General features: G+C 39.2%; 2 protein-coding genes and 1 long non-coding RNA gene across 7 annotated transcripts; 2 read left to right on the top strand and 1 right to left on the bottom strand.

The window, feature by feature from the left end:
• Positions 1-20904: 20904 nt before the first annotated feature.
• On the top strand, positions 20905-39064 carry HNRNPA3 (heterogeneous nuclear ribonucleoprotein A3). Of its 5 annotated transcripts, XR_010068912.1 has the most exons (14): positions 20905-21054; positions 24605-24704; positions 28661-28783; positions 28905-29051; positions 29181-29391; positions 30820-30909; positions 31001-31093; positions 31179-31256; positions 32050-32187; positions 34016-34141; positions 34225-34296; positions 36855-36912; positions 38505-38612; positions 38899-39064. XR_010068912.1 is itself a non-coding variant. In XM_063318136.1 (12 exons), exons 2-11 carry the CDS (start codon positions 24642-24644, stop codon positions 34275-34277), a joined length of 1122 nt encoding a protein of 373 aa, XP_063174206.1. In that variant the 5' UTR covers positions 20905-21054; positions 24605-24641; the 3' UTR covers positions 34278-34296; positions 34386-35684. The 5 variants fall into 5 exon arrangements, 2 of the variants coding, with proteins under 2 accessions (XP_063174206.1, XP_063174207.1); XR_010068913.1 differs by lacking the exon at positions 38505-38612; XR_010068911.1 differs by having other exon boundaries at positions 36855-38612.
• Positions 39065-41791: 2727 nt separating this feature from the next.
• NFE2L2 (NFE2 like bZIP transcription factor 2) lies at positions 41792-71581 on the bottom strand. The gene is made up of 5 exons (XM_063318135.1): positions 71343-71581; positions 45514-45783; positions 45266-45358; positions 44896-45093; positions 41792-43185 (listed from the first exon to the last, which is right to left on the bottom strand). The coding sequence occupies exons 1-5, from the start codon at positions 71361-71363 to the stop codon at positions 42001-42003; spliced, it is 1767 nt and encodes a 588-aa protein (XP_063174205.1). The 5' UTR covers positions 71364-71581; the 3' UTR covers positions 41792-42000.
• LOC134507476 (uncharacterized) lies at positions 45782-48490 on the top strand. Its single transcript, XR_010068914.1, has 2 exons — positions 45782-46761; positions 47012-48490. It is a non-coding gene; the product is annotated as an uncharacterized LOC134507476 (long non-coding RNA).
• Positions 71582-72089: the final 508 nt, after the last annotated feature.

Raw genomic sequence — 72089 nt, 5'->3', positions numbered from 1 at the left:
TTCCTCAGTTGTGCTATTCCCTCACTTGTGACTTGGTTAATAATTTTGAAGCATCCATTGTAATACCATTGCAGTGTTATTGAGCTAGTTTTATTAAGGTAAATTTATAGTAATGTTAGAAATTAATACCACTCTTATTTTTTACCACAGCCTGGCTTTATTGAATGCCATGGGGCATATTAATCAGTAAAGCCAAACAGAGCATGAAATAAAAGTATAAATTAACCTGTAACACGAATGTAAAAACAGGGTTTAATAAATGTGAAATAAATAACACTTTAATGATAATCAACAGCCTGGTTTAACCAAGGATAGAGTGCAATAATGCAGAAGAAAACCACTGATACACATTTCAAGTTTAGAGCCATGACCCAAACAAACACAATACAATCGAAAATTCAGAATAACACCTGAATAATTATATCCAATTTTCAAGAATAAGGCTAATTTAAATAAATAAGGTCTGTAACCTGAGCAAATATGACTTACAGAATTGCCTTCTCCTCTGCAGAGCCTGTCTAGGGCAATCATAGGGTTGACTGATAATGTTAGGAAGCTTTTTCCACCCCACCCCAAAAAAGATGATCTGGGGATGGATGGGTGGATGGATGGATGGGTGGATAGTTTAGAAAACATACCCAGATGGAAATTCTACACTGCTGATGGAGAAAACTTCACATCCTATAAAACAGCCCTGTTTCAGCCATGGACACTTTTGCGCTGCCCAGAAGTTCTCATCAGCCATAAGACCTAGCCAGGGTATTGGGGTGGGGCTTGGGAGTAGATTAAACAGGATCATGGATCTCTTCTGTAGTAGGGCCACTAAATGGAGTTCATTAGGCCAGCCAGGAGATGATGTTGCATCTTAAGGAAGCTAGTTCACTTTTTGTTTTGTGATATATTCACCTGGCAGCCATTGTGCAAATTAGCCAGTCTTCCCTGGCAGCCATGTTGTGAGTGCATCCATCACATGCATTCATAATTCCAAATGTGTTCCCATCTCCAAAGTTGCCTGTCTCTGGAACAGATGCAATGCACATTTCTAGGAAAATACAAACCATTAGTAAAAAATAGAACTCTCCCCACCCTCAAACATCTCCCAGATGGATGCAGTGAGTCAGCAGAGACCTAAACATGGTGAAAGATTCACACACACACACACACAGTATTATTACAGTAAAACCCCAATTTCATGGATCCTCCAATTAGCAGACTTTGGATGCAACAGACCAAATTTCTATCTGGACATCTCCCCCACCCCCAAAATAGACACGTCTAGATGAGACAAGTTAATTAATATGATCTTAATTTCATGACATCCTGGGAATTTAGGTCATTTTGTATAATCATATCATTACACAGGTGACACATTTAAGGTGTCATATTTAACAGACAAAGAGAGAATAGCAGACACTTCCTCCTCTTAATTAGTTTGTTAAAGGAAGGTTTTGTTGTCTTGCTATGTAGTAATCAGAGGCAGGTCTTTCTGGCACCCTGGCAACAGATTCTCTCCCCAGAAATGTTCGTCTGGGGCCACCTTGGGTCATCTTAGCAGTTGCCACCACCCTGGGTGTGGTGCTCCTGTTATTTATCTGTTGGCTTTTATCTTGTTGCAACTGCTGGTTTGAATCAGATTTTAGCTTCACTTACTTGTTTTTGAATCTGTATCATTGTTTCTTCAATCAATGCAATAAAATGTTGTGATAAAAAACAATAGGGTTATTAAAAACAAAAACTAAAAGATGCCAAATCTGAAAAATAGAAAAGGCCTAGGACTTGAATAACTGCTGTCCCTCCAACCCCACCCTAAACCTTTACATAAGCAGCCTTAAAGACTGTGGCCATTTGACCCAAACTTGCAGTTATTGGATAACCTATGAGCTCCCTCTTCTGGATTTTTTGAAAAAATTAAGAGGCAAACTCCCACTCTACAATTTTAGCCTTGCTGTTCCATCACTAAGGGTACGAAAGAGTGAAGGTGAACTTCCACTGCTGAAACATGTACCGTATCAAAACCATTAAAAAAAAAAGAAGATAAAATGCTATCCCAAAACCACCTTTTAAAAAAGTATTAAACTAAACTATAAGTTTTATTCAGAATACTGCTAAAGATGCCATAATCACCCCATTTAACTTCAGTGTGTCTGCCAGTTGCACGAAGTAAAGTTATGTTATGTCTGCCTTTAAAAATATGCCCTGGGTACCAGGCAGCCAGTTAAAGACCTGACTCTGGAGAAAGTGTAATGATGCTGAACAGGAGTCAGTCTTCACATTTAGTCACACAAAGTCCCAGTCCTCTTTGATGATGTTCACTGGGAGTTCTGTCAGCTAATGAGCCCCACCATCTGCAACAGTTATTTCCTAACAGGTGTGAGCAAACCACCATCCTGCATCAGATCTTGTGATGAGAAGATCAACAGGCAAGCTTTTGCAAAGGGAAGAAAGCACAGACATTGGCTATTTTGTTATTGGATATGGCAATATTCTGTAGCGCACAAATCGTCCGTTCTCAGAAATGTTTCTCCTGCTTTGACTGAAGGTAGTATGGGAACAGCATCCCCCTGGAGATCCAGATGGCCCCAACCCTTTTAGCCTTTCATAAGGCTCTGAAGACCTGGCTGTTGATGTGGTTTTGTGATTTGGATGTATCATTTACCTTGGGCACCCTGGGTTATCATTTTTAACTGTTGGGTTTTTAATCTTGGTACGCTGCCTAGAGTTACTGCTGTGAGATGGGCAACCATATACATTACTTAAATGTATGAAGTATCACTGGGCTATTCACTGAATCACAGAAGAGTCAGAAGATGGCCAGAGATTTCAGCCTCACTCACTGAAAACACTTATAGAACCAGGTGAAAGGGATAGAAGACTGGAAGGGAGACCTTGCTCTGATGTACACTTATTGTTCTGTGAAATGGGTACAATTCTAACAGCAAAAGATTGTTGCAAACATAGAAGCTGTAAGATCTGGAGGTACTCACAGGGCAATCCCATTAAAAGTCAAAGATGGATTTGCTACCTCCTCTCAAGCCTGCCTCCTTGAGAATGTTTTCTCATATGTACATTATCATTTTAAAATGATAAGCAGCACAAAAATAGCTTTAGGAAAAATAAAAGCCTGGATTTTTTTTTCACTGTGAAGTATTTATTTCCATACAAATATCTGTGTCAAGTGTGCCATTGTATAAACCTGGATTATGTGAATTTGAGGAATGGAGGGCCATATGATCTTTGGACTAAACCTCACATCCCCTAAATGTGATGTGAATATGCCCCATTAAGCATCTTTTAATGCTAGGTCTTCATGAAGCTGCTTTCTTCTTTTCCCCAGCCCATACTGCAGCAGCTTAAAGTCATTGCTAGCTGTTCCAGTTTAAAGTACTGATTTTCTTCTTCTCCTGCCACACTTTTGTGCTGTGGATGCAGTATAGTCTGCTTCATTGGCAATGTGATTTCTGACCACACCTGAGACAGTGCTTATTCTGTGCTGCACAAAAAGGCTGAATAAACCAGGAAAGAGAGCTATGTCTTGCTACCTATGTGTTGCTGATGCTTTCGCCATTAAAGGTTGTTCCCTGTTTCTGGCATGAAAGGTTTTTGTGTGATCATACTTTTTACTGTTTTCATTACTTTGATTGAGGGGGCACTGTTTTGCCTGGTCCAGGACAGCCAGTTAAGTGTTTAAGGCTGGAAACCGGGAGACTGAGAGTCCTAGTCCCGCCTTAGGCATGAAGCCAGCTGGGTGACCTTGGGCCAGTCCCTCTCTCTCAGCTCTGGGAAGAAGCAGGCAAGGGCAAACCACTTCTGAAACCTTGCCAAGAAAACTGCAGGGACTGGTCCAGGCAGTTGCCAGGAGTCAGGATTGACTCAAAAGCATTTTTTAAAGGTTGTTCCCTGTTTCTGGCATGAAAGGTTTTTGTGTGATCATACTTTTTACTGTTTTCATTACTTTGATTGAGGGGGCACTGTTTAAAAAATTCTGGTTCCACGGCCATCTGTAGACTATTTCTGGGTGCTCTGGCCACGAGATCAGGATCACTGCCATTCCTAGGCAGAACAGGTCAAGGATGGGGTTTGATTGTTATTGATCCCCTGTGCCCATCCTCCACACCTGTGTCCTGTCAGTTGGGCTATTTCTGGGAACAGGTTGAGCACTTCCAGAAGAATGTTCCACTTGTGTTCAGAAATAGGCTGAAGGATGGGTCATAGGTGGAGACCATCTTGACACCTGTTAGTCAGGCAGATTGATGGTTGTCTAAACATGCCATTCCAAACACCTGCCCACAGTCTCCCAGTCCCACTCCACCCCACCCTGAGTTAGGTTGAGTGATTGGCTGTTGTATCTCCATCAGCAAGTGATGCTGGGGGAGGAGGACAAAGCTGGGAGAATTTTCCATTTGCTTGTCCCACATTAAAACAGTAAGGACAGCATCACTGCTGGTCTCCTTACTGTGGCAAAATAGGACTCAGCAAACAAGGCAGCAAATGTTATGCCAGTATACAGTATTTTTCCTACTGGCTCAAGGATTGGTGAAGAGCACTTTAAGGTGACCATCTGGCTGTGCCCTTTGAGTGGCATGCCAGGGATCAAGCTCCAAAAAGTGGGTGAGGTTGGAAGCATAAAAGTGGGTCACAAGATTAATGTAATTTGCATGTACATGTAATTAAAATTTAACCAAATTAATTCAATGCAGTTACTATGATTACTCTCCATGTGTTTATTAATTTTCCTCCTTTGCCACATTATAAATGATAATTTGGTAGTAATTTTAACAGTGACTCTAGAGGACCCTTCCCAAAACTTGAGGGACCACTTGTGACCCTGAGGCACCTTTGATACAAAACAACTAATGGTTTCCTGCTGTCCCATCATGTGCATGTGCATGTTTTTCATTTGAATAATGCCTCATATCCATGTTTTCATATTCCTACACTCTCCTCCTCATTGGCCCACACCAGCTCTGCTTAACGCTTCACTCCCTCATCTGTCTTCACAAAATGTTATTGGAAGTGCTTCTATCTGGGGTGTCTTTATTCACAGCAGCTGACCTTCACAGGTACGTGTGACATTTAAAGAAAAGTTTGGCTTTACCGCTTTCCTAATACTTTGAGCTATAAATTATTTGTTAAGTATTAGTAATAATAATTGATTCCTACCTGTTAGTAATAGTTATAAATAGCTCTCACTGTTTAACAAACAGAATCCCTTAGCTTTATTTATTAGCATTCTAAGATCTCCATAGCAGTTCAAAGATCAGTCACTGCTTAATTAAACTTGAAAAGATGTCCCATCAATGTCTCTTTGTTCTTTGCATGAACAAAACATCTGCTGTATAATTTACAGATTTTTTTTGCACATTTTGCTCAGGACTGAATAAACAAACATCAGGTGGGGAAGAAAAGCACCAATCTTTTCTTCTGAAACACGGGATCCTTATTTTTATTCAACATACCATCTTTTTTTTTAAGCCAGTGCAGACATCTCAATTTTATTAGCCATTTTATAGCCCTCCTTATGTTCACAAGTGAATCAGTTCAAGAAATGAGACAGCTATGCTCTCAGTGACTTTTTAAAGAAAAAACATTGTGTTAAAACTTACTGCATTTTTCAAAAAAACCTGCAGGATATCTAATGAAGTGCTTACAGTAAGCAGATAAACAGCCAGCAAGGTCTACAGCTGTAAACATTGAAATGAAGAGCGCTGGCTGATAAAAGGTCTGATTCTGACATGAGCCAATCTTTCCATCAATAATAGGACAATTTTATATAAATAATATCTAATTAAATCCTATTGCGGGGTGGGAAACAGCTGCTAGATTTTACTTTGCTATTTCCTGTTGCCACCACTCTCTTGTTACAGTGATGGGATAACTGACAAATGAAAGTTAATGTTGATGCAGATAAAATTATATTATGTATTCTTACAGAAACATCAGCCCTGTGATGGAAGCAATCAATACAGTATCATCCCTTTGCCACTAGCTGGCACCATCGCTTTAAAAATGCCATTCAAGCAGCTATCTCATTTGGGAATTCCTAATTAGGACTGAAAGCCCACAGCATTTTGCAGGGATGAGAAACAGTCAGGCAAAATCCAGGGTCAGACCATCTGGGCATGTATATTCTCTTTGTTGACTGTGCAAGGAAAGCAGTCAGACAAAGGTCCAGTGGTCTCTGGCTGAAGTCAAAATTAAATGGAAAGGGGAGAGAACAGAGAAAGAATATAATGCATCAGAACAATATAAAGCTATATTATTTAGCATTGCTTGCTATTACAGATTCACACTAGACCTATGCAGAGATCCAAATTCAAAGGATAAAATGTGGCCACTCAGGTAGCCTTGGGTGGCAACTGTCATGGAAAATTCAGGAGCACAGAACACAACACTGAGGAGAAGGAACCATGTTCATTGCAATGCTGGATGCCTGCTTTACAAGACAAGGGTAGACCCCGAACCATGAGAAAGCAAAGATTTGGGCTACAAGGCAGGAAATCCTAGGAATCTGATTGGCTGGCCTGTTTTGGGGACCCTACGCAGGTCCTTGTTAGTATACTCAGGGTGAGTTCTATTGTTAGGCAAAATGGCCCTTTCAGGAGGGCGGCAGAGCTGGGGAAGTCCACTGGGAGGGGGAGGGGGAGGGGGAGGGAGAGGGAGTGGTGAGGCCATCGGCTGCTGGAGGATGGCAGGCTGGGGTTTCTCGAGGCTGCAGTTCCCTTGTAAGGGCTGTTTGCTGGTGAGGAGGCTTCCATTCTTTGGCTGAGATGGGCTTGCACGGGGCCTCTGTCTGGGGCAGGGAGCGTCAATTTGGGTCTGATGGGATTAGGCAAAGAGAGGAACTGGATTTGAGCCTGGTCATGTCCAAAACTGGGAGGAAAAGGGGTGCAGCCTCCCTTTGGTTTGCTAGATTTATTTTCTCCACTATAGCAACTCCTTAAAGCAACTGTGCTAGTGTATATCTTCAGAGGGTGTATTTGTTTTCAGATGCTGATAGGCCATTCGGAGAAAAAATACATTTGATTTAAGGTGTTCCCAACAAATGCTATGAATATGCCTACATGTGCTCAGAAACCCACTGTGCCCTTTGAATCTGGCTATCTGCACAGGTCTAACACACAGGCAGTGAGCATTTCATTTTACCTGGAAGTGAAAAGTTCTCTTCTTGGGTAGATTGTGCTTTGCTAATGGCCACCAGTCCTCTTTACAGTCTAGTGCTAAGGGGATAGTTATCCTACAAGGTGGATTTATCATACAGCTTGTTTATTTGACAACATATGTTGTATGAACCCATCACTGTAGTTTATGGCTTTCTGAAGACAGCTATATGTGACTTATTCAATAGACATTTAAGCAAACCCTGATTTAGCACAATGTGTGAGCTAGGTCACTCTGTTGCTGCCCTCCCCCCTCCCCCCTCCCCCCAACATTCACCTTTAAAACACTCAGCAATAGATCCAGTTCCAGTTCAAACATGCTTTGTATAAACCATGCTTTGCTTAATTGTGTGTTAAATAAACTATACTTAGTTGGGTTTGCATAACATGCTAAGCTGTAACAGCTGGCAAAGAACAGCTGGATTTATAAAAATCACTAATAAAAGCCCTGAAATTGGGGTATAATCTGGTTGAATGATGTTGGATTTATTTTTAGTATTTTTTGCTGTTCAGGCAAGGACTGTTTATACAGCACCAGTGTGAGCAAGGATTATAGTTCAGTTTCAGATAGTATATACTTTTCATGCAAAATGTCTCAGATTTAGTCCCTAATGTCTTCAATTGCAAAAGATGCTGGAAAAGAGCTGTAACTGAGACCTTAAAATGTATTCATCATTTATAAGGCTACCAGATTTTGGCTACAAAAATCTGGGCAACTACTGGATTACAGCAAAATGATATAGAAAACAGATAATTCTCTGATGCTATTCAGCAGTCATCTGGATTTCTGCAGTCCATTGGTTAGCCTTAACATTTGGAGAAGAACAAGGATAGTTAAATGTTCCAAGCTGGCAAAACGTTTGGTATTTTGTGAGCACATAGTAGGTACATTCACAAAATGGCTGCCACAGAAGGCCTACTTGTTCATAAAATGGCTACTGCACTACCAGGATCAGTCCCCAACTCTTATTCACTAGAAGACAAATTAGTTCTATAGGATGCTTTCTTTCATTCTATTATTAGCAGTTCCTTTGTGGGGTTCAAAGGCATTCCTTTGCTTTGCAGTATGCCAGCTCTCTACCGCTGGTTAATTTTAAAATTGTTTTTAGTCAAGTGGGAGAGGAAACCTGGTGAGCATCAAGAGAGTTGCATGGAGATACACTGATATCTGTTGGCATCATGTTGCCTTACCCCTGCAATAGAGAGACCACTTGTTGTTGTTTATTCATTTAGTCGCTTCCGACTCTTCGTGACTTCATGGACCAGCCCACGCCAGAGCTTCCTGTCAGTAATCAACACCCCCAGCTCCCCCAGGGATGAGTCCGTCACCTCTAGAATATTATCCATCCGCCTTGCCCTTCGTCAGCCCCTCTTCCTTTTGCCCTCCACTCTCCCTAGCATCAGCATCTTCTCCAGGGTGTCCTGTCTTCTCATCATGTGGCCAAAGTATTTCAGTTTTGCCTTTAATATCATTCCCTCAAGTGAGCAGTCTGGCTTTATTTCCTGGAGGATGGACTGGTTGGATCTTCTTGCAGTCCAAGGCACACTCAGAATTTTCCTCCAACACCACAGTTCAAAAGCATCGATCTTCCTTCTCTCAGCCTTCCTTATGGTCCAGGTCTCGCAGCCATATGTTCCTACGGGGAACACCATTGCTTTAACTATGCGGACCTTTGTTGTCAGTGTGATGTCTCTGCTCTTAACTATTTTATCGAGATTTGTCATTGCTCTTCTCCCAAGGATTAAGCGTCTTCTGATTTCCTGACTGCAGTCAGCATCTGCAGTAATCTTCGCACCTAGAAATACAAAGTCTTTCACTGCTTCTACATTTTCTCCCTCTGTTTGCCAGTTATCAGTCAAGCTGGTTGCCATAATCTTGGTTTTTTGGAGGTTTAGCTGCAAGCCAGCTTTTGCACCTTCTTCTTTCACCTTCATCATAAGGCTCCTCAGTTCCTCTTCACTTTCAGCCATCAAAGTGGTATCATCTGCATATCTGAGATTGTTAATGTTTCTTCCAGCAATTTTAACTCCAGCCTTGGATTCCTCAAGCCCAGCATGTCACATGATGTGTTCTGCGTACAAGTTGAATAGGTAGGGTGAGAGTATACAGCCCTGCCGTACTCCTTTCCCAATCTTAAACCAGTCCGTTGTTCCGTGGTCTGTTCTTACTGTTGCTACTTGGTCGTTATACAGATTCTTCAGGAGGCAGACAAGATGACTTGGTATCCCCATACCACCAAGAACTTGCCACAATTGGTTATGGTCCACACAGTCAAAGGCTTTAGAATAGTCAATAAAACAGAAACAGATGCTTTTCTGAAACTCCCTGGCTTTTTCCATTATTCAGCGGATATTGGCAATTTGGTCCCTAGTTCCTCTGCCTTTTCTAAACCCAGCTTGTACATCTGGCAATTCTCGCTCCATGAATTGCTGAAGTCTACCTTGCGGGAACTTGAGCATTACCTTACTAGCATGTGAAATGAGTGCCACTGTTCGATAGTTTGAACATTCTTTAGTGTTTCCCTTTTTTGGTATGGGGATATAAGTTGATTTTTTCCAATCTGATGGCCATTCTTGTGTTTTCCAAATTTGCTGGCATATAGCATGCATTACCTTGACAGCATCATCTGGCAAGATTTTGAACAGTTCAGCTGGGATGCCGTCATCTCCTGCTGCCTTGTTATTAGCGATGCTTCTTAAGGCCCATTCAGCCTCACTCTTCAGGATGTCTGGCTCTAGCTCACTGACCACACCGTCAAAGCTATCCCCGATATTGTTATCCTTCCTATACAGGTCTTCTGTATATTCTTGCCACCTCTTCTTGATCTCTTCTTCTTCGGTTAGGTCCTTGCCATCTTTGTTTTTGATCATACCCATTTTTGCCTGAAATTTACCTCCAATGTTTCTAATTTTCTGGAAGAAGTCTCTTGTCCTTCCTATTCTATTGTCTTCTTCCACTTCCACACATTGCTTGTTTAAAAATAATTCCTTCTCTCTTCTGGCTAACCTCTGGAATTTTGCATTTTATTGGGCATATCTCCCCCTATCACTGTTGCCTTTTGCTTTCCTTCTTTCTTGGGCTACTTCTAGTGTCTCAGCAGACAGCCATTTTGCCTTCTTGGTTTTCTCTTTGGGATGTATTTTGTTGCCGCCTCCTGAACAATGTTGCGGACTTCTGTCCATAGTTCTTCCGGGACCCTATCTACTAAGTCCAGTCCCTTAAATCTATTCTTTACCTCTACTGCATATTCCTTAGGAATATTAGTGAGTTCATATCTAGCTGATCTGTGGGTCTTCCCTAATCTCTTTAGTCTGATCCTAAATTGTGCAAGAAGAAGTTTGTGATCGGAACTACAGTCAGCTGCAGGTCTTGTTCCAATGGTGTGTTGATCCTTAGAACATCGGATTCGCTGTTCACCACCAGCACCGTCAGCCGCTAGCCGTCCTTTCGGCTTTGAGCTAGCTGCGTCATCACGTCTGGGGCTAGTTGAACTCATCCTCTGTTCCTCCCCAGTAGCATTTTGACCATCTTCCGACCTGGGGGTCTCATCTTCTGATGGTATACTGACATATCTCTGGTTGTACTGATCCATTTAGTTTTCACGGCATGAATACTGGGGTGGGTTGCCATTACCTTCTCCAGGGATCGCATTTAGTCTGACCTCTCTGTCATGACCTTCCCGTCTTGGGTGGCCCTTCACGGTTTAGCTCATGGCATCACTGAGGTGCTCAAGCTCCAGCACCACGACAAGGTAACGATCCTTTGCTGAAGAGAGACCACTAGACTGGATAATCCATGCACAGGACATGTCTATAATATAGGAATGATGCTCAGCTCTTTGTCATGGTTCACAGATTCATTCATTGGCCTAGACTCTAGGTTAAAACAGTTTTTTAAAAAAAACCCTTTTTCATTTAAAAATAGCTTTATTTCCTGACTGGCTTTTATTTATTTGCTGCATTGAGAATGGCTGGTGCTAACTGCTGGGGCTTTCTGTTTATGCTTGGTTTAATTCAGATTCCAAGCAACATACCCATTTTATTTCCAATAGAAACTGCTCATTTAATTGCATGGCAAGTTTTATGAGCTATGCCTCAGGCTGCATTTTTACAGGAAGTACCTTTCTATTCCAGAGACAGGAATTTGCCCAGAGCAAAGCCAAAATACACTTCCTTCCTGGGCATATAACAACGGTGATTCTTCAGGGATGCACTTTGTATTCATATAGCTAAGTATTTATTTATATCATCTCTTAAAACTGAATGTCCCAAAGAAGGGGGTTTCAAAAAAATCACTTCCATTCTATGGATTCTTCCTAGGTTTACTTTCCTTCTTTTTATACTTCGAGTAGGTTTTAATGTTGAAACTGATTAAATGAATAATGAACCACAACTAAAACTATCTCTAGCGCAGTAGAGATTGGCTGATTATTATTTATCCAACTCTGAAACCAATATACATTATGATTTAACGGAGCAAGTTGTTGTGCACAAATCATCTGCGTTCTTCCATCTCCTACTGGTAATATTCTCAGGTTCCACCTGAATGAGTTACTGAGAAGGTTCCTAGAGTCTGAAGTTAATCATTAACCAGGTAAAGCAAAACTCAGATAAAGAAAAAAAAAGTTCAGCTTAAAAGGGTTCTTTCAAACACTATTTAATATACTCAGCATTCATTAACAAAATTGGGGGGAGGGGGAAGGCCCAAGAAACGTTGTTGGCACAATTGAACAGGCAGTATCATTGCTTCTTCCCAGAGAAATTTATTTTCTATCCCTTTATTATTTTTACAAATAACTCAAGGCGGCAAACATACCTAATACTCCTTCCTCCTCCTCTTTTCCCCACAACCACCACCCTGTGAGTTGGGTTGGGCTGAGAGAGAGTGACTGGCCCAAGGTCACCCAGCCGGCTTTCATGCTTAAGGCAGGACTAGAACTCTCGGTCTCCTGGTTTCTAGCCTGGTGCCTTCACCACTAGACCATACACTGAAATTCATTTCAGAGTCCCTTTCTATATTCTGAAATCCATGGGTACAAAGTTAAAACAGTCTCCTGTTTAACTTCAGCCTCATTAATTTCAGTATCGACTTGATAGTGTGTTAGGCTAAGGTCATTTCAATCATGATTTAACAAGCTTTTGTCTGGGGTAGCATCACACCAGCAAAAGTGCAGTTGGCTAATTTGTGCCTCAGCGTGCCGTATTCTCCTAGTTGAGGCAATTGAATTAATTTAGTGAATCATGGGTTTCAGCATATTGTGTGAACGTAGCCGCTGTGAATTAGCTTAAAATAAAGCATAAACCACAGTGGCCAGGGATGGGGTGGAACTGCTGTTGCTTATTTTCTAATTAAAGGTAAGAGTAGCGTCTTATCCTGGTCCAGGAAAGTTGCATGCTGGGGGGAAAAAAAACCTCTGTGGCTCTTATCAGCATCCCAACCATCCAGCTGCACCTTTTTCATGCTTTGTACAGGAAGTTGGCCCAGCATGCAAGGGGGCACTGATCACTCTGTGGTTAGCCACAAGCTTCCTCTGGATGAAAAGGAATAGCCAAATTTTTCAGACTGGAGTTGTGGGGAAGGGGATGGGGTAAGTTAGGAATAAGAATGCCTTGACCCCAAATCCCAGTTTAAGCCCTCACAAAACTGAGCTATGCTTACTCAGGTGATGGAAACTGACACCCCAGACAAAGTAAAAATACCAAGTTGCCCCCTCCTGCGTTATCATGTTATGTAAACTCTATTTCATTCATCAGCTCTAACAGCTGCATGACTGCTTTCCTTTGAAAAACCATGGAGTTGTTTGTAGTTTTCATGGAGGCAGCAAAATCACAAAAGGAAAAGAAGATTGACAAATCTCGATAAAATAGTTAAGAGCAGAGACATCACACTGACAACAAAGGTCCGCATAGTTAAAGCAATGGTGTTCCTTGTAGTAACATATGGCTGCGAGAGCTGGACCATAAGGAAGGCTGAGCGAAGGAAGATCAATGCTTTTGAACTGTGGTGTTGGAGGAAAATTCTGAGTGCCTTGGACTGCAAGAATATCAAACCAGTCCATCCTCCAGGAAATAAAGCCAGACTGCTCACTTGAGGGAATGATATTAAAGGCAAAACTGAAATACTTTGGCCACATAATGAGAAGACAGGACACCCTGGAGAAGATGCTGATGCTAGGGAGAGTGGAAGGCAAAAGGAAGAGGGGCCGACCAAGGGCAAGATGGATGGATGATATTCTAGAGGTGACGGACTCGTCCCTGGGGGAGCTGGGGGTGTTGACAACCGACAGGAAGCTCTGGCGTGGGCTGGTCCATGAAGTCACGAAGAGTTGGAAGCGACTAAACGAATAAACAACAACAAGGAGACCTCAGAAGCATGACTCTAATCTATTAACCTCACACACAGATTGTGGCTTTGCTAGTTTGCAGCATCAGTCCCTGTTGGTGGCACAATAAAGGTAAAGGCTGGGGTTGTCAGATTGTTTATAGCAGGTAACAGGCACACTGGGAGACAGATAAGAGATGAAACCTCTGGTACAGATCCCAGGTTCCTAGTTTTCATTAGAGGGAAAAAAAAGAAAAAGCCATTTTAAATATCAGGTGTGTATGTAAGAGGGATCCTAGATTAGAAACACCCAATCTGTCTCCTTCCGGATGTTGAATTACAATTTCCAGCAACCTTCACTGCTGGCCTCACTTGCACGGGGTTCCTAGCAGTTAAAGCTCAGCAACATCTGGAGGGCCACAAATTACCCCCCCAAAAAAACTGGAGACTCTCTTACAGGCATTCCAGATGAGAACAAATCTCTGAGTTCACTGAAAGCCATTTGCTTAATCTTTGCTGACAGAGAAGTGATTTTTACTGAGAGCAAACAAAAGATCAACCCAGTGACAATGGCCATTTTAGTCAACATGGCAGCAGAGTCAAAGGAGGTGGCTGCGAAGGAAAGAACGAGGGCAACAACACCGTGGCATGCATCCAGTTTTGTCATGCGATTTCTTGATGTACTAGATTTTTTTTCATCGTGGGAAATAAACAGTATAGCAACAATATTAGGAAAAAAGGATAATTATACACAAAGAAGTAAAATACAGGGTGTTCTCAGAGGTAGGTTGTTACAGCTGAAATACTGTGGAAAAACCCTAACACTGATTCCTTCAATTGGGCCCAGATGCTCAAGGTGTAGAGCTTGCAGGACTGGTATTATATGGCTCCATTTAGCCACCCCATTTGCACCAAATGCAGCTTCCACATGTTCAAGGATGTGCTGCAGTGTACGAATACCGTGTTTGACCCATTCGAGGGTGTATTGCCATTACAATCACAGAACAGTTTGGGTAGTGGTTCACTATTAAACTGCTATTTAAAACAAATAAATAAAACCTGAAGCAGCCAATGCTTTAGTTTTATCTATTAATTTCAGTTGGTTAGCTTTGGTTAGATCAAGGATAGGCCTCCTACTATCCTTTACATTCTTAAGCCAGCAGGGCTAATGGCTATGGTGTAGCCCAAAACATTTGGAAGACACTGGGTTGTCCACCTATAGATTGGATCTGTTGAAAGGTATGTAATTGTAAAGATATTTTAGAGTGTAGAACTCTTGTTGCTATCTGACTGCTGCATTATAAACGTATTTTAACTAAAATAGATATACTGTACTTTATAAGTTTAACAAAGCATAGAAAATTGACACAAAAGAAACTTTTTCTCTTTTCCTACCCCTGCAAAAGTTATCATGTGCTTTTATCTCAAAAGGTGATTGTTACCTCTATAATGTATTTCTGATCTGAAGGGTATTTCAGTTTCATGAAATCGTATGTATAAGAATTAATCACGCAGATATTTCATTTTGTGCATTGTACAGTTGACCTTAACTTAGATTTTTGTGTAAACTGCTTATATTACTGTCCTTTTTGTTAGCATAAGAATATGATTAATCGTATGTTCTATGAAAGCAAGAGACCTCAAATCATGTGTGTCCTAAAGGCAAGAAATGTCATCAAGTTATATATTGCCAGAAATACCTGTAGTACTCAGCACTTTTCTGTGGTGCCTGTTGCAATGTGACCTATGATTTAAGCATTTGGATGTACATTACTGAAAAGAAACACAAATGTATCAGTATCAACCCAATGAATTTATCCTTTAATATGTTCATCAGTATTTGGACTGTTACCCTGTTCTGTATTTAATGGATTTAGTTTTGGCAAATGATAAGTGTTCATTTATCCTGCCTATTTTGCCTTATGCTTAAAATGTACTTATCACACCTCAAAAAAGTCAATCCATTTATGGGCAGCTGTGTCACATATTAAAGGCAATCAGTCCACAAGAGAAAACTGTTGTACTGGCATGAGGTGAAAACAGATCACTTGAAAGACCATGTTAGCCAGTGTTGTCTTCCAATTCCACTAGCAATAAAAACTGATTCTTCAGACCTTGTATCCATGTTCTGAAGGAAGGTGCTAGATCCATTATGTAAAAACAACAAATAGTAATCTCCTGGAAAGACAAAAATGCTATTAACAAGTGGTTCCAGAGTATGGGAATTAAGAAATTTGCTTGTTCTTTATTTTGGGCTACAATCCTTCCAATAGAGCAACAATATAATTTGGGGGTGCTTCTAGCTTTTTTACTGTCATTAAAAGAGACAGTAGAGACCCAGATGTGACAGAAGTCTCTGAGCCTGGGAATGAGAATAGATGTTTGCTAAACACTGCTGGAGAACAGCAGATGAACATTCCTTTGTATAACCTAAACTACCTAACGAGCTCCACCTTAAAATGAAGTAGAAAGAGGATCAAAGGCATCAAGCGAGACCCACTTCAATGTACTCATAAAAGGGGAGCTAAAGTACACTCATGTCCAGTTTCTCAGCTTCTATAACCTTTCTCTTTGCAATAAACTTGACCAAGACTTTGCAAGAATCTAGCTTTCTTAATTACTGTTAGGGGACTTAACAAGTGATTTCTGAGGCCTGGAGAGCCTACTGTCAGTTTTAGTGACGTATCAACTATGGTACTGTACATCCTTTCCTGGATACAGATAGCTTAGCCAGTGTAGTCCACACACCGGTGACCTCATGTTCTGTTAATTCCAAAGCTTTATGGGAAGCTACTCTTATGTACACTGCAAAAGCTGCATCTATAAGGGACACTGAGGCCAAGCAGGATGCCCGGTTATGTCCACATTGCGTAAGTACTGGAGTAACTATGCTACTTTTCTACTGGTTTTGGCAGGTAAGACTCTAAACAACTTGAGACCAGGTTATATGGCAAATCACCTTCCCCAATATAGATCAGAGGCGGCCCTGCTATTTGAACCAAGAGCCATATTAACATGTTGTTTTGAAAACACTTTGCCCAGAGCCCCTTCAAACTTAGCAATCTGCATTCTCTGTGGGAATGATCATTATTAATGCTGTGTTTTTTAGCAATCTTAACAAAATTCTGTGCTTAGGACTTTCTGAAGACTTATATTCAGTATTATTGCCACTTGCACTTGTTCTAACAAGTGTGCTGTTTCTGGGTCTGGAAATATGTGTGCTATTGTGAACTGGGCCATATCCTAGAGTTGTTTCCTGTCTCAATCGGTAGATAAAGTTGCCTATCCATAGCTATCATGGGCGCTATCAGAATTCTATTTCAGCCAAATAAGAGTATAATGGTGGTAATGCTCAGAGGTTTTTCTACAGTTATGCAAAACATTCAAAGGAGATGCTTTACAAAGTGTGTTAGCACAAGTAAAGCACGCTTCCTCAAAAATTAATGGAGCCATATCCTTTGAAAGGTTTATTTGGCTGCTCCAAGGTTATCTCCTAGTTGTCTTGAGTATGGATGTATATCCATAGGTAAGATCCCATTGGAACCTACAGAAACTAAGCGTGAGGTGCATTAAGAGATACACAGCAATGGGCAGGACACCACCATACATGCAGTCCTTAAAATGTTTTCTTGGAGCAACGCTTATTACTCTCTGCCATGCATACATAACCTTCCACTGCAATTAAGCTTCAAAACAGTCCACCAACATCAGTAAAGGCTACTTGAAAGCTTACTTGCATGGTGAGTCAATTTTTCAAAAGGAGACACAACAAAATGAGCTAATCTTTTCCTCATTAGCCTCCCATCTCAAGTCCTCCTTCCTCAGTTTGGTATTAATATTATATTGACAACACTGTACCTTTTTTGTGTTAAAGAGAGAATGCTTGAATCAAGGGCAATTCCTAGGTTAAAAAAAAAGTGGAGGAATCTGGATGGGGAACCTCTGTGGGGTCCTGAGGTTATCCATGCTGTCAATGGATTCTCTGGAGGCTGCTGTCAAGTTGGTATTTTCTCTGTAGGCATTATCATTTTCTCCTCAGTTTTGCAACTATGAATATACCGGCTTTTGACTAAGCAGGCCATAGGCATAGCAGTCTTTTTAAGGCTGTCTGGTTCAACTCACTGGACTACGTATCATAAATCACATTCTCCCATTAAAGGGTTATGATTTCAGATGTAATTTGCTTCTGCAAAATTCTAAGAATTGCCTTTTATCATGATTATTTATTGTTTAATAAATAGGCTGAAGAAATTGCTGTCTTAAAGGGAAAAAAAGTGAGAGATTTGTTCTGTGTTTAGAAGCCTTTGAAAAAGAAAATTCAGATCAACCCAGTCAAATCCAGCCCAGGAGAGCAGACTATTATTGGTTGAAACACTGGCGATGGCTTTTGCAGGGAACCACTCCCACAAACAGACCTGCATTGCAGTCATGGTAGACCTTTTTCTTAATCCTGCTCATCAGTGGAGCCAGAGCCAGAAAGGACAAATTCACGTCTCCTAAATTTTGATGTTTAAAATCAGGTATTGTCAAATTTTACATATTATTTGTAAGTATGATAAATCTACCTTCACAATATAGATTTCTTCATGAAACAAAGATTTCAAAGGGACATACTGATGTGAAATTAACAGTCACTAACAGACTGAAATACAGTGAATGAACATTGTTATCCTTAAATAAAATGGGAACAATCTCCCTTCCATTCCAAGTATTCCTTCTGTTAGACATACATTTTATGGACCAGCCTAGTCAGTTTACAGGAGAGGTAGAATAAAAAAGTTTATCACAGTCATGAGACAAACATACAAAAAAGCATGCATTCCTGCATTATGTAATACTGCTGTTATGTGAGCACACACACTAAGTAAAATGATTGAGTAATAATCTCTTTTGTTCCCTTTTATTTACATCTTTAAAAACTAAAAATATAAAAAAAGTTGCTCTGCATAGAGTAATTCTGTATATATTATTAAAGGCTCTAGCAATATGTTCTTTTATAGGCATATAATATACCTATGCACACACACACAAATATTATGCATGTAGCAGTAATTACTGCATGGGATAGAATCCATCTGCTAGTAAATGAACTGCAGATATAAAACCCAGGATACAAAAATAGAAGCCTAATCATCGTAGCTCTTAGCACACAGCAGATATTCATAAATATATAATTAACATATTAACATATTAAAATGCTTGTGCTGGATCTAATTAAATATGTAACATTATGATATTCAAAAATAACATTCTTTTGTTTTAAAGAAATACTAAAAATCTGGGTTGTTACCACGTATAGAGTCTTACAACTACAGACAATCCATTTTTGAAAAATTAACAGCTGGTCATGTTGAATGAAATAAATGAATAAATTCATTTAAGGCAGCATTAAAGTGTCAAATAACAGTTTTAGAGAAGTTGGGCTTTTCTGGAAATGTCCTCTTAAGATTTAATCCAAAGTATTTTTCATGTCCCAGAGATGGATTCTTAAAAATTGATTCTTCATAATTGAGAGAAAGCCAAGCAGTTGGCCATCTTTGGCATCACCAAGAAACATCTCCACATACATCCTTTGTAATTTTCTTCGTTTCTAAGTTTAACAATTTGATAAATGTTATATATTTAAAATAATTTTATAAATACATAAGCACAGGTATGCACTGATTTGTCTTATTTCCAAGAATACTGTAAACTTTTGTGGCAAAACTTTCCAGTCTGAGATTTCTGAATAAAATGAATAGGTACATATATATGGATTACAAAAATGTATTACCTTCACTTTTCACCAGGTTAATTAATTTGATTTTAATAATTCTTCTCTGTTCTCAGCTTGCCCAGCTAAGTGGCAGTACTTAGCCAATCTTGACTGATCTTGAAAAACTTCAGTCAGATGTTATTTGGTTAGGAAGCCAACAAGAAATATTTGGGCTATAGGCTTAATTGGGAAGTCAAAAATAATTCTGGAAGAAGGCAATGGCAAATTACCTCTGTACTGATTCCAAAATTATATCCATGAAGTCACCAAAAGTCCAGTCTGTCTCAAAAGGAATGTTTTTTTCATGCCTGAAGTAGCTTTAATACGCTGTTACAACTGCAACCCTGTGCTCAGTTAATTATATATTGTAATTCAGTAGGCAAGAACTATCCAATTTCAAGTGAGCATACATAGGATTGGGTCACGCATATTTTGTCATGATTTTAAGAAAAAAAACCCTCTTTACATTTCTAATAGTTACCGTATAGGTTTTTCACAATATGTCATCAGCGTTACTTTTGAGCATTATGTTTTCTACAAATCATATTGTGTATTTGTTTACTGCATATATTTATGTGCCATCAAATCATTTGTACATATATACCTGTGTCTTTATTTTGGGAACCCTTAGGAGAAATCTAATAGTATCACAAATGGGATACTATCGGGAGGGTGCATCTACCAAACCGATCTGGTCTGAACGTCTCTTTCAAATTCCGTCAGCGAGGCCGACCGATTTGCACGCTGCTGCTTCTAGAAGCGTCCCGAGGGGGTGAAAAAAAAAAAAGCAGCACGCGCCATCGAAGCGACCCGCCGCCTTTCACCCAGCAAGCGAAACGCAACTCGGCTCCATGCGGTGGAGCTAAAATGGAGACCGTGGGCGAGCAAAATGGAAGGCTGCCTAGGAAAGAGGATGGTGTCATTCTTTCGCCCCTTCGGCTGCCGCCTTCTTTCTAGGCGGCGAGAGCACAGCCCAGAAAGGGCAGGCGAGCAACCGGCTATAGCGGCGCTTCGACACAGCAGCCGGGCTTCCAGTCACGTATTCCCTCCCTCCATGCTGTCCCTCCTCAACCTGGCGCTGTTCGGATGCTTTGGACTGCTGCTCCGAGAGCCCGCGGGGGTGCGGTGATCACGTGAGCTGTAGCCCAATATACTGGGAAAACGCGCGCCAGCTCGGGGGAGGCTATATTATGCAGATCCACGCTCTCCCACGTCCCTCGGCCAACGAGAGAGCACGGCTTCCCAAACGAGAGCGCAGATTAGCTGGGAAGAGGAGGAACGAGGCTGCACCGTTTTGGTCTGCTTGAACCCAGCTTTCTCGTCCTGGGGCCGAGCACAAGCTGAGGAGGAGGAGGAGGAAGCGCGAGGCTGCGAGCGGCAACTGCGCGCGCACACACTCCTCTAAGCGGCCGATCCCGCGCCGGCAGCCTATTCTTTCTACCCATTTCGCCTCGATGGTTTAAGGAGGCGCCAAGGTGACGAACGGCCGCGCGGACCAAGCGCGTGTGCGGAATTTTCTTCCCAGGTTCCACCGTTCTAACGCCGCTCGTTCGTGGCACTCCCCTCCTCCTCTTCAGGTGATTAATGACGTAACCACGTCACCCACACCCCACATGTAATCGCAACTTGGTGAAATACAGTAGCTCGTATTAAAATACACGTTTGAAAAAGAAAGTCCCTCCTCCTCCTCCCCCGTTTCCTTGCCGTTGAGCCCGCCTTCCTCTCACGTGCCCTAGTTTCCTCTGACCCGCTCCTCCCTCCTTCTTCCTCTCGACTCCATATTGAGGCTGAAGGAGGCAAAATCCAGTCACAAAATGGAGGTAACGATGGTCGGCGTCGTGCGGGAACAGCGGCGGGCAACGGGCTTTGCAGCGGAGGACCCCGGAGGTGGTTAGGCACGGCAGACGAGCCAACGAGCAGGGAAGCCGGCCAGGCCTGGCTGGCTGGCGAGCGGGCTCGGTTCTTTCCTCTCCCCGGCTTAGCCACGACGTCTCCGAAATGGCGCAACGAGGGGGGAGGAGGAAAGCTTGGAGCGGGAAAGGCTGCTGCTTCGGGCGCCATTGTGACCCCGCGTGGGGGAGGGAGGCTGAACTCTAGCGAGAGCAGCCGCAGTAGAGCGGGTGGAGTCGTCAGTTAGCGTGGCCCCTTCGCTAAATCCTAGACACCCGGGCCCAGTTTGCTTGGCAGGGTAATGTGAAATGGCTGGCGGAGGATACAGCGCTCCGTGGAGACACGCACACTCACATCTTGCCGCCGACTCGTAATTGTGCAGAGCTTGGTTGAACCCTTGGGAAAACGCTCTCTTTTGCAATCATGTTTTATATTTTCGGGGTGCAATCCATGATTAAATCGCATTGTGTTTAGTAGGATCCCTAAATATAAATCGTTAATTGTTGAATACTGCTCCTATGAATCTGGTTGTTGGGCAATAAATACTACACAGTAATATTTCTGTCCGCGACGTCGAAGTGGTATTCTATGTACGTCGCCCTTTTTATCTTACAATACTCAAATAACCGCAAAAACAATAGCTAAGTGTTACGGTTAATATTCTATTTAAGCAGTCCTCTGATAGGGTTTGAGTGCTTTTGATTTTGATATAAAAGCCATTGGACTTTTTGATCGTTCTTAAAAGTGGTGCTGGATCACTTGATTCTGTTTGGAATCATAGCATTTTTATTCCGTCTTGAAGCTATTGAGTATGAATTTTGCTGGTTCAGATAACCACCATATCTTTTGTCTCATGTTTAATGCACATTGCCAGTCTATAGAATCTTAAATGACTAGTATCTGAATCCTAGACATATATAAATACTAAATTCTGTTGTCTAATTAAAATTACATAAAAGTGAGCGTTTATACACGCTGACCCTGTTATGTCTCGGAGTGCTGTTCACACTTGTAAGTACCACAAGATTAGTATAATCCTGCTCCTTTTGAATCCTGGTGTGACATAAAAGTCACTAAGCATCTGTGTGCGTGCGTGTGTAAAGGTTGAACAGTGTGAAATAGATTAACTTTCCACACCCTTTAATTCTTGATTGTTTAGTTTATCCTCATATCGTAAACATAATGATGAAAGGTAGTTTTTTCCCCTCTGCTACATAAATAAATTGCCAAACTATATTCAATTTTTCTGGAAGTTGTTACCCTGTGTACATCTAAATTGTAGAAGAGCAGACAGCTATTGATTGTATATCAATAAGCACCACTCAACTTAGTTCTAAGTAGAGATGTAAGGTTGAAGCATACATGGTTGAACCTAAAACATTTCATTATGGTAAAGAATTCCTAATTTGGGGTATAAAAGGTAGAAATTATGTTTTAATTATCAAAGGATTATTCAACTAGTGAGCAGTCTTGTTCAACAGGAGTTCAAAGCCATAAAATTACCTTGGTGTTATCCTTCTAACGTTAATATTAGTGATCCTAAGGTTCTAGCTGCCTATTTCTTGCTGAAATCAGCTGTGTGGGACTCTGCTGGGGCTTGCTATTGTGTGTTGTTTCCAGGCTTGCATTCTTTACCTTTGCTTTTCCAAGTTATAAATTAGGAACCTGTGTCAGCAGTTGGTGCTTCTGTGTCACCTACAGTTTTGCAAGAAAAAACAGAGAGGGCCTTTCTTGAATTTCTTGTTTGGCTTTTATTTTTCTTGCCTTGTGGAAGGGGGAGTTTACTATAGATATTAGTAGAAATGCCCACAGTTTTTAAATCTCATGCCCCATCCACCCATTTTCAAGAGGGCAGGTATCAAGGTGAAGGCAAAATGGATGCAAAGACTGTCCAAGTTTTGTCTCATTTTAATCTTTTTATTTCAAGAAAACTTGGTAACACTTTTGTATGCATATCAGAGTCTTAGCAAGGAAAGAGATGTGAGAAAGTTTACAAAAGTGTGCTGAAACCTAAGGATACTTTGAATTGGAGATTTTTTTCTGTGCTAACCTATGCCAGCCTCAATTCTACGTATAACTCAGTTACTTCAGGACTGTTGTAAGCAAATCTCTGTAAAACTACTCTAGCTGAGTGCAGTTTTATCATCCATTTCAGATTCAGCTCTCTCAAATCTGCAATCTTGGGATAATGCATTTATTTATTCTATAGTTTTTATAACCTATCCCAAAACAATTTTTAAAAAGAAACATATTCAATAAATAGAAATCTTTCCAATGGCCACCAGAAACATTCAAGCCTGATTAAAAGAATGATGGAATGGGGTAGCACAGCTCTATGAAATACCAGGAAGGATGCTCAAACTTCAAACAGTTCCAAAGAATGGGGACTGCAACAAAGAGGACTTGCCACCTTGACCATGTCTCCCTCACTTCACACACAGTGAAGGCTTTCTTGAGATGTTCTTACCAGCAGTTAGATTCAGCCCTCTCAAGGTAGTGCCTAATAGTCTGGTGCAATGGAAATGCTATTTTTAAACATGAAACGTGTAATAATTTGTTAACTACTGTATTAATAATGTTGGCCATAGCGAAATGCTAGTGCCCAGTTAGAGCTATATTAAAATATATGAGACCGGTCACATCTAATTCTGAAAGCAATTGAAAATGACTTTGGAGTAGGAATCAGGAAATGCCATATCTAGGCAATTACATGGAATCTCACTGTTTTTTAATAACTGGTTTCTACTCACTATTAGTGGGTTAAGAATGATCCAGGCCTGAACATATGTTTCACTCCAAAGAAGTGTTGCTTTTTTTTTTTTTTTTGGATGAGGTAGAGAGGCCATTGTGGTTTTAAGTATAAGACCTTGAGTACTTACATGCACATACTTAAGACATTCTGAAGGAAAACCCAGTGAGAAGCCTCTTTTCCAAATGCTCAGGATAGTAGCTTTCAGAGCATTGCTATGGCAAAAGCCTTAGTAACCCCTCCCAGATCTGAAGATCTAGAATAGCACAATCAAGAGGAATATCCAGGGAATAGAGTGTTTATAAACTGAGCAAATCAGAGATGGTCTTGATTCTCTTTCCCCTGTTGGGATTTGCTTTTTTAGCCCATATGATCGGTGCAAATAAATGAATACAGAATCTAGATCCAAGGGTAGAAACAACTTAGTCTATGCTTTCTTATTGCATAGTTTTGAATAGTTTAATTGGCTGGCAGTTCACTTTGCTATCCTTATAGCATATAATGATGAACATGCTTGTTTTTTCAATTGATATGCTGTGTTTTTATTTAAAAAGAAATGCATCACATGAGTTGATAACAGAAGCCCACCCTTTTTTACTTATTCTCTCATACAGTAACATTACTTAAGCTAAAGTGGCTCCTGTATATTTGTCCACTGAAACTTAGAGCCCCTTTATTTTGTATGAGAGTAAGGAGAAAACTCACAGGAACTCGTACTACTTGTTACCTAGGTTAAAAGGAGCAACTGAGTCAGAACACACTCCCAAAATGGCGTGTAAAGAGGAGAGAGAGGCTGAAGATTACAAGAGAAGGGGAAGAAGATCTTCACAGGTGGAATACTTTATGATTTTAGCTTTTTTTACTTGGGTTAACTAGAGAGAATTTTTGCTTGCTGCTGCTTTAATCTTTCTGTGGCTCAGACTTCACATTGCACTACTCTGTTCTGCTTGGCTTTTGAGAATATATTACTCTTTCCATTTCCTGTGCTCAGTATGGATGTTTATAGTAAGTGTGGTATTATATGCATAATTCTATAAATTAATATATTGCTGTGAAGGGAATAACTTTAATATCTAAATAAATCTAAAATTGTAGTTAAATTATTAAAATCCAGAAACAGGCAATTCACCAATGGTTCTGTCTGCTTGGATCAGCATTTCCAGTTGACTTAAGATCCACTTCATTGAGATGGTAACTACTGATGCTATTGCATCAATATTCCACAAAGACTAGAACACTGAAGATAATTCGCTCTAAAGAACATTGTATCCTACAAGCTCTTTTATACAGTACAAAGCTTAATCTAGACACAGAGTTGTTTATTGCATCATTCAGAACTAGGTCAAATGCTGCTATGAATTGATTGATCAGCTTCACTTGAACAAAATATCTGAATCTTTTGTATTATGTAATATTTTGAAGTGTTTAGCAGTTAAGCTATTTTTGAGAACTGTGGCCATCTGTTGAAACGTTAACTACAGGAATTGTAATTATTAACACTGCTTAAACAAATGACCTTCAGACACTGGAAGTAATCAATATTTTATGTGTTATCTATTTATTTAAATAATAGAACTCTAAACTCCTATACCTGAAGGTTCCTCCTTATTCCCCTTATGATTTCTGACTATCTGAAATAAAAATATACTGTTACAAGGGACTGCAAGAGCTTGCTGTGGTCCACAGACAGATGGATTGTATAACCTGCATAAATAATGTGTCTGAATGGATTAGGGAGAGTTAGCTGGAATTTCATGATGCATATGTATCATGATACAGGTCATGGTTCTTGAAAAATTTCTAACAACACTCCAGATTTATTTTCACTTTGTTCAGCAGAGCCTTCATCTTCCCCTCTAGCTTGGAATTGAATAGTGATTATACTCACTATTGTATTCACATGAAACAGATTCATTATAGTGACCGAAAAATGGCCTTTGCTAGCCCCAATAATCTCAAGAAAGAGATTATCGGGGCTAGCAGTTTGGTAAGGAGAGGCTTTAGAATTAAGAGTTATGGAGACTTTTTGCTGAAGTGGCTTTAGTGCAGGTGATATGCTCTTGTTCTTTTGTCAGGGGAAGGTTAAAACATACAAGCAATGTTCCACTCATAAACGCCACTATCCAAAGGGGAAGTTTGGGCTAGCTGTTTTGGCAGTATAGCCATTCATTTCAATTTTTACTTGAAAACGCCATAGGAGATCAGAATAAAAGTTTCAGCTAGGTTATTGAGGCCAGCCCCAATTTGATGTTTAGTTTCCATTATTCAGATACTAATCAAAAGTCCCTTGAAGTCAGCTGTTGCTCTAAAATTCAAATTGTTTTATAACTCAAATGCGGGGTTTTTTTCCCCTATCGTATGTGCCTTTGTCACCATTAATTAAACATTGTATTTGATTCACTGAAAAAGTATGACTGCCAGTTAAATAACTTTCTCCTTCCTTTGCGATCTTGGAATTTGAAGTAATGATTTTTAGTCTTTTAAAACTTGTTACTGAGACAGAAAGGTTTTGGTGATCTGTTTTTTCTGAAAAACACCAATTAGTCTGCTGATTAATTCAAAGAAATGTATAATTTCTAATGGATGCTAATTAAACATAATGATACCAAAAATTATGTTCCCCTTGGTTAATCATTTCAAATGGAAGAAATGTTAAACAGTGAAGTGACAATGTTAATATGAAAAATTGAGATATTTTTTTTATCACTTGATTTCCTGGATTTATCAGTTTGTAACTAGTGATGTGTTTGGAGAGAAAATGTATTTTATTCTGTGCACACGTTCTCAAGTTCTTTTGTTCTATTCTGGCCCAGGCCAGATGGTTTTCAATTAGAACAGAATCCATAACTGTTTACCTGCTCTGATTTCTGTTAGTGTAGAATTTGGAGCAGATCCAGAAGTTATGGACATGGCAAACAAGATTTTCAAGTTGAGAGGCTGGACAAGGAAACCACTGAAACAGCAGCAAGAAGAGAGAATAACTTCTGACTCTTTGCTGCCTTCTAGTGATACCTGGAAGGGAAGAGCCAGATTCTTAAAACACTCAACCTAGTATTTAAAGAACAGTGTGGTCCCAGCCCTTTTGGGCAGCCTGTTACGTGCTGGCTGCCCCCAAATAAAAGGATGTGCAGTTTCAATCTAAAAGCACAGTCTGGGAAATATAATTTTTTAAAAAATTCCCTCTGTGGCTGGCTGACTGCCATCCGTCTAAACTAATACAGAACATCTAAGTACTGTAGGTTCCCACCTGCCCCAGTCCAGGGCACTGCGTCCAAAGTAGGCCTTCACCACTCTGGATTCTAGACCGAGCAAAGCATGTGGAGCACAAACATTTCACTCTGTGCATGGATTGTCTGGAAGTTCAAAATAATACAACAATTATATATATTTTTTGAAAATATTTATTTTTCCTGTGTTTCCCTTTGATAACACTTTCTGTCGCAGCAGCATATCTGGCAGTTCGTTTTGGTTCTTCATGTCATCAGCGGGCAGATAAACTGACTCAGGAAGATGGCTCAGAAGCAGAAAGTGCACAAGCTGGTGCTGCAGGGGAGAAGTGAAGGCAGTGGCTGGCACCCTTTTCCCACTGTTACCTCCTTTGCAAGGCCTCCAGGCAACCACCACCTCCACCACAGCATGGCTTGCACAATGCAGGCTTTGCTTCTCCCCACAACACCAGTTTCTGCAGCATTGGCCTGTCTGCAATGCAACCATGCTAGCTGGTGCTGCAGAAGCCAGTGCTATGTGGGAGAAGCCAGCTCTGCAGAAGAGAAGATGGGGGGGAATGGTGCCTGGAACCCAAAAATCTGGGATAAATGCATACAGCAGGGATAGGTGTAAAAGCTGAAAACTGCGGGCCACAGGTTTGAGACCCCTGGTCTAGCATGAACAGAACCCAAATAGCTTTTAACTTTGTTAGAATATTTTTAGCAAAAAAGTACGACATTTGCAAAGGAACTGTGGAGACATGCTAAATTTTGTTGAAACAATCAGAATAAAATTTTCAAACTGTGGTCTCTTCACCCTATCTCCTCCACCCCCAAAAAGTGTCTTAACAATTTGGGGGAACAGAATGTGATGAAATCGCAACAGTAGTAACCCCTTGCATGGAAACATAAATTTCTATGAACTTAAAGTTTTATTTATTCTATTTATGTTCTGTAAAGTTTTACTGTACTTATTCCTTTTCTAATGAGCCTCAATTTTGATAAGTAAACCCCATAGTTTTCAATCAGACATATCCTTAGAGTAGGTATGAGTAGATTTCAGCTGTGTGCATAGATGCTTGAAAATCTTATTAAACATAGGAGATGATTTGTATTAACATGAATAGAATGTTACTGGTTAGTTGCTATTAACTTAGGTACTTTACTAAGGAACATTTCTCAGTGAATGCTGAGTCTTTTAAGAAAAATACATTAGCAGTGGCTGCAAAAATCCTTTTCTAGTTACCATGGTTTGTATTATTGTAGTTTAGTTCAATTAAGATAAAATAATGGATTTATACCTAATAAAGAGTCCTTCAGGGATACGGTGGCTTAGAAAAACTGTTGGATGGATGGGAAAAGTTGATTTCAGTATTTTTTATGAATTGATTTGCTCTTTGGCCTAGAAACAAGCTAGTCCAAATCACACTTCTGTTAATGTATGTTTGTATCATACTGAAACATATATCTATAGAAGCAGTAAGTTATTTAATAATTGCAAATTGGGTGAAAAACAGATTAAGTGAATTTCTGAGCGGCAGCATGAATCTAGTGCAGATATTGAAACTTTCCTTCTTTCAGGGCCATGATCCTAAAGAACCAGAACAATTGAGAAAGCTGTTTATTGGTGGCTTGAGCTTTGAAACTACAGATGATAGCCTAAGAGAGCACTTCGAAAAATGGGGAACGCTCACAGATTGTGTGGTGAGAAATAACATTTGTATGTTTGTGCATTTGGAAGAAACTCGCACTCTAGTCAATAGGATTAGAACAGGCACACAAAAGCAACGTTTTAATCAGCATATGTATTATATATTTCTTGAAGGTGATGAGAGACCCACAGACAAAACGCTCTCGAGGCTTTGGTTTTGTGACCTACTCTTGTGTGGAAGAAGTGGATGCTGCAATGGCAGCTCGACCACATAAAGTTGATGGCCGTGTGGTAGAGCCAAAGAGAGCCGTTTCTAGAGAAGTAAGTAATTGTTTAAAATGTTACATTTTGATTATACAATGCATGCTTGCTTCTAAACCTAAATATGTTTTTCAAATACTGAACTAATTTAAAAGATTGAAATACTAAACATAACTTAAAATTTCATAGGATTCTGTGAAACCTGGTGCTCATTTAACAGTGAAGAAAATATTTGTTGGTGGGATTAAAGAAGACACAGAAGAATATAATTTAAGAGATTATTTTGAAAAATATGGCAAAATTGAAACCATAGAAGTAATGGAAGACAGGCAGAGTGGAAAGAAAAGAGGTTTTGCCTTTGTGACATTTGATGATCATGATACAGTAGACAAAATTGTTGGTATGTAATATTTTGTCTTTGCAGTAACTTTATTTTGATAAATATTGATTCATAATTTTTTTAGTGAACAAAGAACTTTTATATAAGACAGTTCAGTGTTTTAAAAGATGATACTTTGTAGCCCCAAATTCAATTTTTAAGTACATTTAGGGCTTGATTTTCTTCTCTTCTGTATTTACTTCAATTCCTACAGTTTCAAATACCTGATAGTTGCTTATGCACAAGCACATGCTTGACTCCAGTCCTGTTCTTTATTCCCATTTCCTAGAGCTTTCCTGAATCTTCCCACTGTGCTTAAAGTGCCTGCCTGGCAGGCAGTTTGATAGCCAGTGTTTCTCATAGAGTACTGTGTTCTCAAATCTGCTTGTTTGCTCCTATCGCCACACAAAGGCCCTGGTAGCCATTTTAGTAGTTGAGTGAATTTCCCAAACCAAATTGAACAGCCTCACTAATAACTTTAACTGAATGTCAGGATTTCAAAGAACCTTCATTCCAAAGCAATTCTTCCAGCAGAAGAAAAAAGCAGGGGAATGGATTTGAGAGATCCCAGATCAAATGGTGATTGTTAGTCACACAAAGGCAGGTTGGATTCTGGCACTTTAAGTCAAAGCCCTAGTTGCAGTTTCAATTTATTGATGGGCCAGAAGGATCATAGCCCCTTCACTATGATTTTCAGAAAGCTACAATAATGGTATTATTCATCTAAAATTGGAAAGGGAAGGCTTATGAATTGCTTTAGTGGGCTTCCCCAGATTTTAAGCACTGGTGAATGACATGGGTCACATTATTGAGGGGAATACAAGATTGAGAACCTTGAGGAAAAAATGGTTGACAATTCAGACATTCCCTAGGGCCAAGAACTCTTAGCTCTGTTGCAACAAACTTCCCAGTCTAATGGCTTCCGAATTGTACAAGCAGAATTTTACCTGTACCCTACCCCCATTCATCTGAGTTGGGCTGGCCTGAAAGCAGCCAGCCTCTGGTCCTTCATTGTCCTGCTTTTGTTTGCTTGCTGCTTCAATCAATTGGCTCTAAGCAGCTCTTTTATTTTCCTTAAAAATTCTCTGGGTCACGCATTCTAGGAAGAGAAAAGGAGGTGGCAAGCTGATTGGAAACCAGAGTTCTGCTTTTTTCAGCCCAAAGACGAAAGGCAGACCCAGCTAGAATAGAGATCAAAACAATTTTAACTCAGTTTAAAGTTAGAGATAACAATATGAATAAATTACTTTGCAAATCTTTGCTTGTTGATGCCCTTGGAAATGAGGTTTCATCATGCTTTTCACTATGTGTGGGTGGGAGAGTCAGTGTAGATTCTTGATTTTATGTTCTTGTTTGTTTGTTTTGATACATTTTACAATATTTTGCATAAATCATTACTGAACAGAATGTACATTTTCATAGTAAGAGTTGTTTCAAAATTTATTTTAGTTCAGAAATACCACACTATAAATGGGCATAACTGTGAAGTGAAGAAAGCTCTCTCCAAGCAAGAAATGCAGACTGCAACTGCACAAAGAAGTGAGTCTTAGTCCATAGGAGTCTGAAATATAGTAGTGATGCTATCTATCAAACCCTTTCAGACATTCACATTTTTTTATTGTTGTTTAAGGTCGTGGGAGTAGTTCAAGCAACTTCATGGGTCGTGGAAACTTTGGAGGCAGTGGTGGAAATTACAACAGAGGTGGAAGTTTTGGTGGTAGAGGTACATGTTAGTTCTTCCCAGCATCCTTTCAAGATACTATCTTGCACCATTTTGTTCATAACGTAATACTTTTGTTCTGATTTAGGAGGCTATGGCAGTGGAGGTGGTGGCAGCAGTAGAGGAAGCTTTGGGAGTGGCGATGGATATAATGGTTTTGGTGATGGTAAGCATGGTAGTACTAATACTACTTGCATTATATTAGAGATGTATAGCTTTAAATAGCTTGAGAGCCACATCTGGTTGCACTGGTGCCAAAGATTTCAGTCCAAAAGTGGGCAGGGTAAGGACTGGATTGGAGATAGGGGCAACATTTTTTCCCTGTAATTCCTCATCCCACCCACCCCTGCTCCCAGTGCAAAAAGGGGTGAGATTTTTGGCTTCATGCCCTTTGGAATCTGTACATGTATTTATGACCCACAGGTTGTACTTTTTGCATTTTTTAAGTTACACTTATTAAAGAAAACAAAAGTACACAGCTTTTGGCAACTTCTGGAATATCTTGACATAGGAAATGTTAAGCTGAGGCATATGGAAAATCTGTATACTAAATACTGTAACAACTAGATGCTTTAGGTCAGTCATTGTTAGTTTATCCCATTAATTTCAATGGAGCACAATCCCATGGCTTTCAGAACAAGTACTAAAATATGACATAATGTCTTCCTATGAAATACTGCTTGGGTTCTTCAAACTAGGTGCCTCCAGATGTTTGAAAAAGCAGTTCTGATAGCCAAAGGCAATGTGGTTAATAATCAGGAATGATATGTGTTGCAAGTCAAAACATCTGGAAGAATGAGGCATCGCAGAAGGTTGAGGTGGTAAAGGAAGGTGGTTTTATTGGGAATTTATCATAGGATTTTAAATGGAAACCATTATGTAACATACTTCTGTGGTAATTTTCTAAAGTGCAGCTGCCTTTTTATTGATAACGAATATTATGTTACTTTTAATTGAAGGTGGAAACTATGGTGGTAGCCCTGGGTATGGTAGCCGAGGTGGTTATGGTGGTAGCCCAAGCTATGGAAATCCAGGTGGTGGATATGGTGGAGGAGGTGGAGGCTACGATGGTTATAATGAAGGAGGAAGCTTTGGAGGTGAGAAGTCTGAATTGTATTATAAAAATCTCTCCTGTTTGTTTAAAAGTTCAGAAAAATGTTAAATAAAGAATTATTTTGCCTATAATTTCAAAACATCCTGTAGGTTTAATTAAGAAGAATGTTGTGCAATGTAAACTTAGCCTCAAAGCACACTTCTAATGTTGTGAAATCAGACTTGAAAAATTTCTGAAGGACCCTGGGAACTGTGTCAGTTCATGCTGTCATCTGTGTTAGATTGGAAGTTTAATTTTCAAGAGCTACAGTACTAGCTGCTAGGGATATGGTATTGATTTTTATCTAACCTGTATCTGTTTTCTATGTAGTCTGTTCTATAAATTTTTCTGCAGCATTGTGCAATTGTTTAAAAAAGTAGATGTAGAAGGCATGGGGAATAGCCTTGAAGGACAGGAGGAAGAGCCACTACCAAGGCAACAGTCAGATAAGCGGGGCTCCCCGCTTGATCCCAGGCCAGAAAACTAATTTGAGAAAATATCTCACACAAACCCCTCACTAGCTCACACAAAGATAAAGCGAGGGAGGGGGAAGCACTTTCAGACTTGCAAGATTCTCTTACTATAGCTTTAGAGTAAAAGTAGTACTGACCTACATGGCTTTGGTTTCTTAGACTGGTCTACCCTGTAGGGCTAACACTAGATAAAAGTCACATTCTTTGTGAAACTTTCCCCAATACCATTTAATGTATGCAATATTTGGGTTGATTACTAGACCACAGTTTCAAGGATAAACATTCTGATGTGCATATACTTCTGGAAAAAGCAAACTGAGTCTGTTGATTTAAAAAATGAAGGACAAATAAGATTATCAATATCCATCAGTATGAGGACTAAAACCTTGCAATGGTTTGAATTTCCTTTACCCAAAAGAAAGATGACTGTAAATCTAAAGAAAACCCTTCCCAACAAAGAACATTAGCTTCCATTGTCGTAAATTCAGTGAATCTGAGAGAAATTTCCTATGTCAGTTAAATTGTTAGGGGTGAAACTAGTCTTCCTTTCAGGTAGATGCAGTAGGCTGAGAGATGCATAGATGCATACCTTCTAAGAGCTTTAGAATTCTGACAGAATTGACGATGAGGTGATTATTTAGAAAAGCGTTGAGTATTTCTGTGTTTCCCTCAAAAGTTTAAAATATCCCACAGCGCCTCTAGGAGTTCACTGCAGGACACAGTTTGGGAACTACAAGGCATTGAGAAAAATTTATGAGATGCTAAGGGCACTGTGAACTGAGAAAAATTGAGAGCCTCTGTATCAGGCCATCAGAAAGCCAGCGGTCTGCCGGCTGGTTTATGGAGAGGGAGGTTTATCACTTGCTTACTTCATTGGGAAAACAGTGTGTTTTGGTACACAGAAAGTGAAACAGTCCAGTACACTTTATTGATTAGTCAATTGACCATATCAAAGTGAAAGTGAAACAGAAGGAGAGCATGTCAAGACTCCCTTGGGAGGAGATGGGCAGGGACAAATTGGATGGATGGATGGATGGATGGAGAATGTTTCTTACAGGTTATCTTACCAAAGTTATTAGCAGGAAGCAGGTGTTCTTTGCCTTTTCTAGTGGGGGAAAGAAAGCAAATGGTGACTCCATGAGTTCCATTCTTTGCAGCTAAAAACTGCATATGGTTAAAACTCACCTTCTATGGTGGAATTCCATTAAGTGTCTTCAGTAAATCCATGAAATGCTTATATTGCATGCTAAGTTGTATGCAGTAATGCTTCACCTACTTAATCTAATGAATTGTACTTTTGAAACTCACTTCAAACTACATGACAGACTTGATGAATATAAAATTAAATTCCTGTTGTAGGCAATTATGGTGGTAGTGGAAGCTACAACGATTTTGGCAACTACAGTGGACAGCAGGCCTCAAGTTACGGACCCATGAAAGGAAGTGGCAGTTTCAGTGGCAGAAGTTCAGGCAGTCCCTATGGTGGTAAGTGCAACATTAAAATATATGCAGCTGGCTAGCCTCTTGTAACAAAAACTTGAATATAAACAGTCATACTCCATTTGTAGGTGGCTATGGATCGGGAGGAGGAAGTGGTGGCTATGGTGGAAGAAGATTCTAAAAACTGTAGCAGGATGATGGTATGTATGCTACAAATAAGTGTTTTTAATTAAACTTACAACATTTCTTTGAGAGTAATCTTTTTTTTTTTTTATCCTGTATTCAACAGGCTACAGTTCTTAGCAGGAGAGAGCGAGGAGTTGTCAGGAAAGCTGCAGGTTACTTTGAGACAGTCGTCCCAAATGAATTAGAGGAACTGTAAAATCTGCCACAGAAGGAGCGATGAACCATAGTCAGAAAAGTTACTGCAGCTTAAACAGGAAACCCTTCTTAAGGACTGTTATAGCCACAGTTTGCAAAGAGTGCAGCTATTGATTTAATGCAATGTAGTGTTTAGATGTACATTCCTGACTTTTTTTAATTTGTTGTTGTAGCTTTGTCTTTTCTTCATAAAATCAGGTATATTGCCCTGTAAATTTGTGGTAGTGGTACCAGGAATTAAAAATAATTAAGGAACTTTTAATTTTTTCAATACTTGTGTAGTTCAGTTTTTTCTTACTGAAACTTCTTTAAATAAAGAAATGTAGTTTTAGGGTATATTCTTGCTAGGAAAAAAATCAGTGCATTATAATCTGTATTAATTTAAAACTATAGAAATGCTGAACCGTTTAAGTACCTTAGTTTTTCTGCATATGTAACCAAATGACATGAGTTGCACATGCATAGGGAGAGGAGAGATGTTTGCATTAAAGTTTGTTTAGTTGTATAACTAGGACTGAGTCATTTAAACCAATGCTTGTGAATGATAAAAGCTTTACTTTCAAATGAGAATTCCAGATACTTCTGGGTTGTGCATATCATAATTTGTAGCATTTGTTTTTAGTTTAAACCTTCTAAGTAAATAAGCATTGAAGAGATCTTTTAAAGTTTATTCAGTTTGCCTCCCACTTTGCTGATATATAAAGGAGCTACACAAAACATTGGCAGAACAGGTTTCTGCCTTTTATAACTGTTGAGACTCAATTTCCCTCAAATTGCAAACAGAGTAAGTGCACACATATAATTGAATTAAAACTTTGAATCTAATAGCCTGGGTCTGTTACTTAGCTTACAGTTCTACAGTTTCCTATGTGTATATATCTACCCTAAAAATATGGGTTCATCTATAAAGGTGCCTAAGTTCTACTGTGTATAATTCTGTATGCCCCTTTCTATCTGATGATAATTTGCAGCACAGGCACAATCCCTCTGAGTTCGTTGGAATAAGTATAAATCTTCTGAGCATGAATGCATCAAGATGTTTCACGCCCTTTCTAATGCCCTGATAATAGGTCTTGAAGGTAAAGTGAAAGCAACAGGAGCTAACTTGGTGGAACGTATTTTGCTGATGAGGGTCCTATGGCTAAAATTAAATAAGTACTGTGCATCGGAATGATACGATAAAAATTATTAAAGTCACAAACATGAATGAGTTGTTTACTCCTTCACTTACCTAAATTTATTTACAGCCATGTTCCCTAATAATTTGCTATCCTCAATCTGATCAGACTTCTTTCTTAACTATTGCCAGAGCAGTGCTTTCTGTCAGTACACATCGAGAAGAGTAGGGCGCAGTGAGTAGAAGAAACTCAGATATTTTTCACCTATTACTTCTGTAGGCCAATGAGTATAAGGTAAATTTAATTCCAGTGTAGGAATTGATTGTTGAACATACTGCTGAGAATCAATCATGCAGTCGTCATTGGGTATAGAATACTATGGTTAAAATTTACTTTAAAACCATAAGGCATATGTGAACCCAGCTCAAGAGCATCAGTCTCCTAAAGATCTACAGTGTCATATGAGTACATGTGAAGATGGGAATGAGGTGTCTGTTTCTCGGTATATCCTTTTTATCTCCAGGAAAGTGTCTCTATTCCAATAGTCAAAGCTTTTTGAAAGGGTATCTAGCTGTTACTGTAGTGTTCTCATTTACATTAGTAAGCAGCACATGTATATTTCTTCTTGTAAAGGTAGATCAAATATAACTCATCCCTTCTAAGCCTGTTACTGAATTCAGGAGCAGAACTAGAGGGATTGTTTGAGATATTCAATCTGTTTTTAATGGAGGAGGGGGGACTCTTGATGGCATATAGGGAAAATAATATTAGTGTGTGAATCTGTTTTGAACATGTGAAACCTGTAAGGAAATCAGTGATTTAGACCTAGTTCTCTGAACTCGGACAAGTAAAAGCAGAGGACAGTGAATAACCAGCATGTCTTAGCCGAAATGTGGATCAAACGAGATTTCAGACAGGACTTCAGCACCCAAGTCAGCAAAATTAAAGAAGGACAAGGCAGCAACAGCTTCAACTTCCAGACAAGAGAAGGCATAATATACTGTGCTGATAGTGAGCAGCTTCCCCAAAATAGTTAAATCTGCCTATCAGTGATGAAATAACGAAGAAAGTCTAGGAAGAGTTCTTCACCAGTTGGAGCCTCCCCAAGTCATAGCTACTTGAGTTGACCCAGAGTCATAGGTCTAGCATTTAGACCTGAAAGGGGAGTAAGACTAGGTAAGGTTTGTCTCTAACACTTTTCATGAATTAAAAAATAATTCCTCTCTGAACGTGGTAAGAAAGATCTGTTTGACTTGCAGATTGTTGAAGAAACCTCTGTGACCAGAGGTGGATATCTTACTGGAAAACTCTTGCTTGGTAAGAGTGTAACACTGATGTTTCTTTGACTGTATTCTGAGGTCTGAAAATCGAGTATTGGAGATGAGAACAAACAGGGTAAATGTGAAGTGTATTGACATTTATTACTGTATTCAAATCAGCATGAATGAGCAATAATAAAATTAGCTATTTGGCATTTAGATCTAGATTTCTACCATTCATATTAATTCATACAGCTGTTACAGAGATGGGTGTCTTACTTAATGAGACCTTCCTGGGGTGAGGTTTGACTTGGGATTGTGCTCACTTTCTGGCCATTGCAGTGTATTTGGAAAAAAATGGATGGTGACAATTGTCCACCAATAAATGAGAAGTAGGATTTTTAAAATTCCTTGTGTTCAGCTAAATTCATGGCTTGTGAATGGCTCAAAAAGTTGCAGTGGTCTCCGGTAGAGTTCAGTCATCCCCTTCTGGACAGTATGCATTGGGTATGGATAGGCAATTTTCAGACTGCATGTAGTAATGGCATGAATAAAATGGGGGGGGGAGATTTTTTTTGTTTGAAAAAATAAAAAGCTTGAAACAAAACGTTTTCAATATTTTGAGAAGGTTTCTTTTTCCCCTTATGAAACACAGCATACCTTTGCTTTGTCATAGGAAAAGGTGGGTACTCCTTGAAACAAGCTTTATTGCCCTGCTTACCTAGAACAAAAAGTTACCATTGTTACTGTAGCAGAACATGTAAACAATGGAACAAAGTGCTGTATTTTGTTACAATTTTGGGAACTCTTCAGAACAGTGTTTGATTGGTTTTGCTGTTTGCATGTCCCTGGCATTCAGCTTCTTAATGCTGTTACCAAAAATTGGAAGGAACCACTATTTCGGAGAAAGAATTTCCCAGTGATTTGGTGAGAGAAGTGTATGAGGCATCACAGATGGTTGAAGATACCTAAATAACTACATCAGGCAAAGTAAGAAAAAAAACCCACATACAAACAACCACCTGAAAATCCTGAACTGAATAATTGTGTAATGCTTCCACCCACCCCCGCTCCTATTGCAGGGGGGAATGGTGCAAAATAATATTGCCCTGCTCTCATCCTAAACTCATCTGGAAAGGATTTGTATTTAAACAAGTGGTTTTTCAATTAAACAAGTAGCCAATCTAAAGTTAGCATTGCTGGTTTTCTATTGGTAATGTTTTTAATTGCCAAATTGCAGGCAAGAAAATCAGTAACATTCTCACCTGGAACACATGATGTGCCCTCTAAATAACTTTCAGGTAACAAATCCTTAAAACGAGTCTTTGGTGTCTTCTAGGCATTGGTAAAACTCATTCCGTAATCCTTAATTTTGTAATCTAGTATTTAGAACTCGCTTGCCTTATTCTGTATACTAATTCTAAATGTGAAAGAGTGGGTTGTGGTTGCAGATCATCTGCATTTACTAGCCATCTTGCCTTTGCCAGCATCATAATCTAACTCACAAGTTACAAGCTTGTGAAGAGTTTACAATTCCTGTGCCTATCTACAGTTGTATCAGATAAACAAATTAAGAGTAAATGGGAACTGGCTAATTGAAACTGAATATTAGAGAATATTTAATAGATTGTATCTTGCTATTAATCCTAGGACTCTGAGTGGCAAAGAGCACCTATGCTCCCCTTTTGTCTTACAAAGCAGGGTTGAGGCTAAAATGGGTACAGTAATCTCAGCAATCCCCAGCAAGATGGAAATGGGGTGAGTGCATGTGTTTCTTTCTCGGTACCTCACATTTGGAGATGTACTGATATTCTTACTAAGAAAAGAGTACCTGAATCTTGCATGCACTCAGCTAAGTATTTTCCCAAACAAGGCAGAGATTAACCAACTCTGTTGGCAATGAGCTTAAATGAATTATGGTGCGAGAACAGTGCCAGCATTAGGGATCCCATGGTCCTCAATAACTCCTTAGCAAAGTCAGGATATTCTGTAGGCTACCATTCTTAATGTGCTAAATTGTTTACTTTTATCTTCTGCTCTGCAGGATGACTAATCCTGAAGAAACAATCGTCTGTTTCCATAAATTGAAATTTTTGATTCTTCAGTGGAACATGCATACAACTGATAGCTATGAGAGCAAAAATTGAAGCATGTAATAATCAAATGCTTACAATAAAACAGTTAATCATGATAGTTGGTGAATCTCCTAATTCTAGGTATTGGACCATCATTTCTGCATTAGGCAACTGACTTGCATAGGAGTTCTTCTGAATTGTTATATGATATGATACAAAGATGAAGAGTCTGAACACACTTAAAGGGATATTGGATTCACATTGTTCATTTAGCTCCACACAAAGCAACAGGTTCTGTGCAAATGTTTGACTCTAGCCTACAGGAGATGCCTCAGGGCACATCAGACATTAGGACAAAGCTTCAGGGCATGCTTACGTGAACAAGCACACTCGCATTTAATTTCTTAGTATAAGACTATAAACAACTGACACTATGGCTAGGTCTATATGCCAGTGTCCTGTGAATAATCTGAGAGTGAAGAATATAAGATAGATGCTTAGATTCGTATCACATAACAATTTTGCCATGTACAACGTGTTCCTTCTTAATTCTGAAGTACAAAATGAGTAAATTTTACAATGGCACATTTGTGCCATTTCAGTGTAAAACAGAAATCAGATGCTTTTAGACAGAGGAGCAAAACAGATTATTCTATCCAGCTACGTTTTTTCTTCTCTAAGTCTTTAAAGAATTAAGTATGGGGTACAAAAAGCCGAAGATGCTGAACCACATCCCTGACATTCTTAAAACTACAATTAAAACCCCATGAGGATTATAACCATTGCAGTGCTCTTCCAAATAAGGTAATCTATTTCTTCTACCACACAAGAGTAGCATCTTATTCAATGAGTCAAATGCAAATATAAACTTAAATGCTAATTTTACTGAATGGTAGAAATGTACAGGAGTGTTACTCTAAGTTACTTCTAAGATGTGAGGAGTGGAAGAGAAACCAAAAGGCAAGAGCAGTGGAGAAATAGGAACACCCATGATGGGATTGATTAGAAGGTACTGCATAAAGATGAGAGGGAGGCCTTCAGTGCTGCAGAACTCCTAAAGAACTTGGTTCTGTTCCTGTTCAATGTACAAATCACACTGGAGCCTAGATTAGCCACAGCATTAAACTTTGCAAGAGAATGACTTTCATCTTTATTCCACTTCCAATGGTAAAATCAGAGTAACATGGGCTCTCCAGTATTAGTACTGATGAAATCCAGGCTGAAATCCTTGAGGCACAAAACCTGTTGGATGACAAATCAGTATCTGTCCCTAACTACTTTACACTGGTCTGAATTCCCTTACATATATTTCACCCCATTGTTTTTCTGTATCGCCAGTAATACCATCACAATCTTTCTGGCAAGGGGATTTTAGTTTTTTTAACCTGGTACAATTCTAAATAGGGGAGTTGTTTTGACTTTGGGCTGCAATCCAAGATGAGGATTCCCTCTAAACCCTGTGGGGGCTGAGTCCTGAGTATCTTCAGTACCTACTCAGCACACAACACTGAAAGAGCATGTTGCAAGTTCCCACACAACAGAGTGTACAAGGGAGAGGGGCCCAGAAATGAACTGCTTCATTGGCTCCCACCCTTTGGAGCAGTCTGCCCCTCAAAGTTAGAATGGCTCCCTCCCTATTAATATTTAGGAGGTCCATTAAAATGCTTGGAAGGAAAGAGGAAAAGGACAGAGTGGCCATGAATGCACCATTAGAAGACCTAAAAGACCAGGTTAGGGGCAGATTGTCATGGAGGAAATCTATGTAGTTGTTGAGTCATCACCGACTTGATGGCACATAATCATTTAAGATACTCCTTTTCTGTAGATCCTTCAGCAGATAAATGTTATACATCAAGCTATGGTGTTGTCCAGTGTAGCTCTCAAGAGGCAACTGATCATTTAAAAAAAAAAAAAACTTTCCTGAAAACTACCTCCTGGTATCTTGTTTTTCTTAATTTTCTTCTAAAATATCAGAATGGCTGCACCCTTAAAGTTTAGACTGCAAAAATGTTTAAAAGAATAAAATTATACCATGTAAAATTGAATCCCATAAGTCATATAAAATCAAACTTTGCATGGGTATTGAAATTCTCTAACTCTGCAATTATTATTTGTCTAGTACATCCAAGCTGCCCAATTATGAATATGACCAAGAAGTTATTCAGGATGCCAAAGTTCCCCCCCCCCCCACATCAATAAAGTCTTGTTCAACCATCCACTCTGGCTTCAGAGACTTTAATACATTTCAGTCAAATATATGAAAATATAAGAGAAAAGGGGGCAAGATTTTTTTCCACAAAAAGCTATGTTCTACATCCAGTGACTCACTCCCCCGTTCAACCACGTCCAGTCACATAGTTGTACAGCTTTGGCTGAAGCAAAATCATAACACTGTGTTCTACTAAAATATCTAAAAGAAAAAACTTGTCGTCTTAGAAGTACAAAAATCCATCCATCCATCCATCCATCCCTATCTACAGTATCTATCACCATCTACCTTCCAATGATCAGGTTCCTGAAGCCCCATTAATTTTAATGAAAGAATGTTAAACAGCTGCTTAATGTTCCTACTCTAAGCTATCCTTCAAAGTGCTTGTCTTTGATTAGACTGTGCCCTCTTACTGTATTATGCATATCAGTTTACACTACATTCAAGCTGCTATAATAAAACAAAGTAAATACATTTGTAAACTAAAAAAATATTTATAAAATGATGTACCTTAAAATTAATCTTGTAAATATGTAGGATTAGCAGTCTTAAATCACACTGATACATATTTGAGTAAAACAAACTATAGAAATTGTATATAAATAAGACATCTTGAAATATTTACACAAGCACAAAAACTACTTAAGTTGCTGTTATATAAGAGGAAGAACTAGTGTATTACAGAAGTATTACCCTTTGTGCATACATTTGTTTTACACTAATGATTTAGTGTGTTCATACATTTGATTCTAGAGAAATGTTTAGTCACTTGAAAAAGGACAGTGTTGGGTTACATGATGCTTATCAATAGAAAATAACAATGTAAAAATATTCATAGAAATATTCTTTGTCTTCCTGATCTTCAGAATTTAGTCTCTAGCTTCTTGCTCTTCGGAACAAGAAAAATGCTCCCATCTCTGGTTTGCTGCAGTGAGTAATCATTGGGGGAATATGGCTTGCCATCTTCATCCCGGAGCATGCTGAAGACTTCAAGGTACAGGGTGCTCAGCTGCTTTTTCAGCAGCTGCAAGCTTTTGTCATTCTCCACTTTCTCTTTCAGGAGCTTCTCTTTCTCATCCTTCAGGTAATCCAAGTCATGCTCCAACTCAGTAATACTTTCCAGTTTCCTTTTACGGCAGTTTTGAGCAGCTACCTTGTTCTTGCCTCGCCTTCGTATGTCACGAATCAGAGCAAGCTGGGCCTCGCTGAACTGCTGCTTGGACATCATTTCATTGAAGTCATCCACAGGGAGGTTGATGATTTTTTCAATAGGAAAAGGGATCTGCAGAGCTTTTGCTCGCAGCTCATCTCTAGTGAGATGAGCTTCTGGTTGGCTAAGGGACTTGTCTTTCATAAACGGAGCTTCAACATGGCCAGGATTGGCAGGCAATTCTCTTTGGGGTGTAGTAGTAAGTGGTAAGTCAGGCTTTGGGGAGCCTTGCTCTAGAGATGGAGAGACAGGAGCCTGCAGCTGAAATGAATGCATCTTTGCATTGCCCTGTGACACGCTTCCAGGGGCACTATCTATCTCCTCCATTTCTGAATCACTGCATCCAAAGCCTGCATCCCTATAAACTGAAGAGGACTCCACAGAATGAGCTGGGGATGATGTACTGGGACTTGCATTCAGTGAAATACCAGAGTCGGAATCATTACATTCTGCAGTATTTCCTGCAAGGTCCTGGTTAAAAGCTTTGCACTGGGCAAAATCTGAAAGATCAATAGGTTCACTTAAAAAGCCAGCAAGTGCCTGATCCACAAAATGAGATGGTGGGGTAACTGCTCTGCTGTTCATCTTCACGTCAAAGAGGGAATAGAAGTCCTCACAGAAATCAGTGCTATGTTGGTTAGGATCTTCAGGCAGCACCATGCTAGAATAGGGATCCTCCAGTGGTTTCAGGAATTCTTGGCTGCAGTTAACAACTTCTTCCTCCATGGCAGATAATGAATTGTAGAAGGTAAAGTTATTGGCAGTCTCTGAAGCGGCATTTACTGCAAATGGATTTGGTGTCACATCAGCCACGCTGTCAGTTTGTATATTAAGACACTGTAGAAAGAAAGGTTCCAAAAAATGTTCAGCAATAAAATTAACATGGTGATGTTATGTACAGTATGTTTTATATTTCATTCTAGAGGCGTACTGGGTTTTGTTTTTGTTTTTTGGTCAGAGTCACACTGGAATATTTAGTGGCATGCTTGCATGCAGGATAGCAACTAAGCTTTAGTTTAATTCAATTTAAATGTAACTCAGAGTAATAATATGATTACTTTCTATCTATTTAACAATTCTTCTCTTCTGTCCCATGAAAAATGACCAATTGGGGAGGACCTCTGAGGAGGGCAAATTCCCTGTGTTTTACACTTTGGCGGTTTACATTCTCTGCAGCTGATACATCTCTGGAGCTAGGGAGGCACTATCTATGGCTAGTCTTGTGCCACACACACGGACACTAGTTTTTACTATCACCTTTTTATTTACTATGATACTAGAAAACCTGTTGAGACAAATATAATGCAAGAGAAATAAAGGGGGGAAGAGACGCAAGTAATTAGTAGGCTCCCTTTCACCACTGACGATTTCAAAAAGGAAATGTGAATACTGGGATGAAGGGGCCAAAATGCATCAGAACCTTGAAACTACAACTGTCTGTCTTTCATATCTTATTAAGCCAGTTAAACTCAACAAACTTACATAAATGTGTGAGTTTACAGAAATATATGCTGTTCCTCATAATTCGAACAGAACCATCTGCCTCCCCTTTGTGGGACTGGATGGACTCTGACAAATGATATCACCTTTCAATATAAATGTAGACCTGCCAGGTTTCTTTCCTCAAGGAAGAACTTCTGTTTGAGAAATTTCTGTTTTCCCTGCACTCCAGGTAAAATATTTGCCTTTTCGCTTGTAAATTCCAGCTCTAGATTTACAGAGTATCATTTTTTTCCCCAAAAAATATCCATGATATATGAAGAATTTTAGACTTTTAAGAAGTTTTTAATGTCTCTGATGAGCTTCCAAGTAATTGGATTTCTGGAGTGCAAAGTTGGGGGTTCTGTTTATTTTTAAGAAAAAGCAGCAGGCTTACCCTTCCTGTGCAATCATGGATAAAATTGATATGGGCAAGATTTTTCTTTTTAGAACCTGTCCCAATTATCAAAAGAGTATTAAATGGGAAGATTTCTGCCAATGTATCAATGTGCTCTATATGGTGCAACCAAAAGAATAATGTTTAACAATTAAAGTTGCATTTCTTAACTTTATGAGAAAGTCCTTTCCACACCAGTGGGACTTTCAAGCAGACTAGCTATAGGATTATAATGTGAGTTTAGGCTTGATTATAGTCTAGTGTTTCTCAGCCTTAGCAACTTTAAGGTATGTGGACTTCAACTCTCAGAATTCTCCAGCCAACCATGCTGGCTGGGGAATTCTGGGAGTTGAAGTCCACATATCTTAAATTTGCTAAGGTTGAGTAACACTGTTCTAATCTCTTGAAAATGCAATTACAATTTATAGTACACATTCCCCCTAGAAAATCAATGCTATTTAATTCACACTAAAAGTAAATTTTGGTTGGAAGTTAGGTATCTTACAGCTATTAGATCACTGTCAAGTTGTTACTTGGTGACATTTCTAACTTCTTTTCTCCCAATGAATTATCTTATGCAGAATGATGTGGGGGAGAACTGATCAAGAAAACAAAAATGTCAAACACTGATTTTTCCTTTTAAGTAAATGTCTGTCCAAAATAACTATTACCTGCAGTTCTGGAATAGACAGGAGTTCTTCCCACACTTGTTCTATATCTTGTGTGTTCTCAACTTTTGTATCTAACAACTCTGGAATCGTAGACTGAAGTACAGATGAGTCAAGTGACTGCATATGGTTAGAATCAACAAAGACTTGGTTGGTAGTCATTTCCAAAGGTGCCACTTGTTGAAATTCAGCTGGGGAAATCTAGAATATATGAAACAGATATTTGAAAGCTATGCTCAGAACCTTAATTATTAGCATGAAAAGAAGTATATCATAGAATCTTTAGTTCATAATATTAAGAGGTATGCAGAAAATAAAAAAGGAAGAAGATGCTATTAAGTACATAAAGACTGGCAGAGTAATGAGTATTTACCTCACTCTCGTCTACAAATGGAAACGTTTCTGCTAAAATCTGCATGCAGTCATCAAACAGATCATCTGCATCTTGTTTGGAAATATGTACATTCTGTGTAGGAAAGACAGGAGGTTACAATTGTGTTAAATGCAGATTCTGTGAACACACCAACAGTAGCTACCATCACTCTTTTGAAAGAAACAAAGAAGAGGGAATACAGTGCTCCAATCAATAAGAACAAAGAGGCTGTGCATTTACAGCTATACCTGTGAATAACTGTTGGATATGGCAGAAGTTCCAGATTCAACAGCTTGAGCTGGTTGGATAGGAACAAATTCCCCGGTTTCCTCATCCAGCTGCAGTTGGGCAAGAAAGGCCTTTTCCTGCTCTTTCTGAAGCTGCTCTTGTCTCTCACTTTCAAGCTTTTTCTGCTTCTCAAGTTCATATTCCTTCTTTCTTTGGCTAAAATCAAAAACTTCACGCCTTGCTCCAAGATCTATGTCTTGTCTCCAGAGAATGTCAATCAGAGTCACATCCTATATGCATGAGAGAAAGAAAATAAAGAACATCAGGGCTGTCTGCATTTTAAATGTATGTTTTAAAATAGTAGCTATTATAACTAAATGGTTGCAAATAGAATCAAAGCTCAAGGTTTATGAATTGATGTTAACATCAACGTTATATCCCATAATATAAAATTCAGTAGGTATTCAATTACAAAACATGGAAATGTAACAATAAGTTAGTTAGTGGTTAAGAGAAAAAATTACTTGCACTGCAGTTTTGAGCACTATTTGAAATTAATTTAAGAATTATATACATACTTACTTGAAAACAATCCTACCAATTATTTCTGAATAAACATACACTGGATTTGACTGCACACCTGTAATCTTAAATGTGTTTGTTTTTTTGTAAATGTGAATAGGACTGAATTGTCCATGTCATAAATATATGTATATCAGAGTTAAATAAATAGTTCGAAGACATGTACTAGTAAGCATTAATAAGTAGTTCAACACAGAATTTTATTATATATGATGCTCCAGAAACTTTTAATAAAATACAAATGCTAGTAAACATGCCATACTTTTCTAATTGTCAGTGACTTTTCAAGATTGCCAAAACACAGTTAAGTAATAAATTCTTGATACTGCTCATTGCTAAAAGAGTTGTATCATGTCTACTAACATTCACCACTTGTTTCATGAATAGATGATAGGTATTATTTTTGTTTTTTAAATTATTCATTACTTAGAAGCCAGCTTGATTAAGCACTTTAGTGAACTCCAGTTTCTTCACTACTATTTTGTCCTAATAAAAGAATTGCCCAGCTAAGGATGTTGAATATTTTCTTATAGGTTAAGGCAAGTCTCTCTTTAAGAATGCTTCACAAGGTTATGAGAATAAATGACACCAGATATTGCAAGCTTAGTTATCTTGTAAAAATGAATCTGGAGGAAAATCCAGGGGAAAAATTATTCTGCTAGGTGACAACAATACTTTATTGATCAGTCATAAGGCCATACTTGTCCTGACAAGCAGGAACCACGCTGAGACAAGGAATAGGTCTCTAGTGTTTTATTACTGCTACAGTAGACAAAAAATCCTACCAAACTGAAGAAGCGTGAGAAAACCCATACAGATAAACTCCCAAAAGTCAAGGCGGGTCTGTTCTGTGTCTCTCTGAATGACAGCTCAAATTCTCTCTACTACGCATGCGTTTTCCCCGCTGGACAGGGGCCCCCTCCTGCTCACCATCAGTGCTCATGACAATACTGTAATATAAAACCTTTGAATAAAACCATCCATAGCAAAATAACTAAACACAAAAACTCAACTCGTATGTTATCATCCTTTACAACTTACCCCAATAAAATACACATATGCAGCTCTAATTGCACTGCTTTATTCAACAAGGTCATTTTATATGTAATATTTGTATTCTGACCACACATAAAATATGTTGTTCTAAGATATGGTTCCCTGTGAGCTGTTCGCCTTATATATGGTTCAGGATAATGATCTTCTTCTATGCTATACAATTGGTACTCAAATAATATATGTGGTATATCTTCAATCTCTGGTATACCTCAAATAAATATATGTTCATGATAGGGGACTTGATTAAACCTTTCATATTTACCATTATATCTAGCTGTAAAAATCTCACATGGGTAAACATCCTCCTAAGATACTTGGTCATTTGGTAATCGAATATTTTTCCATTTGAAAATTATATTTGTAGTGGTTCATCCATCTCAGCAGCCTTACTGAGAGTAGCTATATCTCTTTGAGTTTCTATATCAGAGATTCCTTGTGCAACAATTTTCTTAACTGGGAATCTATGAATTTCCACAGAGAAATAATTTTCTACCAATAAAAGTAGCCCCCTCCAAATTTCTTATTCATACAAGCCCAAAGGCCATTCCCATTTCTCAAAGGAAATTAAATGTTACACAGACATCATAATCTACATTCTTGAAAATAAGAATGATCAAACTTTCAAAACTTTAATGACTGCGTTTTTGGATCTCAAAATTTAATCAAAGTATGTATGCCATGCTCCAGTAATAAAATGTCTACCTTTTTTAAAAAAAAATAATTATGTAGAATTATACATAATTTATAAGATTGATGATGATCACAGATGAATTCTGTAAATACCTGAAACAAGCATACCATTTCCCATTTTGCCAGTACTTGAAAGCAAATGATGAAAACTGCATTTAGTAAATGTTTATATCTACCAGTGTATGTTGATGTCTTACAATTTTTGGATACTCTTCAAATAATCTGGGACAGAGATGTCCATAAAATAAAGTGGTTTTGCAGAAAACCAAAGTTTAGAGTCACCCAACTGACTGCTTCTAAACACAAAAGAAAGTACTTATTTGCAAAACACATTATCAATTAATGCAATTCAATGCTATAGCAATCTCAGACAAATTAAATGAAGGATATTTCTATACATATCATGATAGCAAGATGAAATTCTTGGGGGAAGCTCCCTTCCGGTGGAACAGCTTGCCCCCCAAGGCAAAAATAGCCTCTACTCTTCTGGCATTTTGGAAGCCGGAACTTAATTATAACTTTTGCCATAATTATATATTGTATTTCTGTTTCTGTATGCCATTGTTATATTACATTAGCTGAAGTAATTGCTTTTGTACAACACTTAGGGCTCTCTTGAGTGTTGCTTATACATTCATAAATAAATAAAATTCCATATTCAGAGAAAAATGTTTTCTTCCAATTTGATGATAAGCTTTCCAGGGGTATGCACGTGGGCACTGCTGGAAACAAAGAAGCAGATCCTTTCAGTCGTTCATCTAAAGCAGCCTTTCTCCACTTTTTGATCCTGGAGGAACCCTTGAAATATTTGAACCCCTGCACATTCAGGCTCAAATATAGGCCAGAAGTTAAAAAAATATTTTATTTGTTTCATGTGTAGGCCCGTAGTACAGGCATTTGCAGTGTTCTTAAACTAAACATCAAGAATGAAACTTAACTCTTTAATGTCAAGTTGCCCAAATTTGAAATCATTTTTTAAATAAATCGTGATCTCCCAGGGAAACCCTAGTGACCTCTCGCGGAACCCTAGGGCTTCACAGAACCCTGGTTAAGAAACTCTGATCTGAAGGCATAAATTGTTGATTAAAATACAACTGACATTTCTTCAACAAAAATGCTAAATATTATTATAACAAGGGAACAAGGGAAGCTGAAATAATTTTTATAATGCCCACCATAATGGTTTGGCCCTGTCAGAGAGTACAATCAAACTAAAGATATAGCAATATGACAGGGTTTCATGACAGGCCAATAGTTTACCAACTGCTCACCCTCCATCTCTGATCATCTGCAGTATGCTCTGGCTAACACTGCAAGACCTTGATTTTAGGGGCTATTTCTAACTCGAGGTTTGCTGCTACTTCTCCAAAGCCGATTCCCCAGTTGAGTGTATGATCCTCAACATTCTAGCTCATTCCAGGTTCTCTCTGCCTTTCAATTTTTAATTCCAATGATAGAAAAGAGAATAAAAAATCAAAGATCAGGAGGTAGTATGGCTTTAAATTGTTTTAAACTTGTACACGTATTCTACACACAATCCCAACACACTATTCCTTTTCAGGGTAAACAACATTATTAATTCATTTGCTGTGCTTTGCATAAACAGTAAAGCCAAGAGATTGAGGCATGAATTAACAAAAGAATAAAGCCAAATCTGGTTTATACCATTTCACTGTATCTTTCCATACCTTTTCACCCTTGCAAAACATCCTTGTTTTCACCATGTCCATATACTGCTTTACATGTTGCCTTTTCTTCTTTAAACTGCTCACCTCATCAAATCCATCCCAACCACAACTTTCTCAGTCTTCCCCTTCCTCTTGATAATTTTTCCTTCATATATTAGCTTTGTAATTTGACCTTCATTCATTCTCTCTGTACAATCAAACCACCTCAAGATCCTTCATTTGCACTGCTTACTAACTATTGAGATGCAATCCACATTCATTTATCATCTGTCACTCTTGACTCTATCTATTCTTGTTTTACAGCACACATTTAAGCCCCCATTCAAACTACATTCAACTGACTTGTTTCTCCTGACATACCAACTTTCACTTCCATATAACAAAGTGCTGTTATATACATTTTAGTGTTCTTTTTTTTTTTTTGGTTTATATATTTTATGTAGTTCTTTTTTCTTTCCTTTTCTTTCTTTTTAGTAATTATAGCCATAAAACTAAATTATTATTTTTTTAATTCTGAATGAATGCAATCCAGGAGAACAAATTACTTTGTTTGGTGTCATGAATGGATTGGCAGGAAAGAGAATATAGTAAAAGTGATTGGACATTTGGTGACTCATGAATTCCCACACAACCTTGCTTCTATCACATGTATCACACCAAGGAAACTTCAACTTTATATTCATGCAGAACATTCCATAATACAAACCTACTCACTTCACCATATGCTTTCTCTAAATCAAAGGACATACCATAACCTTTCTTTCTCACATGCACACATTTCTCAGTGACCTACTGAAGGGCAAAAATCTGGTCTGCACATTCCCTGCCCAGCATACAGCCACTCTGCACATTCCAAATTTTAGTCATGGATCAAAAGGGATACCTTTTCATCAGAATTCTGGCAAACACCTCAAGGCACACTTAATCTAATGCTCCTGTTCCTATAGTCTGGCTACCTTTCCCTTGGAACAGGAGAATAATTACATTTTTCCAATCATCAGACACAAATGCAATCTTCACACCCACATGATACCAAGTTGCACAGCCATTCCCTAAGGAAACCACATCCATATTTTAATATCTCCAGATATTTATACCATTTTTCAGCATTTTCACAACATTTATTACTTTCATTTCATCAGTTTCTTTCTTGAATATTTATGGCATTTGTATCAATTCTGCTTCTCATATCAATATAATCCCCATACAAAATCCCCAAAATTCTCATTTCCATATCATTTTCATCATTTTAATTTTTAATTTCATTCATTCTGGTGACTCCTTGTTTCATCTACTTGACCCACTTCCAAAACCCTTTTTTTAAAATTTCAATCTTAATTGCCCTGCAGTTTCTCAGCATCTTTTAATCTTAACCATTACTTGCTTTCTCTGACTATGTTCTTTGCAATTATATTTCTCCCATACTTCCTTCTATCCATCACAAATTCCCACAGCCTTTCATCGTAAAAAATTAAATCAAGCCTGCTTTTAAATTTATAATCATCTCTTTGCCATGTCAACATATGTATAGACTTTGCTTAAACCGTATATTAAAAGAAAAAAAACAACGAGAGAAATGTTCTAAGCAGATGCTAACCACTTAAGAAAGCCTCATAATTCTCATTCATTCTTGGGTCACCAAATTGCCCAATCACTTTTTCTGTTATCTCTTGTTTTATTATCACTCATCTATTCATGTTCCCCTACCAGAATAATTTATTTTCTGGGGTCACATTCAATCATAATGTTGCATATTTTTTCTGAAACTCATCTCTGCTTTTTCCATTATCACCATTACTGGAGCACAAGGTGCAACTAACAACAGTCTATACATTCCTACTTTCATACACCCCCACAGCAACCTAGATAATACCTATTCATACTATACTTTCATGTCCCTACATGTATTCAATTCCATAAGATCAAATCACCTTCAATCTATTACAGCATTCTCCTTTCTCTTAGTTTCAAACATACAAATTAATTTTTTTTCGTTTGTTAATTCATGCTGTTTACCATTTACTTCTCCTGAATGTTACAATCCTAATTATGTCATGGTCACAAAATAGACCCAAGGATATTTACTTTTTTTGCCCATCATGGCTTGGGCACTTGAGGATTCCACACAATGCTTTTATAAGATAGGATATGGGTAGACTAGGTTACCAACCTTAGTCCTACCCATGCCACATGCAGCATTCCCTGCTAATGGTAAGGACAATACCAGCTAGTGTTGGCACTGTTTGGTCAGTATACCAACCACTTCAAAAAAGTTGTCCCCCCTTTCAAAAATAATGTGTCGTTCTAAATAAATTATTTTCTGCAAATATATGTTCATTAAATGGTTAAAAAAAATCTAAATGCATTAGACACAAACTGGCATTAAGGTTAAAATAAGGACCAATGCGTTGATGATAATGGTACATACACCATGCCATACGTCTTGTTTTTCAGATAATAGAAATAGAAATTTATTTTTATCCCACCTTTATCATTTCTATAAATAACTTATTTTATAAAATAAATTCATTTTATAAATAAATTTATAAATAACTATAAATAGGTATTTTCCCCACAACAGCAACTTTGTGAGATGAGTTGGGCTGAGAGAGTGGGACGGGCCCAAGGTCACCCAGCCGGCTTTCATGCCTAAGGAGGGACTGGAACTCTCAGGTTCCTGGTTTCTAGCCCGTTGCCTTAACCACTAGACCAAACTGGAATAAGGACTTATTACATCCTAAAATAGAATGGGCTATCATGTGATTTGTTCCTCAGTAAATGTTTTGTTCTCTTTTTAGTTTTTCAAGTTCTCATATTGCATCCAGGGCACATAGGCAAATCCAAGAAAGGGGAATGCCCAAGGAAAAGGCCTAAAAAAGGATTCGAAATCTGTACAATGTAGTGCTTTAGCTAAGGGTGCCCTAAACAAATACATATTTTCGGTAATTCAGGCACAGCCCTTGTGTAGATATTCCAACATCTGACCAATACAACCATATTGCATTAATACTGACAAGAACCCCTTATTTTTCTGTTAAACCCCTTATTTTTCTGTTTTTGTTGTACCCCGCACAGAGTCCCTCTTTGTGGGGGGAGATGGATGGTGATAAAAATTTGATAAACAAACAAACAAACTATATGATTAAGTATTGTGAATTGGATCCAAAGCCTGAAATCAACCTTACAACCAGAGTGTCAGTGGCACTGGATTCATGGATATTACCTTTTCTTTTTTCTTTTTTAAAACTCTTCTCCAAAACAAGTCAACAAATATACATAGTACCTCAGTTTACATATTAACTTTGTGAGGAAGGTTTGAGGAAAAATGGCTGAATCTGAATTTCAGCCTCTTCCAAACTATGGTCTAGTTTTAACCAAAATTCTACACTACCTCTCTAAGAGGAGGAGGAGGAGGGATAATGAAGCCATTTTCTCTGACATCAGCACTTCAGTTATCTTGGTATTAAGCTCTACTACCTGTCCTTAACTTCAGGGCTAAGTCTCGAAGCGTCATGTCTAGACTTGTCCTACTGCAAACCAAAAGATCCCTTTAATTTCTAAAGAGATTTGGATCTAGTAGAAGTTTCCTGCAATGCTAGAGGAAGCAGAATTTTTTTTTTATGCTCTCCCCTTCCCTCCTTTTTCAGAAGAATGCCTAATCTTCCACAGCAGTCTTAATGGCACAGCAGGCTGCAAGGAAAAGGAAGATAGAGAGATAGAGAGATAATCAAGAATTATAGGAGATAAGCGTGCCTCATCCTTTCAGTGCGAATACTCTCTGCTCACAGCTAGCCAGTATTCAACTCAAAGAAAATTATTCTTGACGGATATAAAATGCCTCTGCTACTGCCCAGAATAATTACTGCTTGTCTTCTGCATTTCCATTAGTGGGGAGAAGGGCTTCCCAACAGGCTCAGTTGCAAACAGCTCTCTTTTTAGAAATTAAATACTGACTGGCATTTGTTGTTTTTAAAACAATTACTTATATGCTTTCTCTGAGTCTGTTCCAAGCCACACTGATAGCTTAGTTTGGATTTATACAAGGCAATTTTAATAAGATAAATGTAACTGTCAAACACTTCACATTAAGTTATCATCTGCACCCCAATGGAAAATTCTGTCTTTTAGGTTTATGTATTAACATTTTGCATTGGGGTAGACAATTACTTATTTTATGTGACACTCTTCTGGGTGTGTTGTAAAGTCTGACTATCAACTCTTATAGCTGTTTAGCAAACATATTTGCATTAGATAAGCAGCCCCATATTTAGAATTGTGTATTAGCTATATAACAAATATTTCCTGTGGGGCATATATTTACAACAGGCTTTAAAAGTGAATCAATTATAGGGTAGACAATCTGTACGGAAAAGTATGTAATGAAATTTGGGAATGGGGAGAGAAGACACTATTTTCAGTGGCTTGCCACTGACTTCCTAACTCATATGCTTACTGTTAAAAGAGAAAAATTCTCTAAACTGTGACTCTTAAAAACACTCAACCAGCCTGAGAAATTACTTCAGTTTTACAACAAAATAAAAATAAGGCAGGCCTACTTCTCCCAATTCTAAAGGGAGCTATTAGGGGTCTAAGTTTGACGATGAGTCTTCCTGGGTTGTATATTTTAAATTAGCTGAAAAGCAGAGTAGGTTACTACCTCAGTACTGAGGAGAAAGCCAAGTCTGAAAGCTGCGTATATACTATTTGTTTCTTTAGACTGGGAGCTTCTTTTCTCAAGTTTTTTCTACATATATACTATTTGTTTCTTTAGACTGGGAGCTTTTTTTCTCAAGTTTTTTCTACGTATATACTATTTGTTTCTTTAGACTGGGAGCTTCTTTTCTCAAGTTTTTTCTACGTATATACTATTTGTTTCTTTAGACTGGGAGCTTCTTTTCTCAAGTTTTTTCTACGTATATACTATTTGTTTCTTTAGACTGGGAGCTTCTTTTCTCAAGTTTTTTCTACGTATATACTATTTGTTTCTTTAGACTGGGAGCTTCTTTTCTCAAGTTTTTTCTACGTATATACTATTTGTTTCTTTAGACTGGGAGCGTATATACTATTTGTTTCTTTAGACTGGGAGCTTCTTTTCTCAAGTTTTTTCTACGTATATACTATTTGTTTCTTTAGACTGGGAGCTTCTTTTCTCAAGTTTTTTCTACGTATATACTATTTGTTTCTTTAGACTGGGAGCGTATATACTATTTGTTTCTTTAGACTGGGAGCTTCTTTTCTCAAGTTTTTTCTACGTATATACTATTTGTTTCTTTAGACTGGGAGCTTCTTTTCTCAAGTTTTTTCTACATATATACTATTTGTTTCTTTAGACTGGGAGCTTCTTTTCTCAAGTTTTTTCTACATATATACTATTTGTTTCTTTAGACTGGGAGCTTCTTTTCTCAAGTTTTTTCTACGTATATACTATTTGTTTCTTTAGACTGGGAGCTTCTTTTCTCAAGTTTTTTCTACGTATATACTATTTGTTTCTTTAGACTGGGAGCTTCTTTTCTCAAGTTTTTTCTACGTATATACTATTTGTTTCTTTAGACTGGGAGCTTTTTTTCTCAAGTTTTTTCTATGTATATACTATTTGTTTCTTTAGACTGGGAGCTTCTTTTCTCAAGTTTTTTCTACGTATATACTATTTGTTTCTTTAGACTGGGAGCTTCTTTTCTCAAGTTTTTTCTACGTATATACTATTTGTTTCTTTAGACTGGGAGCTTCTTTTCTCAAGTTTTTTCAGACTTTTTTCCCTATTGTTGCCTGAAACTAATACAAACCAGGGGCATGTGGCCAAGGCACCTTAAGACCGCCCAGGCAAAAGACTTCAGGAAATTGGATTGCAAACACTGCAATCCCATACACACCTACATAACAGGAATTCCTTCTGAATAGACATATAATAGGACTGTGTCAAAAAGTAGCTACATGCCTTACCCTTTTATACCATAATGGGATAAAGGAAGTTTATCCCATTTTATTTTAGCCAAATTTCTCTCTCTCTTGAATTCCATGGGATCTGCTTTTCTAATCAATCGATTCCATTGCCCCCAACGTAATCCAACATTTCTTTTCATCATCACAGCTGCTGGAAAACAGTATTTAATTTTATAGAAACGACTGAGACAACTTCAAGTCTAAAAATTCAAAATTCAAATCTAAAAGTTATAGCTTTCAGGACTGTTGTTGTAGCTGTTATTACTGCTATATTCAGAGGATTCAAGCCATGAAGAAGTTCTCACTGCTAGTTTCTCAAGCAATAAAGGACACTTCCAATTAAATTATCTTGGTTTAAGAACTTCAATTTACTGTGTCCATATTTAAAAAGTCAATTTGCACATGATAACAAAGTATATGGAAAAAGGACATCTGTTCCCAGACAAATCATTCAAGTTTACACTAAGAAAAATGTTTGGTGAACTTACTTTGTTATTTTTCTGCCAAGAGAAGTGCTATTATGTATGAAAACTGAAAATGAGAGTCAAAGTCTTGTGACATCCATCACATTGTTATCCTGGTAATTTAAGTCCCGGATTTATGAAAGCATAGGCCAGGAGTGCACAAAATAAATTGTTTGACTAGAATAGCCAGAGTATCATATTTCTACATTGTGTTATTAAAATGCACCTTAGAGTTGAGTTCTAGAAGTTGTCATGAATCTTCAAAGAGTTTGATGAAACTTCAGAAACAGCTCTTTAAGTACCCATGTGTCCTTGAAAGTAGACACATTTTGATCACTGCATACTTCACATTCCATCTGTTTGTCAAAACAGAAGCAAAATACACCCGTATTCATATGATTTAAACATGTGGAAAGTCCCTTCCTTGTACACACACAAAATCCTTAAAACAGTAAGACCTTCTCTTTTTCTCTGTTTATTTTTCATCCATTCATGCTGAAATATCTATTGAGTCCAGCCCATACCACTGAACGTTTATCTTTCATAGCACACTGCCCATGGATCTCTCTGAATACATCCTTGGATGATACAGCCATCTTCAAGGAAACTGCTACTAGTGGTTATTCTCCCAGATTACTACAATTAAGTGATCAAGCCATCTTGTTCAATTATGCAAATGTATTTTCAACAAAGTTCTTTTCTACTGCTTTCATTTTTTTTCTTTTCTTTTTAAATTTTCACCCAAGTTGTAATTTGGGTAGATGGCCATGCACAAACTATTACATATCTCATGTACCTCCACTAGAAAAATTTACCCAAATGCTGCTTTAGTGTTCATCTAAGTACATGCACATAAAAGCATAAAAGAAACACTAGTGTTTTAATACAATCTTAGGGAAGAAAGTAAATACAGTGATGATACTGGGAGCCCTGATTATATGCAGTACTATCAGCATTATTAAGACCTTCATAATAACAAATTATTAATTCAATAAAAGCTAAGTTCAGGAAATGCTCTAAGCCAGCCTTTTCAACCTTTTGACCCTGGAGGAACCCTTGAAATATTTTTCAGGCCCCTGCACATTCAGGCTCCAATATAGGCCAGAAGTTAAAAAATTATATTTGTTTCATGTGTAGGCCTGTATAAATGCATTAGTTGACCTCTCACGGAACCCTACGGCTTCACAGAACCCTGGTTGAGAAACTCTACTCTAAGCAGAGAAAGAAATCAGCTATCTATAACCCTCTCCATGTAGCTGTGTACTGAGTATGAATTACAGTTCAAAACTACAAGGGTTAGAAATGGATAGTTTAAGCTGTTCACAATTCCACAGAATACTAAAACACATCTTGAAGTTTTATTATATTAATCTGTTTGCTTGACCCCAACTACCAAACGCCTTCAACAGCTTCTAATTCAGAATGCTTAACAGATTTCATCCAAATCTATTTACATCTAAATATTCTCTACAGAAACTTACATATCAGCACCATTTGACAGAATACATCAAAAGTAATGAATACCCAACTTTGGAATTTGTTTAGTTAAAAGTTGGCTAAACATTATTATAAAACAAAGTATAAACCACAAAACTGTATCTTAGAACTTAATGGTCGCAATTCATTTATTGTTCTTGTGGTTAGTACAATAAAACAGCTGTCATAAAAATGAAAATCTGAACCCTTTTACATAAGAATTACTTTTATACCAAGTGAATGGCATCATTCCAATTGTAAAAGCAAACCACTAAAACAAGACGGGATGTAATTTGAAAGATTTCATGAATCTAACGTATTTGATGCCATACTTGAAGCATAATCCCCAGTATGTACCACCACTGGCTGTGCTTCCAGGGCTTACTGAAAGTTGTAGTTCAACAACATCTGGAGATCCAGAGGCCAGGATCAAACTCAAAGATGGAACACTAAATGTGTGGTGGAGCAGACATTAGTGAAGCACATTCTCCTTCCAGAGATATGGTGTGGCTCTTCACAGCTACTATAGTTAAAATGGAGGGGGAAAAAACTCTTGGCAGAAAGACAAGTGATAGAAACGGAAAACTGGTTTTTACAGCCCCTGTCCACAAGCAATGGAGGCAAAACATCTGGAGATGGAAGGCCAATCTATTCGTTTGGGTTTCCCACATGATTCAGAATCCTAATCATGCAGGGAGAGCTACTGTTCATTGAGCAGGCTCTCCGGCTATGGATCATCTCTCCTAACACACAAGAGGGACGGTAGGATCAGGTGGTGTGAATGCAACAGCACAATCTCACTATTTTGCTCACACAGTTACCACTGTGTGATGAAGAATGCACCATTTTCTATACTAACACTATTTAGCAAGCCAGATTCAGATTTAGAAGTTTCTTTAGCAATTGATCAGTTAGTCATTTAGAGGATGTACTGTAATCTCTTCAGCAAAACATTTTTTGATACAAAAAGGCAACTAAACTGCTGCAGGCTGTCAGAAGTGCAATAGTTTTTCCAGAACCTGGCAGCCAAACCTGAAAACAAACATGTTTCATGCCTTTTATAACGGATTGCCAATAATCAGGTCAAAGTTTTGACCTATTTGTATTTTCTTGCCTTTATCATTATGGATGCTACTGAAGATAATCAGTTACTGGCAACAGAAGAAAGGGCAAAATTTATCTCTCATTTATTCATTGCTGTTACTGAACTGAAAGATTTCTAAGTAAAAACAACAAGGTAAAACATAGCTGATCTATGAAGTTACACTGTATAATATTATATCCCTTATGTGAAGCACTGAACTATCATTCATTATTGTCATCTGCACTGATAATTTTGAACATGTCAATGGAAAGGGATATAAACAAATGCATAGATACTAACATACCAGGCTCCATAATTTTTGTAGCTTTCGTCATAACTTACGTAGTTATACTCTAGGTACATATACATTATTTACTGAATCTCAGTCTTTGCTGCTGCTGCTATGAATAACAACCAAAACCAGAACCAGGAAGCATTTTGATCTACCTGCAAGAGTGATATAGCTCTGAAATACACTCTGTTGACATCATTCACCACTTTGATAGCTTAAGGAGGAGGACTTAAAGTAGTTCTTGTTGAAAGTGAATGAGGAAAGTATAAAAGCTGGTCTGCGTTCAAGTTGTAAAAACTAAGATTATATTCACAGGCAATGCCAACCCAGTATAAACAGGCAGAGAAGAAGCTGGAGTAGTAACAAACTGTATCTTCCTAGCCTCAAAAATTCATAGGAATGATGATTGTAACCAGGCAATTAAAAAAATCTACTACCTGGGAGAAAGACTACAACAGATAAAGAAAAAATATTAATGTGCAGACACATCACACTGATAACAAGGCCATGCATTTCCCAGTTGTAACACATGGCTGTGAAAGCTGGACCAACAGAAAGGCTGAATGAAGAAAAATTGAGGCCTTTGACTTGCGGTGCTGGAAAAAATTGCAGAATATCTTGGACCGTAAAAAAAACAATTTGTTTAATACTTGAAGAACTACAACCAGACTGTTCAATGGAAGCGCTAACAATGAAGGTAAAACTTAAATATTTTGGAGAGTTAATGCAATGGCAAGATTCTCTGAAGAAGACTCTTTGACACTTGGAAAAATGGAAGACTTCAGAAAAATGAGACAAGGTGGCTAGATACTATCAATGACAATACAAGCATAAGTTTACAAGAACTTAAAACAGTTCCTAGCACACATCCTGGCAAAATGATAACCATAAGTCATGAAGAGTTAGAAATGACTGAAAGAACAAAATCTGCACCTCTTATAGTTGTAGTGATCCCTCTGAAAACTTCAAAAATGGTCCTATTATGTATATATTATTTACATTAAGTAATTGTATTTGATACATTTGGATATAATGCTAAATCATGGTATGTTTAGCTTATCTCTCATGTGCTTGGCTGCATTTAGATTTAAACTTAAACCAGCATGATGTCAACAAACCTCAGAACTCTTCTCTTTCTCACTTTTACAACCACGAAGTGTTCGGAAGCTCTGAATAGTCTGAATGTTATTAATTCTATGGCTTGTCTGAAACAAGCAAACTTTAAACCATTTCAGCTTCTATGCACTACTAAGTATAAACACTTTCATTCAAATATTCTGTTTGGGGAGTTCTCAGTTTCTATCTAGCATATCATTTTGTTTATCTCACACTACCTTGTCCGCACACCTTCTTCAGAACTCAACACAACCCTTTATTTCTGTCAGACCATAATACAGATAATTCCAGAATCTTTTCTTTTAAAGGATGCCCCAAAACATCAAACTGCTAAACTGAGAAAATCAGATTATTCCTAAATACTAAAGGAAAATACCAACAACCCATGTAATACTGGTAAAACCAGCAGTTCACTGGCAGTTAAATTAATAACTAGAATTATTGATAAGTCAAAGGTATAATAATTCCATTGCTGGTTAAAATATTTATACTATCCTTAATTATTTCTAATTTACACAAAATATTAGATATTAAAACAAATCAATTGAATCTACCAATATCAGAAGCAAAAGTGCCACCAAGAATATTAGCAGTGGGGATCCAAGCCTATTGTTTTTCTAGCCCTTTCCCTGTGTTTATATCTAGCTTTGCATGTCCTTGTTCACCTCTTCATAAACCTGCAGAACTAGTATGTCCAGAGGCACGTTGGACAAAAAAAAGCCATGATCTGTATCTCTTTACCATTCTTATCTCTCTGTAAGCACATGCAGTGACTAGTTCCGCAAAGCACTTCTCATCAGCGCCCTGTGGTTTTCTGCTAACAAGAAGGACCTCAGGGAGGAAGCACTAGATTGCACAATCCACAGTCATTCTTGGAAAAGGCTACCACCCACACCGAGTCTGCTCAACTGTGGCTTCTCATATGGATTAACAGCACTCACCCACAGGGATTGGGTAATCTGCCAATGTCAGACTGTCTTAAACTGGGAAAAATGCTGTTACAACTAACAAAGCAGAACCAGAGGAACATGAGAAAGTGGGCTTGAGTGGGTTTCCTCTTATTAAGATTAACAGGGGGATACCATTCCAAGTGGGGCAAGTCAGCATCTCAGCTCCAAAGGGCAGAAGAGACAGGGCAAAAATGTTGTCATAGTTAAACTAGAATTTTCAAAAAAATCCATTAATCTGTAATAACCTTTCTTTTCAACAAAGTTTGTTTCCAGTAAGGTGGGATGAACAAACAAGTGTTGTCTGACTATTCTTTATTAAATTTGTCAACAACATACACAATACAGGCAACTGTTTCCAGAAACAGTTAATCTTGTTTGATTTTAATGCTTCTAGCTAACATTTATATGAAAAAAAATTCTGTGGATGCCCCCATTTTTTCCCAATCAGGTACATTTTGATCACTGTGTGTGTGTATTTGCGCATGTATGTGAAGTCATTTCAAATTTCAAACAGTTCTAAAGTTTCAAAAAAAATCAGATCCCCCCCACAATCAGATTGCTTTGGAATGGAATGTGGGAGCTGGGGCCAAAACAAAGTTTAACTAGGATGTTAAATCTGCATCTACTTTTCATTTGGACTGCTATTCCAACCCAGCCTATACAGATTAATGATTAATTGTGGCAACCAATTTCTGCTCAGAACTGTGTAGCACTAGGAGCTTATGTACACAATGCCCACATACACCTTCAGGACCATTTTAAAGCAAATACTGACCCAACATGAAACCAGTCCTGAATTTAAGAAAATCTCTCTCAAGACGTCAAAGAAAAAAGGCTATAAAGGCACATACAAAATCTGTCCACTACCCAGCTTCTCTAGTTTGTCAATTCGGCAACCCTGCTCTTCAAGAAACCAGTCCCACAGATTCCCCCCCAACAAATATGTGCATGTTTGTTTATATCTGCATATGTCTATATGCAATTGCAAAACAAGGGCAAGATCCAGTCAAAGAAAACAGTCCTAATTAATGTGTACTGATTAAAATTGCCTGTAAAATTGGGTGTCCTATTTGTAAAAGCAATTGGTTCCCCATCTGCACAAACTGTATTCCCAACCCCTCCCCCAATAAACACCGAGAGAGAGCAAGAGAGAAATCTGGGTTCCACAACTTAATCCCAACATGCTTGTTGTGTAGTAGGTCCCACTATGGCTCTTCCTTCCACCTAAGTATGCTTAGACCTTCCAGTCCTGTTCCACCAGTGTGTTAAGTCTAACTCTCCTCTCATTCCCACCCATGTCTAGAGGGCAAGTGTCTTTAATAGAGCATCTGAGAAGTCTCCGCTGACTGAGGATCCTCATTTTCCAGTGTCCTTCTCTACCATGAAGAACCTCCACAGATAAAGCAGCTCTCTACTGCAGGCACCCACTCTCTCCAAGTATAGACTGACAAAAGTCAGAAGGGCCAGCACATTCAATCTCGTTCTTCTCTGAAGCCACAGCAGTTGGACTTCCTGACCACTCCCTATCTTTCAACATCATCTTCCCTGTTTTCGTGGGTAATTACTTGAGCAGGAACCCTCTTCTTCCTTCTGGGTAAATATTAAAGTAGCTGGGTTCATACATTCTGCCAAGCCATAGTTTTTTGGCATAGCTTAACACGTTGCCCAAACCCGCCTTTGGAGTTTATGGATTAGGGTGTTCTGTGAACCCAAGCAAGGCAGCAGAGTTAAACAAGCAAGCCATAGTCCAATGTGCAAACAGTGGACAGGGAAGGTTGCACAACAGTTAATGGCCAAGCGGAAATTTCTTCATCCTCTCCTCTCCCGCTGCTTCTTCCAAGCATTCTTGCAAACCTGTATCTGAAAGCCAGTGGATGGAGAGCAAACTGGGCTGGGGAGCAAGGAGAAAGAGAGGAATTAAGGAGCCCCTTATACTGCTGCTGGCTCATTCCAAATCATCCAATCCTCACAATGGTTTTTTTTACATGGGTTTATTCTGGGCCTCTTGTTTGTGTGGGCATATAATTCAGTGTTCCTTTATCAGAGATGTCTTCCACACTGCCTTCACTTTCAGTCCCCAAACCCTCAAAATCAGTTTAAAGCTAGCCCACATTGGTCTTCCGGAAGATAAATTCCAAATGGAAAAGGAAGCAATTTTCTCCAATAATTTGACATTTAAATACATAGAAAACATGACATGCTCCCCAATTTCCTTCCTCCCCTCCCCTCCCCTCCCTCCTTCCTTTCCTCTCCTTCCCTTCCTCCCTCTCCTTCCTTCCTCCCCTCCCCTTCCTCCCTCTCCTTCCTTCCTTCCCTCCCTCCCTTTCCTTCCTTCCTTCCTTCCCCTTCCTTCCCTCCTCCCCTTCCCTTCCTCTCCCCTCCCTCTCCTTTCCTCTCTTGTCTGTTTTCCCTTCTTCTTCCCTCTGTTTTTGGCTATGGGTAAGAGAGCCAACAGCAAAAGCAGGACCAGGGGTGCTCTCAATATTTTGAGAACTGGCGCATGCCAACTACAGTCAGTGCAGTAATTACTTTGTGACCGCGCTCATAACATCAAAAAATGTTACCTAAATTTCATCCAGTCCTCTTCTGCTAAATAAAAGCAAATGTTTTCCCACGAAATCTAAGTGGGACTTGGAAGCAATTAATAATTGAATAATATTTCGTGTTATATATTTTTATATGAAAAAAGAGTTTAGTTATACAAAAGCTCATTAAAAAAACTGTTTCTTTAAAAAAAAGGCAAAGTGTTTCCATTTCCTCTATTTGGTTTTTTTCTGATAGCACAAGTTGCTGTATCAGGCAAAACAAAGTTCTCAATGCAAAACTCCGTTCAAAATATTTATAGGTACAACTGCAATCTCTTACTCTTGGTAACCAACATACCTCTCTTCTAGAGCTGTATTTGAAAAGGCTCATTCCAAAAACAAAGCTGCCTTGGGGAAAAAGAAATGATTGCACAATTCTCAACATTGTTCTGGTATTCAGAACACAAAGTTTGCACGCTAGAGAACAAAAAAAGGGCCATTTTAGGGAAGCCACGACTAACAACTGCCATTTTTAAAATCCAGAATTTTTATAGTAACGTTGATGCCATTCATTAAATCATATCCACAGAATCAAGGAATGTATAAGTTGGAAGGGACTTATAGGTCATCTAGTCAAGCCACTGCTCAGTGGAGGAACCCACTACAGGTAGTTCTCACTTACCAACTACAACTGGGACTGGCAACTCCATCACTAAGCGACATGGCTGTAAAGTGAAACATCATGTGACCACGCCCAACTAAGATGTCAGTTCTGGCTGTGGTCATTAAGCCCATGGTCATTAAGCACAATGTCACATGACCGTGACTTGTGACTTCCTGCCAGCTTCTCCACTGACTTTGCTTGTCAGAAGCTGGCTATGAAGGTCCAGAGGGCGATTTTGTGACTGGGGGACACTGTGACCATTGTAAATGCACACTGGTTGCCAAGCGGCCTGAATCACGATCATGTGACCACAGCAACACTGCAACGGCCACAAGTTCAAGGACCAGCCCTACTTTTTCAATGCCGTCATAACTTCAAATGGTCGCTGAACGAGCAGTCTGTATGTGAGGACTACCTGTACATTATCTCAGAGAGTTAGACATCCCAATCTCCTTTGAAAACCTACAGCTAGGGGGAAAGCTCTCTTGTTTTAAGTCCAACCGTTCCACTGCTTAGAAATCCTTCCTAAAATTCAGCTTGACTCTTCTTCTAAATCCAACCTGCTGAAATTCTGCTATTAGGGTCAACAGAGAACAGATTCACCCCCTCTTGCATCCAACAGCTTTTTAGATAATCGTAGGCTGCAGCTGTATCTCCCCTTTGACTTCCCCTTTGTGGGCTCCTTTAGCTGTTTCTTGCAGAGTTGGTTTCCAAACCTCTTACCATTCTGATAGCTCCCCTCTGAACCCACCAGTCTCTTCTTTTCAAAGTGCAGCACCCTGAACTGGACACAGCATGTCAAGCACGGTCTAACACCACAGAGCAACAATTACGTTCTGCAACCTGGGCAAGGTTATTCTATTACTGAAGCTCAATTTTGAACTGGCCCTTTTAGCTGCTGTATCCCACTGTTTGCTCAAATTCAGCTAATTGGTAAGATCCTTCTCACACCCATGACCACCAGGCCAGGACTCCCGAACCCTACAGCTATGCCTTCAGTTTCTCTTCTCTGGATGCAAAGCCTTACCCTTCAAACAGCTAACATCTTCCACTGGCTTTTAGCCCAATGTTCAAATCTGCTGAGGTAATTTCAAATTGAGATTTTGTCCTCTAAAATATTAGCCAATTCCTAGTTTGTCCCCTAAATATTAGCCAATATCTAGCTTAGTGTCATTAGCCTATCTGATAAGCTACCTTTTCATTCCATCTTCTAGGTCATTTCTAAATATGTCAACCCGCATCTCAATTCTTTTCCTCCTGGATGATATAAGACTATTTATAAAGTCTGTTTGGTGCAGTTATCCAATCAGATGAAAATTCACCAGATCAAAATCTTGTTTAGTTCACAATCTGTCACGTTTTACTATGATCAAGTTATACTATAAACATAGCATTCTCTTCGTCTACCAAATTAGTCACTCCATCATAAAAAGAGATTAGTCTGACAGTAATGGTGGCATTTTTCCATCTAACTGCTCAAAGACATGCTGCTTGACAATCTGTTCTAGCACCTTGCTCAATATAGATATTAAACTAATTTGTTTCTAGTTTCTGGATCCTCACTCTTCCCCTGTTTGATATTAGGATTGCATTTACTCGTCTCCAATCTTCTGACATCTCACCAGTTCTCCAGATCTGTTCACAGATGGTGGAAAAAGCAGGAGCAAGAGACACGGCAGGCTGGAAAACATTTTGCATCTCTTCAAACCTCCAGCTCTCTGTCAGAAAGCTAATGGGGGTTAACTATATATAAACATACAGACCCATGTATGGATAACACTGTGGACTATGCTTCCATGAGTAAATCAATGGAGAAGCATGGTTTCAAACTGTAGTGCTCTACCTTAGCCACAATTTTACCCTTGTTCCAGGTTTGGATGTTATGTTGGCTCTAACCACACAATGATTTGGCTGTTTGCAAATGTAATTAGTCTATTGTTTGAACTCACCCACTGAGGTTTATAAACAAAGGTGTATACCTTAGCACAATGTGCAACTCCCACTATTCAACAAACCATGATTAATACATGGTTGATACAACTTGGTATAATGTATCTACTAAATACTAATCTTCTCAATGCAATATAGGTTCATGTTCAGCCAAAACCAAGCAAACTTTTTAAAATTCAGCATGATGGGTGAATGTAGCCACTATTGTTTAAAATCACAGTAGTAATATTCTGTTCACCCAGTACACAGTCCTGTTTTCAGGGCCAACATCCATGCCATTTCTTTTCCCTATATGGGATTCTACATTTATGTGAGTTACAGCATTGGCCTCAATTTTACTTACCTACCAGACCAGTCTAACACTGTGATGCAATCAAATAGTTTTTCGGTCTTAAGCCACAGATTTCTTTTCTCTCTGTACATGGCATCTACACCAACCTATCCAAACTTGGCATGATGAGTCTAAAGAAAACCATTTGCAAAGAACAGGGTTTTAATTATTTTTTTAATGCCTTTGAGTTAATCTTGACTCCCGGTGACAGCCTGGACCAGTCCCTGCAGTTTTCTTAGCAAGATCTCAGAAGTGGTTTGCCTTTACCTGCTTCCTAAGGCTGAGAGTGAATGGCCCAAGGTCACCCAGCTGGCTTTGTGCCCAAGGCAGGACTAGAACTCAAGGTTTCCTGGTTTCTAGCCTGGTGCCTTCACCACTAGACCAAACTGGCTCTCTAATAACTTGCCTAAGAGTCCAGAAATGAGTGTATTTGTGTATGTGGTTTTAGCAACTTGCCTTGCTAGAGGATCAACTTCATCTGTCGGAATCTTCTTTTCTATAAAATTGCCAGAGAAAGAAAAGCCTCACCTTTTGTATTTCTTACTTTTCTGAATGCCATAACAAATATCCTCAGCATGGGTAAAACAATCTATATACAACTAAAACTCTCGTGACTGTCTGTACTTTGTAACCTTTAACTGGGCAAAAAGGTGCATCGTAGGACAACAATTTTTGAACCAAGGTACCTCAAATGGGCTAACTTACAGAATGCATCCAAAATCGGGGACCCATTGCTCCCATGGAATAGAAATTTGGCAAATGTTATAAAACATTTTGTGACATAAAAATTATCATAAAACATTTTATGGCATAATACAAAATGTCATAAAACATTTCCTGTGTTCAACTCCTGATGTCTGAGTGGGCTACTTTCAAGCCAGATACATCTCTGAATATCTCCCTAAATTTCTAAGAACTTGAAGGCAGTACATTAGAAGCTCTGCCATTGTTGAAGGCATTGAGGAATCTGGTAAGGAAATATCTCTGAAACGATGACCCAGTGGGTCACGGATTGTCTCTCAGGACTGCAAAGTGGGGTCAGAGGCCCTCATCACAAATTAATCAGGCAAGTTATTTGCCTCAAGCAGTCATGACAAATACAAGCTTAAAAATGTGTTTTACTTCCAACGAAGTTTAAGTCTCTTTTAAGTTGAGCTTGATTCCTGGTGACTTCATGGACATATCCAAGCAGCGGGGAGTTTAGTAGCAATACTGAAATGATTTTCTGTTTTTTCCAATTTCCTCATCCAGCAAAGTTGGGATTCCCCTGTAGGTTCTACTTCTCGCAGACCAAACTTCTGAGCTAGACAAGTCTGCTCAAGTGCTGCTAGCAAAAAAGGGCAACCTGTAAATGGGACTGGTCTGTGCTAGCCCTGAAGTATGTTCCATCAGAGGCAGGTAGGAGCAACTGCTGACATCTTAAGTTTCAGTAAAAATGAAAGCCTTGCTGTACCTCAGAAAAGCTGACCACTTTTGCTACAGGCCTTCTCCTGGTCAATCCAATACTACAAAGCATAACCATTTTGTACCCAGGACCATATTCTTCCAGATACATGATGGTTACTCATTCACCCAGTGGATAGTGTTACCTTCCACTGTGCCTAAAAATATACATTTTCTTTCCTTGTGAAATACCAAAGCTATACTGTAGATGTCTTGTGAAATTGTAGATTATGTCTCCTTATTATCACACCTGGCTTCCCATATAACAATTGAGAGTAAGAACCTTTGTATTTAGAGGTTAATAGATAATTCACAATACCATAAAACTGAAGGCCCAGAAGCCAAGTCCTGGGCAGCCAGAAGCACAATGGCGTGGTGGGGAAGATTGCAGGAAAACACCAAGGGAATTTTATTGTGATCTGTGTTTCCCATGCTACTCTTTAAAGTGTAAATCAGTGATAGACCAAATCATCTTTTCCAGGCTATAAAAGTACATAAGCCTTGTATTCAAGCAGACTATAATAATCTTACCATGGCATTGTTTGTTCCCATTGTTGAGAATACAGGAGATAGAAAACACCATCCTGCCTTTTTTAAAAAGAATTCAATCTAGGGAGATATCAATGCTGCAAAAAATCCCACTGTTCTTTCCAGAGCACCATATGCCTATTTAGTTTGTCTGATTGTGGAAACACAGGATAGATCCTCAGTTCCTTATCAGTTTTAGAGTCAATATTGTAGAGGTATTTTAAAGCACACGTCTGACATATCCCACACTGCATGCAAACTTTAAGACTATGGAAACTGACGATAGACATGTAATTAACATTCTTCGAACCTGTATTCATAAGAAACAATCGCAGAACTGGAGGCAAAATTTCCCAATGCTTAGGGGGAATCTTTTAAAGATGGTTCCACTTATTTGTATGTTTGATGCTTGACAATTGGCATAAAACACATTGAGGCCCTTTTCTGGGTACAGAGGTTAGATCTGTGGTGATTTAGGAAAAGTTCATTTTCACTGGGCACCATATGTATGGAACACCTTCCTCAGGCAGGCAAGTTTATACTTTTATTGCTTTGATAAGAGATTAATACCGTTTTCTTCTCCAAGATTTAGTATTTGATATTGCCGCATTTCTACTGCTGACTTCAGATTTTATGCAACTAGAACTCCCATAGAAACAAGGGGGCAGTTGACTTTTGCCAGTTCCTCATCCCCCTTGCAACTTTCTACAATCCTGAAAAGGTACTCGAGACAACTACATCAGCCTCCAGTTGTGGGTGGCAACATAAGGAATTTGGCAGCAACAACAACAAATTGTCCTCCTGAACTTACTGTGATAGAAAGACTCTCATGGGTCTCCATGAACAGAAGACACCCCTTTGCAGAAGTACATGTCTGGACCCAATCTGTGAATACTTATTTTTTAAAACAAAGTTTTTAGAGTATTTCAATTGAATTTTGCTTGTTTTTCTTTGCTTCTTCAGAAACCCATCTATACTGGTGTTAGATTTTTTTTTAATCCGTTCAATTGAGTCCGATTCTTGGAGACTGCCTAAACAAGTCCTTGCAGTTTTCTTGGCAGGTTTTTCAGAAGTGGTTTCCCATTGCCTGCTTCCCAGGGCTGAGAGAGAGGACTAGCCCAGGGTCACCCTGCTGGCTTTGTGCCTAAGGCAAAACTAGAACTCACAGTCTCTTTGTTTCTAGCCTGGTGCCTTAACCACTACACGAAACTGGCTCTTTAGATTAGTTATTATCAAATTATCAGAAATAATTTGAATAAATACCTTAACATTAATGCCCAAAATATGTACTTCTCCTTATTTCTGACAACAGCATTAAGGCTCCCCTCTGGGGAAACAAGTTACATAACATAATAGAACTTGTCTGAGTAAAGGATTATAGTAAGTTAAAATTTAATTTACTGAAAAAAGTAAGGTATATTTTTTGTTACAATTAACTGTGTCACTAGAAAGTATTTGAAATAAATGTTTTGGAAGTTTGTACGCATAGGGCAAGCCAGCACATCTACATTCAAGTAAGTTTCTGACATGGGAAAATAATGCTCTAAATCCATTTCTAGCCTTTAATGAGGACTGCATACCTGACAGCAAGTTATCTAGTTCCTGACCCATGTCACAATGGCAAAATAGACTCAATATTCACAAATTTTATTTGATTTTTACCCCGCCTTTATTATTTTTATAAATAACTCAAGGCAGCGGGCAAACATAACTAATACTCCTTCCTCCTCCTCTTTTCCCCGCAGCAACAACCCTGTGAGGTGGGTTGGGCTGAGAGAGGTCACTCAGCCAGCTTTCATGCCTAAGGCAGGACTAGAACCCTCAGTCTCCTGGTTTCTAGCCACTAGGCCAAACTGGCTCTCAAATGACTGCTTTTTCCTGTTTCATGGTAATTTCATGCATATGGTTCTCTGGATGCTCCTTATTAAAACCATTATGATTTAATACACCACTAGCATTATGGAAAACCTCCTTTAATCACACACACATAACACAAGATGAAAAGGTCACCACAAATTGGGCCATTACAAACCTTTCTTTTTCTCTCTCTTTCTGCTCCTTGAAGGACTTTCAAGTTACAAATTGTCTAAGGCTGTTTAGCCCAAGCCCTGTTTCCACCTTCTTTTGCCAGAAACTTCCAGAGTTAAAAACAAAAAACAAAAACAGGCCTCAAACTAAGAACGCAGGAAAAGCTCTGCTAGGTCCAGCCAAAGTTCCTCTAGTCCAGCATTTGGCACAAGCTGGCAATCAGAAGCATTCAGTACGTTCATTATGTAACACAAAAGGGGAAGAGTAAGCCTTCCTCCGTGCTACCTCCCCAGCAGCTGGGCTCTGAGGTGCGGGGCCAGCGATTCAGGGTAACCGTAGCCGTCAGTAGCCCAGCCTTCCGCGAGCGTACCTAAAGTCACCCTAAAAGCCGTGAATGGGTGGCCATCACACCCGAAGCCACGGAATTCCATAGTTGTATAAACTCTACGCAACGAACTCTGCTTTGCGTCAACCTTCCTGGAGCCACAGCCAAGGTCTTAACCTCATCTCTGAGGTTATTTGGAGGAAAAGAGCTATACAGTACAGCTTAAAACTCCAATCACACGCATCGCTAGGAACTAAGCACTGGAGGAACACACAAATTAAAACAACTTTCCGCCGGGGCCCCTACTTCTCCCACTTCAAGCAGCCCCAATCGCTCGCCTTTCCCACTCTTTCAACCCCTCCCCCACCTCGCCAAGACCGGCAGACGTCGATGAGTCAGCGCGCTAGAACGTGATTGTTACATCACGATAGAAGGGCGGGGCTAGGCTGAAGCCAGAGCACCTAGCGTTAGTCGCCCCGGGGAGTGGGGAGGAGTGGGTGGTACCTCCTCTGCTTAACCCGCCTTCTGGGTCCAACTCGGAGAGCTAAAGTCGCTGGAAGGCCGGGATCGTCCTCCCACCCCACCCCACCCCACCCCACCCCACCCCCGCTCCTTGGAGCGCCCTGCTGGGGGAGCGCCTCGGGCAGCCCCTGGCCTCCATGCGGACGCTCTCCTTTGCCGCTGCGAAGCCCCTGCCCGCGGGGCGCCGGATCTCACCTGCGGCATCTCGACCTCCATGGGGACAGGCGCCGGTCGCGGCAGCAGCAGCGCGGCGAGTTAAGCGTCGCTTTTCGGGAGCTGTGCTCCCCGTTCCAAGACGAATGAGCTCGCTGGGGCGCGGCGATGAAGGCTCCGGATCGGCGGCCGCCGCCCACTGAACTCTTCCGCGCCCAGCCAGCCGCTGTCTCGGCCCTTCTGTTCGTCCTACGTCCCAGGCTGCCGGGAAACCGTCGGCTGCCCCGCCCCGCCGCCTCCCGAGCCACTGGCTGGCCTCGGGAGGAGGAAGGCAGCCGAGGAACAGCCCCTCCTCCTCTGCGGAGCGGAGATCGCCGGCTGAGGGCACGGCTTACAGGAGCAGGGAAGCCCCGCCAGGGCCAGGTGGGGCCCTTTCCGCGATGTCCTTGCGGCCCCGCCTTCTCAGTGCCAGCCAGCTGCGGAGACGGCCCCCCGGCCCCTGCCTTCGCCCGCTGGGGGGTATTTGGGTTGCAACCGGAGCGCCTTTCCTTGCGGCCAGCCTTGCCAACCCGCGGAGGCGGGGGAGCGCGCGGAGGCGGGAGGAGCTACTCTTTGCAGGGCAAAGCTGATCGGGGTATCAAGAAACAGCGGAGTCCAGCCATCCCGCCGTACAACACGCCCACCCTCCGCTTTTCTTTCTGTCCGGGGAAGGTGAGGTGGGTAGGTTTGTACCGGCGGGACCGTCCAGAGGGCGCAGGGCTGAGTCAGCGGCAGCTTTCCCAGGTTCCT

Source organism: Candoia aspera, chromosome 1 (genome assembly GCF_035149785.1).
Source record: "Candoia aspera isolate rCanAsp1 chromosome 1, rCanAsp1.hap2, whole genome shotgun sequence".
Taxonomy (NCBI): Eukaryota; Metazoa; Chordata; class Lepidosauria; order Squamata; family Boidae; genus Candoia; species Candoia aspera.
Note: the sequence above shows the minus strand (reverse complement) of the source record. Positions and strands in the feature narration are given on the sequence as shown.

Bases quoted from the DNA above. Each gene is read 5' to 3' on its own strand.
- HNRNPA3 (XM_063318136.1), top strand. From the start codon at position 24,642: ATGGCGTGTAAAGAGGAGAGAGAGGCTGAAGATTACAAGAGAAGGGGA. The intron at 29,052-29,180 runs GTAAGTAATTGT...AAAATTTCATAG, and splicing joins AGAGAGCCGTTTCTAGAGAA to GATTCTGTGAAACCTGGTGC. The intron at 30,910-31,000 runs GTGAGTCTTAGT...TTGTTGTTTAAG, and splicing joins GACTGCAACTGCACAAAGAA to GTCGTGGGAGTAGTTCAAGC.
- NFE2L2 (XM_063318135.1), bottom strand. From the start codon at position 71,363: ATGGAGGTCGAGATGCCGCAG. The intron at 45,359-45,513 runs GTATAGCTGTAA...TTTCCTACACAG, and splicing joins TATCCAACAGTTATTCACAG to AATGTACATATTTCCAAACA. The intron at 45,094-45,265 runs GTAAATACTCAT...CATATATTCTAG, and splicing joins CATTTGTAGACGAGAGTGAG to ATTTCCCCAGCTGAATTTCA.